General features: G+C 35.3%; 1 protein-coding gene across 1 annotated transcript; it reads left to right on the top strand.

The window, feature by feature from the left end:
* Positions 1-40,252: 40,252 nt before the first annotated feature.
* Positions 40,253-52,589, top strand: LOC126728326 (uncharacterized). The gene is made up of 7 exons (XM_050434172.1): positions 40,253-40,442; positions 40,593-40,685; positions 40,968-41,249; positions 44,224-44,309; positions 45,112-45,207; positions 46,123-46,241; positions 49,259-52,589. The coding sequence occupies exons 1-7, from the start codon at positions 40,253-40,255 to the stop codon at positions 49,599-49,601; spliced, it is 1,209 nt and encodes a 402-aa protein (XP_050290129.1). The 3' UTR covers positions 49,602-52,589.
* The last annotated feature ends 19,500 nt before the right edge of the window (positions 52,590-72,089 follow it).

The raw sequence follows: 72,089 nt of genomic DNA, 5'->3' as shown, positions 1-72,089 counted from the left end.
TTTTAAGTTACGTTTGTTCCTTGCCTTAATCCATAATGTGTGAGACATCAAATAACTGATAAGTTCTCCAAAATAACAATAACCTCAACAAAAAAGAACAGATTATTGGTGTTTGGTTCTGAATAAAAAGTGAAACACCTGAAGTGGTTAAATATGCCATCAGATTCCAAACTGTATGTTTAAAAAAGAACATGTGTAATACTGTCTCAAGTTCACATGGGACTCCACCGTCAAAAGAAGCAAAGGCTAAGGCTTAGGAGGTAGAGAAAGAGCCAAAATATCAACCACATAGCTAAAAGTTCTTATACTTTTGAGCACAGTGTTGCTTTAAAATTAACATTATTTGAAAAAAAAAAAAAAAAAAGAGTTAGAAAATGATGGTATCCTCAAGTCTTTAGTTATTATTCAGGCAGGAAAAAAAATAATCCGTAACTTCTAATTGGGTAACACATAAAAAAACTGATCCAATCAATCCCTGAATTCTTTCGTACTTCTTTGACTTTAAAGTCAGTCTTCAAACAAACATGTGATGATGCAATAACCATCAGTTATTAATGATGCAATAATAAGTAAAATAATTATTTATGTAATAGATTTTAAGATATACAAATATGTGTGGAGTTTATATTTTTTTTGATAAGTAATAAAGATATATATTCAAGAAACTACCTTATGCAGGAAAACATAAGGCAGAGAGAAAAGTACAATGGAAAAGAAAGAGAAAAAAAAAAAAAAGGAAAGGATACTAATTACACAGGAGAGAGCTAAGGAATAAAGGGAGGGAATCACTAGAGGTGAGTCCCCAAGCCCTAGACCAGTCAAACAGACAGCCACTGAAAGAGGCCAATAACTGGACATCCGAACTTTCCATGTCCTCAAAAGTCCTCCTATTTCGCTCCCTCCAAAGACACCACATCAAGCATAATGGAGCTAAGTTCCAAATGCTAGACACATGCTTTCCAGGCCAATTCCACCAACCAAATAAAGAATAAAGGAAACTTTATAAAAGGAACCAAGAGAATACCTTTATAATAAGCCAATGCTTGTAGTGTAGTTGGATACACAGATATAAGTACACACACAATAGAAGTGTTATGAAGCATCTATTAGAAATAACATTTTCGCACAAGAAAAGAACTCCCCCACCCCAATAACAAAAATTACGAACTGTGCCATTTTTTTTTAACCCACTCTTGCAGTACAAGTGGGCTACGATGAGAAGGAAGAAAAATAAGAAAAAGCCAATATAAGTGGTTGGAAGTAGAGAAAGAGACAAAAACGACTAGGAAACTAAAAGTCTCATGATTATATTCTATAATAACTAAAAAATTATAAATTGCGAATTCATCAAATACTCGGTCAAAGATTCATAAAACTCAAAGATACCCTAAATGTACAAATTAAACAGATATACTCAGTCAGAAAGAGAGTGAAAGACGCATGCAAAAGACAAAAAATTGAACACAGAAAAAGGGATTATATACAACAGTTTATAAATGTGACATTTATGCAAGGTACTTGGAATATCAACCCAAACCAAGACCAATTCACATCAAATGTAAGACCATCCACATGCTTAGTGAGGAAGGAAAACAAAGCTTACCTGAATTTCTTGTCGGTGCTAGTTATGCAAGTAATAGAAGAAAAGATGTAATTTTACTTTCATCTCTGAATAATAAACAGAGGATATATAGTAATAGGCCCAAAATGAACCACTCCATAGACAGAGGATATATAGTAATAGGCTCAATTGGCTCACCAGTTTGCTGCTCCAATTCAGACAGGTTGGAAATTTAATCCCATCAATTAATCTACATTAAAATTGATCACCCTACTACAATGTGAAGGAATGCAACATATATTTGATTAAAAATATCTCTTCAAAGACATATGGCAGGCAAGAAGAGCAAGCAGCAAGCTACTCCACTTGAGCTAAATATCATCAATTTCAGCTGGGGTTAGTTCTCTACAAAACGCAAGTACAACAAAACTAATATGAATTAAAAACTACAAAAGAAACTTCGAAATAAGAGAATCATAAAAGTCTAGGAATGACAAGAAAATCAAAGTTTAACGGGGACAGTATCAATAATAAGCAGAGGAAACATAAATGACAGGTTTTTATGGGAAGGAGGCTAATTAAAGACGATATCAAGGAAAACGGCTTTTATGTTGCCATTCTGAAATTAGTAATGACAAAGCAGGAAAGTGAGGGTGACTAGTGATACCATAACAACAACAAAAATTCTGTCTTTTGTAGGCTCTGGTCCAATGTGAGCACCTGTTCAAACAGATTATACAGAACGTTCATCATTGAGATCCTGTCATACTAACAAATCAGAAAGGATAAACAGAAATAAAACTTAACGAACCTGGACAGTTGCATTTAAGCAAATGTTTATAAAATTTGTCATTCCAGTTGAATATTGACCCAAAAGACCATGGGTTCAGCAACAAAATCACCATTCATCTGCAAAAATACAAATAAAAATCAATCCTCTGTTATAGAGGTATTAAAAACTAGAGTTGAAACTTAACAACAAAGCTAGAAAGATCAGAATATCTCCATTTTGCAAACGAAAGATATGCAACATCTAGTGGCTTTGGCTTTTCAATGTACAATCTCTTCAAGCCATCAATAATTGATGTAACTGGGCAACAAATGAAAATTAAGATATCCCCCCCTGAAAAGAAGTATACATTGTATGATGCTTTGTATTTTTATAGGTAAAACATTTTCAATAAAAAGGTGCAATACAGTAATCCTAGAACATGGATGCATGTAAGCGAAGCACCAAAAGGTAAAGCCTATACTGTATATCAAAAGAATAATTGCCAAACAGAAAATAGTTCTCAAAATAGAAAATAATTAAACATGAAGGAAACCTGATTTTTTTAGAGACGAAGAAAGATTAATGAATAAAAAACTCAACGATAAAAAGTACTATCATTGACTTATATATATATATATATATGTATATATATTTCCATCAAGCTCCACCAATGCCCAAGCTTTTGCAATTCTAGCTTCACCCCACCACAGCTTTTCAAAATAAAAATATATTTCCTCAAAAAAAAAAAAAAGCTTAACATTCATTTCCCCCTCCTTCAGCATCAAAATAGCCGTCTGCACAGCATCATCAAGCTCCATATCATCAGTGTAGCTAAATGGAAAGGGGAACTTAGTCAATATGAAGAATTGGAAAAACTTAACAAAAACAAAATTGGGGAAAAGAGAGGGGGTGGGGATGGTTCTGACAGATAACTAAAGTTAAGTGAGAGATCCTACATCAGTTATTCTTAAGAAATGCATCCAATTGAATTAAATATGTAGTAAATATAGATAAAAATTAAAGAAATATTACTACATGCATTTTAAGTTCAAATTTAATGGCGTGGACAAATGTTTATGACCTGTGATATTACCTCTTGTTCTTTGCAGAGTTGCACTTGATCTTTAAGCTGCAAAATTAACCATAGCCACGAGACAAGCTTACCAAGACAAGTGAAAGTATGGAAGGTGCATCTCAGCAATATGATGGGTAACCTGGAGGGCATTTACACGATTCCAAGGCGGTGGCAATTCAGCGAATCATTTCTTCACAGAAATCTCAAGAGACTTTGCATGCTTGAAAAAGGTGTTTCAATAAATTCTGCCTCTTTCCTGGATCTTTCACCAGACACATTGCAACCATTTCTTTAAAAGACTAATCACATATGGAAATCATGCAATTAGAATATTATTCTATAAGAGAGACATTGAAAGATGGCAATCACCAAAGCACATATCTTTTGAACATGAATACCTTAAAAACTTACAAAATTACAAATAAATACACAAAAGACAAACCTGAAAAAAAAATTTCCAACAAAAATATTTTTAAATAATTGTTAAAAAATCTTTTAGAAGCATATTAAAGTCTAGCCATCCCCCCCCCATCTTTCGGGGCGGATTCTCAAAAAAAAAAAAAAAAAGTCTAGCCACTGATACTGCCTACCAAGATAATAAAAAAAGAATTGTAAAAAGTTGACTACCTGGCTTGATAGATGGTAGACTTTTAACTCATAAAAGACAAAAAAATTTGAAAATAAACATCTATTTACACATCTTTTGTTCAAGAGGGTGGCTGGAGATGAAAGAACTCTTAATGTGTGACACTGTGAGGCAGACAAAGCAAAAAAAAAGCACACATGGACAGAAAGGGCAAAGGGGCAAAACTGTAAAAGTGAAATAGGATTATAGATCTAAGAGCTGAAGAAGAAGAAGAGATCGGCGTGATTGGAAGAAGAAGATCGGTGTGGGAGGAAGAAGAAGAAGAAGAGGATCGGCATGAGAGGAAGAAGTGGAAGGAGATCAGTGTTAGAGGTAGTGCATTTCAGCCTTTTATTTTGGAGAAGAAAAACAATTGGGACACGCATGCAGTCATGTCCAACAAGTTTCCCGTGTCCAGTACAAAGAAAACGTTAATAGAAACAACACAAGTAGACAAATCTACAAGAGGAAAGTGCAAACCCTTAGTGGCACAAGCTTTGAAACCACCACATGTAGCAAAACAGAAAATACACATACCCAGCAACATAGTTCAAGCAGCATTTAACGAAGTGGAAGGAGATCGGTGTTAGAGGTAGTGCGTTTCAGCCTTTTATTTTGGAGCAGAAAAACGATTGGGACACGCATGCGGCCATGTCCAACAAGTTTCCCGTGTCCGGTACAAAGAAAACGTTAATAGAAACAAGACAAGTAGACAAATTTACAAGAGGAAAGTGCAAACCCTTAGTGGCGCAAGCTTTGAAACCACCACATGTAGCAAACAGAAAATATACATACCCAGCAACATAGTTCAAGCAGCATTTAACGAAAAATAAATTAATAAAGTAAAAGAGAAAATCAAAAACCCTAACGAACAATTGTTAAAGCTAAAGTAGATTGGAAACAAGTGGATAGGGTAGAAGCACAATCAAAACTTAGGTAACTTAAGGCAAAATGCTAAAAGGACTATAATAAATAACAGAAAAAAGTGTCTCAAAATGATATATATAACATGCACTACTAAGAATGGAAGGAGTTGCAAAACAACAAATAGAAAAACTAGCATATTACCCAACACTTAGCTGACAAATGTACAAGAGGAAAGTGCAAACCCTTAGTGGCGCAAGCTTTGAATCCACCACATGTAGCAAACTAGAAAGACACAACCCAGCTACATAGTTCAAGAAAAACACTTCCAAGAATATAAAAAATAAAAAATAACAAAACAAATTCAGCTTAGAAGAATATACGAAAGAGAACAACAAAATCAAATCAACCTTACATAAAAGGATGCAAACATAAAAGTATGCATACGCATCACCACTGGAATTAAATAGATTATACAAAACAAAAAATAAATTCACAAGCATCATTTAACGAAAAATAAATTAATAAAGTAAAAGAGAAAATCAACAACGCCAACAAACAATTGTTAAAGCTAAAGTATATCAGAAACAAGTAGTTAAGGTAGAAGCACAATCAGAACGTAGGAAATCTAAAGCAAAATGCTAAAAAGATTAAGATAAAAAACAGTAAACAGTGACTCAAAATGAGATTTATAACATGCACTAAGAAAGGCAGGAGCTGCAAAACAACAAACAGAAAAACTAGCATATTACCCAACAACAATAAAGGTAAATCCAATTAACACTGAAAGCCAAGCACTTCTCCAAACTCAAAGCCAAACTATAAAGACTTTCTGCAATGAGCAATATTCAAATAAAGGCAATGACAGAAGCGGGTATGCTAAATATGTTTTCAAAAGCTAAAATGCTAAGGTAACAAATAGTTTTAACAATCCATTCCTGAATAACCCTCTAAAAATTGTCTATATGACATGTACCATTTGGGTTACTTGGAAGACTTCCTATAGGAACCCCCAGAGAATACGATTATACCTTTGTAAGACATGGCAGGAAAAAAATAACCCAAATCAAGCAAATAGAATGTAAAGAAACCAGATAATGTCATCCAATTTGGTCTCATGAGTGTACTCAGTCAAAGATTCACAAAACTTGAAGTTACCCTACATGCACAAAATAAACAGATATACTCGGTCAGAAAGAGAGGGAAAGACGCATGCAAAAGACAAAATATCGAACACAGAAAGAGGGATTACATAAAACAGTTTATGAATCTGACATTTATGCAAGGTACTTGGAATATCAACCCAAACCAAGACCAATTCACATCAAATGTAAGACCATCCACATGCTTAGTGAGGAAGGAAAATAAAGCTTACCTGAATTTCTTGTCGATGCTAGTTATGCAAGTAATAGAAGAAAAGATGTAATTTTACTTTCATCTCTGAATAATAAACAGAGGATGTATAGTAATAGGCCCAAAATAAACTACTCTATAGACAGAGGATATATAGTAATAGGCTCAATTGGCTCACCAGTTTGCTGCTCCAATTCAAACAGGTTGGAAATCAATCCTATCAATTAATCTACATTAAATTGATCACCCTACTACAATGTGAAGGAATGCAACATATATTTGATTAATAATATCTCTTCAAAGACATATGGCAGGCAAGAAGAGCAAGCAGAAAGCCACTCCACTTGAGCTAAATATCATCAATTTCAGCTGGGGTTAGTTCTCTACAAAAAGCAAGTACAACAAAACTAATATGAATTAAAAACTACAAAAGAAACTTCAAACTAAGAGAATCATAAAAGTCTAGGAACAATAATAAAATCAGAGTCTAACAAGGACAGTATCAATAATAAGTAGAGGAAACATAAATTATAAATTTTTATGGGAAGGAGGCTAATTAGAGACGATATCAAGGAAGAGGAATTTTATGTTGCCATTCTGAAATTAGGAATGATAAAGCAGAAACGTTTCATCATCATTCTAAATTAGTTTTTTTATTTACCATGTGAGTTTTAAATCTACGACCTCTATCCCACTATTGAGGGAGAAGAAGTGCTAATCGAGCTAGAGCCCATTGGTGAAATTAGGTGGTATGCTTACCTAAAATTAACTAATGATATGAATATTTCTAGTCATGTCCATAGATTATATATGTTTTTTTTTAAGGTAAGCCAAGATTATATACCAATATGTGCATACTGTTACCAAAAATCATGCATGGTCCAGAGCTTCAGCAAAATTTGTGATGTTCTATCAGCTAGCTGTAGACATGTATTAGCCTAGCATTACAAGTCCCAGGCAAGTGAACTGTTAGACTATTTTACCTGGGGATTTAATTACAAATGTTTCATCAGAACTCATGAAACAAAAGAGAAGCTGCTCTGCATAATTACTTGTAGACTGAGAAAGTAGTTGCTAATGCAATATGACAACAAACATGACCAAAGGCTTATGAAAAACCAAAAGACTGATGAGCGTAACATTTGTAAAAAGGAGCATACGAGTAACAAAATATGAATACTGATACCAACAAAAAGCATGATATTATAGACAAACCCTAGTTTAAGAGGATCTCTATTCTTTATCTGATGTGAAAAAAATTCTTCAACAATTAACTGTTAAGCACATGGCTTCTAATTAATCAACAATTAAGCACAAGACACAATCAATTAATAAGCACGTGATTCTAACCTTCAATTACAAAGATGATACAAAACTTTACTAATAAACTACGTCTTATAATAAGCTGCTGGTGTCTAGTACCAAGTGTTAATGCTGCACTGTTGTTGTTACTGGTGCTTACTGATACAAAACTTTACTTACTCGTGCTTACTGGTGCTGCATACATGATGCACTAGCTGGATCATATGCATTAAGTCAAGTTACTTCTCATAGGTTCCTAACATGGAGAACAGTCAGTACCTAGGCTTGTTTGGATAGCACCAAGCGAGGAAAAAAAACCACTAGGAGTCAACACATAGGGCTGGCTGGAGTCGGCACCAAACCATGGACTAAATTTCAAAAGAAACTTTATTCATCAAAATAATCTCCTTTTCTTGGGGTACATACTTGGCTTATAAAAACTATAATATTCTAATTCATCCGAAAGTGACACAATACATGGAACTCATTACATAACAAGTAACAATAAAATTAAAAATAGGTATCATTAATATAGAGATATTAACAATGGCACCATTAAGCATCCATATTAAAGAAAGTCACATTAAGTTCAGAAATGTACTCCACACCATACTTAGGCGCCCATTGGCCTTGTCAGCAAAGTTCCAACCATCTCTCTCCAGCGATGTAGAATACACAGTAAGGAATTAAATTCTTCCACTCCAACATGTTGCATTGATTTAGCAAAGTATATAGAGGCAAGGAAAAAAACACAACCAAATGTTATAATTGAAACCAAACCATGGTAACTATGTCCAAGAAACCTCTTAACGATAAATCATCATGACCCAAATAAGATATAATCTATATTGTATATAAAAGAATAGCCTTTGGCTTTTGTTGATTTCTTTTATAGATGACACAAAAATTTTGAAAGCCCAAAATTTTCTCTGTGATTTATGTTTTTCAAATGAGTTTAAATTCTATAAATATTCCGTATAAACTTAATATATTTACACCCTATATTAGAATATTGCCACATTATAATTTCTATAAATAATAGAATAAATATTTCTATATGCAAACACAATCATAATAACAGTCATAAACAGAGGATATATAGTAACAGACCCAAAATAAACCACTCCATAGACTAAGGTAGAAGTAGTAATAACGTCTAGATGCTTGTTTGGGAGCTAAACTTTTCTTCTTCTTTTTTTTTTTTTTTTTTGGAATAAGTAGATCTTTATTTAAAATATGAACATCACCCTGCACCCAAGAAGTACATGCAGGAGGTCAAATCAAGGGAAGTTACAATCTTCAAGAAACTTCAACAAATTAGAACTCAAATGGTATGATAATGCAATCATCCATTCACATAAGGATACAATAAAAGCATCTTAAAACCCGTCATGGACCATTCTAACCTTTCAAATGCTCTATTATTCCACTCTCTCCATATAACCTACATTAAACCTAATGGTACAGCTCTGCATAAGTTTCAAATTCACAGGCTGCATAAGTTTGCTTCTTTTAATATTATATTTCTACAAAAGTTTAATTATCATAATAAGAATCGACCATAAATAATTATCAATTGTTACATTATAACCTGAAACCATGAATGAAAACCAAAACCAAGAGATCTAATCTAAATCTAATTATAAAATAAATGCAACTTGAAATCATAATAAGTCTGTTTTTGTCTACATTCTCCGTCATAATAGAATTGACAACAGACCTCATTATTAGTCAAAGATCAGACACAAAATTGTAAAATATCAAACTAGGGTACTCAAACGGTAACCAAACAAAGATAGATGAAGAAACTACACCATTTTTGAAGACACATCTGTAGTCAATATATTAAATTGCATTCCTTTTAACTGCAGTCTAATATGTTATGCATATTAGAAATGAAATATCAGGGACAAAACAGGGCAGAGCACATTCTATTGTTTATAAAACGTGAGCAAGATTAGTAAATCAATGACAAACCCAGTAGCCTAAAAAGAAAAAGACAGAAGTTTACATGGGAAAATGCATGTCCTCTGCAAGAACAACATTGTTCAATTTGCCGTTAACCAAATAATCAATTAAATTTTCCAATGACAAAATAGAACCATACAAAGAAGATTGTACATAGAGAACTTACAACAGCTATATTGACAAAACGAAAGAAGATTCCATAAACAAAACTTACAACTGCAGTTACTGATCTGAACATTGGTAACCCATGCAAAAGACAACTCCGTATTACTTGCCAACTACAGTCAAACTGCAAAATTTTCTCAAAAAAAATAAGTCAGTTAAGTATGAGGATAACAATATTAATTAGAACAATACAGAAGACACATATGATCATTAATAGGATTTATATTTTTGTGATACGTTAAAAGTTTTCTTGCAAAAAAAGAGGAACTCAACCACACAAAAGTGCACGGGAGAATCCCTTCAAGAAATAGACCAACCCCAGTTAATAAAAATTATACAAAATTTAAAAGTCTAGTTAATAAAAATCAATAACATTCAAGAACCAGAAAATTCCAAAAGGCAAGAGACCAAAGAAAATCCAAAAAGAAGTTTTTCATTACAGAAAAGAACCAAATCAACAAGAACTTGCAATTCAATTCAAACAAATCAGAATCTCAAAAAAAAAAAAAACCCATCAGTCTAAACCATACGAAAGCACCAAAAAAAACCCATCAGTCAAAAGCATATGAATGCACAAAAAACCCATCAGTCTAAACCGTATGAAAGCACAAAAAAACCCATCAGTCTAAACCGTATGAAAGCACAAAAATACCCATTAGTGTTCCTCTCTAACATAGGCGTCATCGGCCTCGGCTTCCGTGACAGTGGCGGCATGGAAAACCCCTCCCCGGAAAAATATTGTTGTTGTTCCCGAGAAAATCTGGCAGTCACCTTCCCGAGAAAATCTTCAAACCCTAACCCTTTGGGGAGAGAGAGAGAGAACTCTGGGATTTGGGGAGGGAGAGAGAGAGAAGATAGAGAGCAGTCTGGGATTTCAAATTTGGGGATGTGGAGAGAGAATGAGAGAGCCGTTGGGATGTGTGACGCCTTTATATACAAAATTATGTATTGTATTTTACAAAACTGCCACACGCCCTGATTTCTTTTTTTTCTTTTTCTTTTTTGAGCGTCTCTTTTTTTTTCTTTTTTTGTATCCCAAATCCAACTTTTACCCTTTTTTTTTTCTAAAAGGTAATTTTCTTTTTTTTATTGAGGCATTTTTCAATTACAAAATTACCGTGACACAATTTATATACAAAATGATTTCACCGAAAAAATGCACAAATCATCACATCCTTATATATTTTTGTCATTAAAAATTTAGCAACCTTGAATTATTAAAAATGAAAATTATTACCTTGTAAGAAAAAATGGGAAATTAGACTTAACACACGTGTGATTAAGCAAGTTTTGATAGTCCTTCCTCCTCTTAAATAATTTCAAAAAGTAATTTTCATTGCTCTATTTTTACAAATATATAATTTTATCATTTTTAATGTTTTTTATTGATATTATTCTTTTATGAAATGGTCATATTCTTCTAACTATTTCTATTATGTACTATATTTTTTCTAATTTCTTTTAGTACCATTAAAATTTTTAAGTTTCAAAATTATTATTTAAGTTCTCATTCTCTTAAAAAGATTATTATGATAACCAAAACTTATCATATAATTACAATTGATATATCTCAAATAATTTATAGTACTCTCAACCTAGACTTGTATTTTGACATTCTTCTGTGCACTAAATTGGACCAAAATGATCTAAAATTGACTAAATAGATCGAATAGACTAAAGCGGACCGAATGGGCCAATATAGACCGAATGGACCAATGTGGACCAAATTGGAACGAATAGATCAACTTGGATTGAATTGACCGAATAGGCTAAATTGGACCAAAGTGAACGGATGGACCAAATTGGACTGAAATTGACCAAATAGACTAAATTAGGCCAAATTGATCGAAGTAGACCAAATGGACCCAATTAAACTGAAGTGGATCAAATAGAGTTTTAAAAATCATAGTGATTCATCAACATAAAGTAGAATTGCAAGAAATAATAACACTTTTTAAGAGAGGATGCAAGAGAGAATAATAATAAATTTATAGATAATAATATAAGAATAAATAAATAAAAAAATATTGTAATATTCACCAAATTATCCAAGTCATGTCAATGCATTGTTTAAAACATACTTTGGTTCCCATGGCCAATCCAAAATGGCCTCCAAAATGGAATTCAAAACTTTGGTTGCTAGAACACCATCACATAGCCGCCTAGTGCCAAGTAGCTATGTGAAGGTGTTCCAGCAATATCTTCACTTGTTCCCTCATATTCCTATAAATAGACCCACCTCATTTTAGCAATTTCATGCACAAAAATTCCAAAAATTCTCCTATTTTTCTCTCTCTTTCTCATATGAATTTTTTAGGAATTTTTTTTCTCCCTTTTTCTTTATAAAATCTTTCTCCAAACAAAAATTTCAGTCCTCTTTTCCACCATTTTTACACCTCCAAAACCTTAGGCAAGTGGGTAAGTTTGTAGGAAATGGGCTAGCCCCAATAACTTGATTTCATTTTTTTTTTTAATATCCCAAATCCAACTTTTACAAATTTTTTTCTAAAAGGTATTTTTCAATTTTTTTTTTGGATCAATGCACTTTTTAATCACAAAATTACCTAGGGGTGTAATGCGATTTATATACAAAATTAGTTCACCGAAAAATGCACCAATCGTCACATCCTTAGATATTTTTGTCATTAAAAATCTAGCAACCTCGAATCATAAGACCACACCACCTAGAGCTAAAACCCAGATTCTCCATAATTTTATCCAGAAAAACCCATTCCACCCTGTCATAAGTCTTGCTCATGTCTAACTTCAACGCCATGTCCCTAATTTTACCACTATTTTTTTGGTTGATGTGGTGCATTGTATCAAAAGCTACCAAGACATTATTAGTTATTAATCTACCATGAACAAAAGCACTCTGACTATCTTTAATAATTGTTGGCAAAATCTTTTTCAACCTATTAGCCAGTGTTTTGGAAGCAAGTTTATAGACAGAATTACAAAGGCTTATAGGTCGATAGTTAGTAACACGCTTTGGGTTTTTCATATTCGAGCCCAAAACAATTTGGGTATCATTAAATTTAGGTGGACAAATACCAAAATTCAGAAAATCCAACACTGTTTTAGTAACCACCCACCCAACAGTAGGCCAAAAATGCTAAAAAAAATAAGGGAAGCATCCCGTCTGGGCTTGGTGCTTTTAAAGGAAACATTTGTTTAAGAGCTTTACATACCTCAGATTCCTGGAAATCCCCTGTAAGCATCTGGTTCATGGTTGTTGAAACTATGGGCTGAATAGCAAATAGAATTTTAGTAAAATCTGTGGGATTAGAAGAATGGAACAATTCAGAATAGTATTTGAGCACCACCTTCTCTATTTGGGCCCATAATTCCCTCAATATAATTTTTTTGGAACCGTGTGGATGCTTTAGAAAGGAAAAAGCTGCTGTTTTTATCACCTGACTGAATCCAACTTAATCTAGATCTTTGGTGCCACATTGCTTCTGCCTTATCTCTCCAGCAATTCAATTCCACCCTAGTCTCTCTCATAGAAGCAATAACTTCAAGCGTGACACTTTGAAGTTCAACCACAAATTTATTCCACATCTCTAATTTTATGTGATAGTTATCCAAACACTTCACCATAGGAAAATCTAAACCCGTGGTTGAAGCCTCCTACTGCAAATAATTTTATTTCCATGGTAGTTGGCATAGTCATCTCTTGCTCCTTGTGAACGTTGTTTAGTTTTTTATTTTTATTGAACATACTTGACTAGTATCCTCTAGTATATATAAAAAAGATTACAATATGAAAAACATACATGAACTAAATGGGTGATCTAAAAATTTAGAAAAAGTTGTTTTCCATTAATGAACTTACATAGCCTAAGTACCAAAAACTTCTCAGAAATATTGTGAGAGTCAGAACTAGTAAAATTGGGTACAAGAAGAAAAATAGAGTACATTGGGTAAAATTGGGTACATTGTTTAGCTTTTTAACTAATCTTTCTCTTCGCTTCCATGCAATAATGTAGTACTTACTTTCTGGTTGGTTGTATGCCAGCTCTCTAGGTACCTTAGGATCATATGGTGCTTTGTAGTATGCGTTGGACAAATAGAATCTGCTCTTAAGGTTCATGGGTTTGATTAAATCATAGTTCCTCTCTCGTTGTGATTAGGCGTTACTAGTTTGGACCCTTCTAGTAGTTCTTCTTGGGAAAACTTACGGTACCATTATTACTAAATGTTCACGTTCCTTTGGAGTATAATTTTTGTAGATGCTGAAGTTCTAGGATTGAGTGTAAATTTAAGCCCAATGTTGATTTTGAATCTTTTTATATATTCATCTGGTTAACTCTTACCAAAATTCTTATTTGCAATCAAATATGCAATTCTTATTTAACTATCTGCAATCTATGACCATTCTTTTCCTTTTTCTATTTCCACATGATTTTCTACAAAGAATGGTGGTGTGAGGACTCTTATTTAACATTATAAAAATTAAAGTTGGTACCCAAATATTTAAGTCATTCCTATGGTACTCTTAAAAAAATAATTGGTTAATTTTGTATTTGAGTTATGGGCTATGCTCTTTTATCACTTTCATAGTTTCGAATTGTTATCTGCTCTACCCTGTTTTCCCAAGAAAATAGAGAGGGAAAGAAAATTCGGCCAAAAATGGCACCGCAGCTATTGAAGTTTCACACCAGCAGTATCTCACGTTTGCTTCATAGCACACCAAGCTTGTCTTTTCTTTCTCTTTCCAAAACTCCAAAGCTTTCCAATACACTCTCCATTTCGTTTTATGTGGATTTGTGGTCTGATTAATTGTTGTTTTCTTTTTTACAATGATTTCAGTGAGATGGGTTAAAGCTCAAATTCAATCTCTTTAGAAGCTATGCTGTTGCAAGTTTAGGGAAGATTCAACCACCAAAGAAGTAAGCTTTTCTAGCTCCAATAACAATTTTTTAACTTGTTATTGTTTTTCAGTACTTTAAAATGTGAAGTATACACAAAATGTCCATAATTTCAAGCATGATTTCCACTTTTTTTTTTTTAATTATTGATGTCTGCAATTAAAATGTGTACAAATGATGTGTATAGAAAAACCCCTAATTTTGACTGCTTCTAGCTTCTAATTCACAATCTTGCTTAGATTTTGTATTGATTACTCTCAAGGCATTGAATGGAAAGTCTAGGCTTTTGTCTAGTATAAGATTAGGATCAAGTTACACTTAGGTAACTATTTGCAATGTTTCACCATTTCATAAATTTTTATTACATTGAAGAATTCCCCTATTAAATCACATATTTTCTTTGTTCTTAATATGCATGCCAAATATCTTGTTAATCGGATTTTATTTACTATCTTATTGTTATTTTAAAAGTTAAACATACTTGAAATTTAACATTTTACGATGAGATAGTAATTAATCTCTGATCATCTTGATATTCCGCAAGCAAGAGTATAACAAGGCAATGTAATCCAAAGAGTCACACTAGGTGTGGGTTTGGATCCGGCTATTACGTTTTGCGTTTACGTTTCTTCTCTTTTTTTTCTTCTTTTTTTTCTCTACTACTGCGCACGCGTTTAAGGGACAAACGGCTATTGTTCATGAACGGTAGAAGTATATTGTTGACTTTTCAGCCCCTTTTATCAGTCTCATGGGCCCCGTGAACAGTGCACAGGACCCACAAACTTCACTTTTCAGTAACTTTTTCATTAAAAATAGGTCCCACGGCACTATTCATACATTTAAAAATTAATTTGCTACAGTGTTTTCAGTTTTCAGTTTCAGCAAAATAAGTTCTATCCAAACAGACCCTAGGTCTATATATATACACACACATAATTTTTTTTTTTTTTTTGAATGGTTAGACACACACATACATACATATATATTGGTGAATTACGATGCTATTGAACCTATGACCTTACCCTCCATGCCACACTTGGAGGGTAGTGACTAAGCTTGTTGATGATTTGTGATAAAATTGCCTCAATTTTGCCAATTAGATGTTCAATAATGGAAAGGAAAAGTACTAAAACAATTGTAGGCTTAGTTAGTGGTTGCTCAAAGTGGGAGTTTTGTGCACTAGGACTAAAAGCTTTTTTGCAATAATGAAATGTGTGAAGATTTTTGTTAAAATTGAAACCCAGAATAGAATAACTCAATTTGGTGATGGTGGTGACAGTAGTAGAGTGGCAAAGGTTTGCACAAACGGAGGCAGTGGTGGTAGTAGTCATCCTAGAAGAAATTCATGTGATATCTTTAGAAGGGGTACTAAATAAAGTTTGTTGAGGGTCCATAGCCAACCTCAAAAATTATGGGACTAAGGCTTGGTTGTTAATGTTGTTTATGATATATATGGTAGTGTTGGTTGTCAATGGTTACAATGACTGATAATGGTGGAGGTGATGTAGTTGATGCTTATATGGTCACTTCTTGGCATAAATTTTTATAGTGGTAGTAATCTCATCAGATTCATGGAGTAGGTGGTGGTGATGTCATTGTGGTTGTTGATGAAACTATGGTGTAGAGCATCAGCAAAAAAATATATTTGTTTTGAGTGAAAGAAACTTATCTCTCTTTTCTCTAGTACAAGATTAGGATCAAGTTATACTTGGTAACTATTTACGATGTTACAACATTTCATAAAAATTTATTAGATTGAAGAATTCCACTGTTAAATCACACATTTTCATTGTTTTTGATATGTTCATGAAATTTCCTGTTGATCGGATTTTATTTACCATCTTATATAGTTATATTAAAGTTAAAAATACTTGAAATTTAACATTTTTTATGATGAGATAGTAATTAATCTTCGATCATCTAGATATTTTGCAAGCATAAGTTAAATTACTGTAGGGGTTAAATTAACAAGAACTTGGCCAGTAGGGGTTAAATTACTGGCTTTCCATGGAAAATGTTATTTGATTGGCCATTTAAAGTAGAGGAAATGAGGCTGCCAGTAACTCTAATCTGAACAAGGCCTTCTCCCCAATGTGTACGGATGGCGGGGAGGAATAAAACCTTGAGGGGATGTGTCATCAGGCCTCCCAAAGAGGACAATATCATGCACACGAGGGCACCCAAATGTGATGAAGCCTTCTCTGTACAGACTTATCAGATATGGACTAACCAATATGTTATGAACAACTATATTGTGTTATTGATCATAAGAGAATGATTTTGTTTAAATAAATTATGAAAAGTTAAAAGCTCTCATAAAAAGAAGTTTCTGAGGAAAAGAAAAGTTATTCTTTAAAGATAAAAGTTCCTGAAGTTCTGTTGTGCTTTAAAGATAAAGAATCTGATGAAAAGGTTTTAATGTTCTGTAAAGATAAAGTTTCTGATAAAAGTACAAGTTTATGTTAAAAGGTTATTAGATATCTGTTCTTTATGAAACTTTAAGTTTGATGACCATGAAAGTTATAATATTATGAGAAGAAGTTTATAAAGAAAAATTTTCTTATTCGGCAAGATGTTTCTAGTTTAAGACAACCTGACCAATAATTTGATTTAAGTTAAAATGATTATTTTGTAATGAGAATACATATATATTTATTTTAAACAATCAATATTATATTTGGTGACTTTGTAAGAAATTAAAGAAATTAAATCCAAAAAGTTTTGGTAATATTATTCTGATAAGAAAAAGGAGAACAATTATTTTCCTATGAAGAGCGTATAAGTTATTATTATGAATAGTATAAAATATTATTCATGAAAAGATGTTCTCCTATCTGAATATTTATAGAATGAAATGATTTGATTTACATGCATCCTTATTAAATTCTCATGTATCTTACCTTTACTGAGCTGTGTAGCTCATCCCTTCCACTCTTTCAGTCAACAGGTTTTATTTTGGAGCAGAGAGAGGCTTAGTCAAGTTTTGGAAGGAGCTAGTTTTAGTTTTAATGTATAGATCCCAAATTAGCATTTGATGATTAGCTTTGTAGTATTGTGTATTTTAGGATCTAATGATAGTTATGTACTTTAAAGTATTAAGAGATGTTTTATGCGAAATTCATAATTTGAATTATTGGCGGATTGTGTTATTGGTTGAAGTACAATGTAGATTCTCTGAATATCAAGTGAAAAGTTATCTCAAAAAGTAAAGAAATAGGAATTATAAGAAAGAGGAAAGCTTTTGTAAAAGTTAAGTTCGTTTATTAATATCAGGTTTAAGCTTGATATTAGCAAGTCGGTCATGGTCACAAGTTCAGGTATCGGGCTTAGGGCGTGATAGTTTCACAATAAAAAACTTAGGGGAAACTTGCCCAAAAAGAAATTCACTATAGTAAAGAGAAGTTTCAAATCTAGTACAAAACTTTTGTCCCTAGACTCTATAATCCCCGTAGATGAACTTACAGCAGAAACCTTCTACCGCTTTAAAACCTCTGAACTCTTCAATATATGAACGCCATCCTTTTTGCATGGATCCCAATACGTGACTAAGCAATGATGTACGACTCCCAGTATGTGACTAACTCACCAACTTGAAGAAGATGTTGGTTGCAAAGTTCTTCACTTCTTCAACAATGAAGATCAAGAAGTACTTGGTTACAAAACCCTAAGACGCAAAGACGCAGTAGTTTCTTTCAGAGAGAATAAGGCATCAGTCACCTTTTGCATATGTTCTCATTGTATGTTCTTGTATGACAGTCTTTAAAATAAGCCTTATATATGTCTAGAGTTGTAAGAAAAGAAACCCTTCATAAATATGAAGTACAGGTTTGGGTCAAGAAATAATTCTTTATAAGTACCTTCAATTTAGGTTTGTTCGTATTAATATTGAGGTAAACTTAATGTTAACATGCCGGTCATGCTCTAAACTCTGAAGTACAGGTTTGGGTCGTGACAGTTATGACGATTTGAGATTTGAGAAAATTACTTTAACTCACACACAATCATAACTGTTTGATGGGAACTATCACCTTCGAGGTACATCCTATAACTCCCACATTTCTTAGAATACATGTTTGCAATCATATTTAAAGCATTTTTTATCTTTTTTCTTTTCATTTTCTTAACATATTTTTATTTAAACAAATCATGCAAGGGCATATAAGAGAGAGAAAAGAAATATCCAATGATGATAAGCATTTGACATTCCAATTTTGCTATGCCGAAGCACACAAATGTCATTGACACTGCACTTTTGCTATGCCGAAGCATACAGGTATCATATTATGATTGGCGGGTAATAGTGGTGAGATGGTTATTTATGCCTTTCTCTTAGGATTTTCTAGTCATTCCCGTCAAAAAGAGTGATACGAGTGTTAAGTACAAGAGATAACTTAATCTTATTCATCACAAACAAAAGCCACAAAGCTCACTTACTTAGTTGTGCATAGAAATGCTCATTTAAGTTACAAGAGATACAAAGTTTATAAAATTTTGTTTCAATGACCATCCAAGATACACAAGTACCAATGTACACATAACACACTATTTTTGTATTTTTCTGATTTTTCAATTTTTTTAATATTAAAAACAAAATAATCAAAACTGAAAACAAACAAAAACAAGTTAAACAATGCAAAGTATAAAAACTAGATTGACTCAAAAATTGAAAGTAAAACACACAAGTAATGCACACACAAAAACAAGAAAAGATAGAGAGAAAAGTGATAGAATCACTTGGAGCTCTTTTCCTTCCACACCTTGGAAGAACCTTTCCTTTGATTAAACCTTTGAACCGGCGGTGAGGGGGAAGAATTAAAACCGTTCAAGTTTGAAAGGAACATAAGGGCTTTGAGAAGATCTCCAAAGGGAGCAAGAGAGGATTGAAGATGATTCTGGCTTCCAAATGCTATCATGTCGTTGCTCTGTTGAGTAGCAAGCCACTTATAGCAATTTAGTTGAGTATGACCGGCAACTCCACAATGATGACAGAGATGCTGCTTCTTTTATTTAGGCTTTTGAGAGTTAGCCTTCTTAGCCCTGGGATTCTTATCTTCCTTCTTATCTTGCTTGGGAGGTGCTCCTAAAATAAATTTTCCCTTGTTTAAGTTCTCACTAGCTAAAACAGTTTTAACATTATTGTTCTCAATTTCAACATTATTGCTAGGAGGAACAAAAACAATAGTACTAGTATAAGTAGTATTAAAGGAAGAGAAATCATACCCTAAACCTATTCAACCAAAAGCAGATTTCTAAAGACTAAGCATCTCATCAAGCTTTGCACTTGAAGTCCTCTCCAATTGAGTTCTGACTTGAAACAACTCCGCTTCAAGCTTCTTGGTCTTCTCAGCCAAGAAATTGTTCTCGTATCTCAATGCTCCAATAGTCTGATTAGCCTCATCAAACTTTGTGAACAGCTCTTCACAATCAAGTTCCACATCACTGAGCTTCTTGGTGGTCAGCCTATAAAGTTTTTCATGTTTCTCAGAAAGCTTGTATAATTTCTCATAGGCTGTATAGATATCATCTTGATCATCCATCTTCTCAAATTTGGATTCCATCAATTCCTCTTCTTCAACCACATCTTCAACAATCCCATCAGTAGGATTAACAGTGGCAGTAAAGGCATTCAAGATTCCGTCATCCTCATTGTCGGAATCATCCTCGAGCTCGGTGTCGCTCAAGGTAGCAGCAAGTGCCTTGCTCTTCCCAATGCTCTTGAGATATGTAGGACACTCTTGTTTCATGTGACCGAAGCCTTGACACCCAAAGCACTTTGGTCCTGTGCGAATAGTGTACTGACCGCCATCCCTTGAATCCTTCTTCCCTTTGTCTTGGATCTTGAACTGAGATGAACTGGATTACCTACGGTCCTTGTCAAAGCCTTTTCCATTGGCATTCTTCATAAACTTCTTGAATTGCGTGGTGATGTAGGACTTCATCTTAGAATTTTCATCATCTGAAGACTCATCTGTTTCACTGCTCTTGGCCTTCAGTGCCATGCTCTTGTCTTTACCCGTCTTGCCAATCCTAGTCAACCCTAGCTCGTAGGTCTGCAGATTTCCAACCAACTCCGTTAAAGGAATCTTGTCAATGTCCTTTGATTCCTCGATTGCCGTAATCTTAGCATGGAATCTCTTAGGTAGAGATCTGAGCACCTTTCTCACAATCTTGGGTTTAGGAATGGTTTTCCCAAGATTGAAAGCTGAGTTCACTATGTTCTTGAGTTTGGCATAGAACTCATCGAATGACTCATCCTCCTCCATTTTAATCTCTTCAAAGCTTGTAGTGAGCCTCTGAAATTTTGAATCCTTAACCGCCTTTGTTCCCTCATAGGTTGTCTGGAGGATAGTCCATGCTTCCTTAGTAGTTTCAGTGGAGGATATTTTCTTGAACTCCTCATTGGTGACCACACTGAATAAGGCATTTAACACTCTGATCTTGAAGTTTGTTGTCTTGATCTTGGCATCATCCTAGTCGGTCGACGCTTCCTTCGGCTTGGTCCAGCCTATCTCAACAGCTTGCCACACTTTTTCATCCAAAGATTGCACGAAAGCTCTCATTCGTACTTTCCAGTATGCAGTTAGTGCCATCAAATAAAGGAGGTATGATTAATGACTGTCCTCTATCCATGATAAACAGGGGTTAATAAATCAACACAGCAAAGATTAAACCCTAATTAGAGTGTGCCTGCTTGATACCACTAGTTGGGAAATTTAGACCCCGGTTGATAGAATTAACAAGTTTTAAATCCAAGTTATTAATTAGATTTAACGTCAATATCATGTCAAAATCATGCAGCGGAAAAATAAATAAAACAAGATATGATGACCTAGGAAAACCAATGAAACAAACTAGTTTCACAGTAAAAAACCTGGGGGGAAACCTTCCTGAAAAGCAATCCACTATAGTAAAGAGAAGTTTCAGATCTAGTACAAAACTTTTGTCCCTAGACTCTACAATCCCCGTAGATGAACTTACAGTAGAAACCTTCTACTGTTTCAGAACCTCTGAACTCTTCAATATATGAACGCCACCCTTTGATGCACGAATTCTAGTACGTGACTAATCAATTGCGTAGATCCCAGTAAGCGACTTAATCACCAACTAGAAGAAGATGTTGGCTGCAAAGTTCTTCTCTTCATCAACAATGAAGATCAAGAAGCACTTGGTTACAAAACCCTAAGGCGCAAAAGACGCAGTAGCTTCTTTCAGAGAGAATAAGGTATCGGTCACCTTTTGCATATGTTCTCCTTGTATTCTCTTATGTGACGGCCTCTAAAATAAGCCTTATATATGTCTAGGGTTGTGAGAAAAGAAACCCTACACAAATACATAAGCTTGGACCGAAATTCAGATCTGGAAATCTGAATTCCCGTAACCTCGATAAATACCTCAATTAATCGAGAATCTGTCGAGCTTTATTCATTAAATCTCGATAGATAGCTATCTGTCGAGCATTTATCAAGCTATCTATCCACAGGTGTCGAGCTATCTGTCCAGCTTTAATGAACAGCTTTTCTTCACTTGTTTCTTGGTCCAATCTTCATGGCTTTAATACTAAACTTGAAACATAGTTTCTTGAAGTACTAAACACATCCTAGATCTACCCAAATACAAGTAAAATGCTTTTTGTCAAAGGATTAGCCAACTACATAAATATTGACATATGTTCTTAACATGAATCACATATGTCCTAACAAAAAGTTCTGGAAATATTTCTTATCTTGGTTGTAGTCAATGTTAATTGTGCACTAAAGTATGTTGATGTTGAAGGATTATTATGTTTTGCTAATGTTTTGTTCTAGATTGACTAGCTAATGCAATTGTTTGGTAGTATCCTATAATAGAAATGTGACACTTGGTTCCCTATTCTATGTACTATAAGCTCAACAAACAGACAACATGGGAGAGATTACTAAAAGTCCTCAATGACAAGCTCACTGAAAAGCAGTTCTCTTTAAAGGTAGAAGTTCATTAGAAACATCATAATCGCGAATTCAATTGCTCTTTTAGCTGTTAAGACTTCTACTTCTTCCCTATCTCGAACTGCACCGCCTTATTGAACATAAAGCAATGAGTTGCTCATCTTGATTGTCTCAGATGACAACAATGACGCTTGAGGATTGATCATCAGTGAACACTATTCCATTGCATGTTGTACTAGAGGGAGAGGCTCAGCACATTGGCCACCCCGCTTATCACCATGTTTAGTTGATGCCAAATGATCCATACTTGTATTGCAAAATACTCCAATTCACGCTTTAACTCATACAATTGACTAAAATATAAATTCAGTTTAATTTTAATATTGACCATATTATTTTCGAAATAATAATTCGAAATTAAATTCATGCCAATGAGGTCTAACTTGACTGGGTTTAGGATTTTTTAGAGTTTTTAGGTTACTTCACTATGAAGTTCTTAAAATCTTATTCATCAATTTTGCAATTAGTTGATAAGATATGCCCAATATCATCAAAATTTTAAATAGATACCAAAATGATAGTAGTCAAAGGTTTTTTTTTTTTTTTTTTTTCAAAAATAAATGGATTAGTGTGCAGGTAACTTATCAATAAATAAAAGCTTTTAAAAAAATAAAAGCAAAGTTCAATTTTGTAATCTTCTCATTTATCTATTGGGGAATAATGGGAAATTACACTTTCCCCTAAACTAACGTTTGTGTAACACTTTACACCTTACCATCTATTTGGCAATTAAGTTGGATAGAGAAAGTCATGTGAGTCACACGCATGACTTGTTTTTCCGATGAACTTAACTACCAAATAGATGACAGGGTACAAAATGTCACACAAGCATTAGTTTAGAGGGGTGATCATGCATTCTTATAATTGAAGGGGGGTAATTGTAAACGGGAGTATAGACTATGAGGGTAAAGTGTTAATTATTTATGAAAAATGAGTTTATGGATCGAATGACAAATAATATTCTATTTGTAGGAAGACATGAGTGTTAATGAAATAGAGAACATTAAATACCACAACAAAATTTTCAAATTATTAATTCAAAAAAAAAGTTAATTGGTAGTGTAATATTACTTAAAGTTATACAAAATTTAACTTAAACCTTTTTATATGTTTTCCTTAGGTGGAACATTTTTGCAAAATAATAAAATAATTAATGCTAAAGGGTTTAGCAAAAGAATTGCCAAATGCCTTATAGCTGAATTGACACATTTCCATATACAAAGTGCTTAGGGGTTTAGGGGAGAAAGGGTTCGAGCTGTGGGGTTAGCAGCATGTTGTAATTATTTCTCAAAAAAAAAAAAAATTTAAAGGTTTCTCATGATATTTATTTGTTTTTGAATTGTGGAATTCTCACATTATTAAGTATATATATATATATATATATATAGGAGTAAAAAGGAGTGAGGCTAATTTTTACAAAATTTATTTTATAGAACAATAAACTGGTTATAAAAAATAAAATAATATATTAAAAAAAGGAGTAAGAAAATAATAAAATGATATATCAAATTTTAAAACATAAAATAAAAAGATACTTAAAATAGTAATTTACAAACTATTTTATCATTTTTGTATTGTAAAAAGGCAAACAAACCATTTAACCCATAATCTTGCTAAATGGGCAAGCTTTTATAATGTCGATAACTTTGTTTTATCTCTCTTTCTAATTAGGTCTTTTATTTAGAAGTGGGAGAGGTCCTTCCTTCCTTCTTATCTCTTCTATCTTCTTATTGTTATCAATTATTTCTTTAAAGAAGAAAAAGAATTATGTTTCGAAAAAGTTAATATGCATTAGCTAGTAGAAACCTTACCTAGTCTCTCCATAGAATAATTAAATGATTTTCTAAAGAAAAAATGCAACTGTAATTATGAAGTTTCCAATGTCTCCTTAAATTTACACTTTAGTATTCTAATATATATTTGTTAATTGAGTTATAATTCTTTTGTATATTGAAACCCTCATTTATTTTGTTGTCAAGGACAATTTTTTAAAGGGAAAAAAATGAAGAAAAAGAGCTTAAAATGCATTTGGGTTCTTAGAAAAGCAATAATGAGAAAGTCAAACCCAAAATTCAAATATTTTTTAATATAGGCTATTGGTCCTCTATCATTACAAGCTTAAGGTACTAAACAATAGAAAAATAGCACAACACATAAAATGCATAAGCTTAGAACTTTTATTTACATATAAGAAGAAGGGAAATTTGAGAAAGGTGGTGAGGGAGAGAAGAAAGACTTGTGTGTACCATTATTTTCTCCCCATGACTTCATAATCTTTAAACATAGAAACTCTTTGTTTGACAACTCACATTTGTGACTTGCACTTATTTGTAATTTTTTAATAATGAGAAAGTTGTCAAATTACTTAAAAAATGATACATTATTATTCCGTTAGACATATAGGCAAGGAAACATATATATATATATATATATACACACATTATTATTATTATTTTTTTTTTTTTGAGAATAACATAGGCAAGGAAACTAATGGACGTTAAACCATAGAATGAATACTTATTAAACTCAATTGGTCTTGAAAAACCATAGAGCGAAATAGGATGACTAACTTGATAAGCTCTATACTTTTTTTTTTTTTTTTTTTAAGTAATAATAAACAAGTTATGTATTCTATGTTAAATTTAACGACCAATAATATCAATTTTAGCTCTAGATTTCTTACAAAGAGCACATATCATAATATAATAGAATATTCAATTCAACGTAGGCATGTGAAAATGAAATTGATAATAATTAAAATATGATAATTTAGCTTAATGATATCAAAATGAATGGGTAGAGAATCTAAACTCTAAACTCCATACATAATGTAAAAGCTACTCAAATAGGAAATATATCAAATTAAATAAAAAAACATGTATTTACAACCACAATTAGCTAAGCTAACTCTCTCTTTAGCTAAATACATAAAAAAAAAGAAGTAATTACATCCACATTATCCTACTCTCCCTACACTATCACTCTTTTTTGTCATGATGGACAAAGGGTGATCACTAAATTTCATCAATTTATTTATTTTTTTTATGGGAAAAAAAAATCAACTTGATTTCACTCCAAACACTACTGATTTTTTAATATATAGTATCCATTTGGATAGCGAGTCCAGTGTTTTTTATGAGTTCTTTGCACTATTCATGGGATCTACAAACTTTTTTTTTTTTTTCAGCAAAACTTTAATTAAAAATGAGTCATACGGCACTATTCATACATTTAAAAATTATTTTGTTACAGGGTTTTCAACAATAAGCGATATCTAAACAGACTCATATATTAATAAATTTAGCCTTTTTTTTAATTTTAGTGGGCTAGAAAATACTATCATTTATTCAGTTTCAAAATTTTAATAACAATGGGCCCAATTAAAACGAGCATAGGCCCATACCGTTGAGCAGGGATCCAAGTCCAATTCTCTCTTTTTGAATTTCAATAAATATTACCGTTGAGTTTAGCAACATTCAAAAACAGAGAGAGAGAGAGGAATCGGCAAAAGGTGAGGAGTGCTGTCTCCGTTTGCTACATATCTCATCAAAAACAGACAAAACCTCAACCGGTGGAGAAGCGATATCTAAACAGACTCATATATTAATAAATTTAGCCTTTTTTTTAATTTTTTTTTAAATTTTAGTGGGCTAGAAAATACTATCATTTATTCAGTTTCAAAATTTTAATAACAATGGGCCCAATTAAAACGAGCATAGGCCCATACCGTTGAGCAGGGATCCAAGTCCAATTCTCTCTTTTTGAATTTCAATAAATATTACCGTTGAGTTTAGCAACATTCAAAAACAGAGAGAGAGAGAGGAATCGGCAAAAGGTGAGGAGTGCTGTCTCCGTTTGCTACATATCTCATCAAAAACAGACAAAACCTCAACCGGTGGAGACTCCGCTCCTCTCCCACTCTCTACCCATTCGCAGCACAGGTTTCTCTCTCTCTAAAATTTGTTTCTATGCTTTGATCAAACTCAATTACTTTCTCTATTAATTTTGACCCAGTTGGGTGTCAAGAACAACGCTAAGATACTTGCCAGTCGGGTCTGTGTTGAGGAGGGAAAGTCCCTGGGAGTGGAGTTGATGGCTGAGGAGGAACGCTCTAACGGACTCAGCCGAGTCAAGTGAATATTTTTCAAGCTATTGTGATTGCTTTTTTTGATCATGGGTTTTCTTAATTTTGACGAGAATGTGTGTTGTTTAAGTTTTTGTGGGTGCTTGTCAGGCGTTTGGATTGTTTTTTGTGATCGTGCGTTTTTTTTTTTTTTGGCTGATGAAATGGAGATGTTTTCTTGGAATGGTGGATTTCTGGTATTTCGATGAGCAAAGTGTTCTAATTCTGGTTTTATCTATTTGTTGGGTCTATAGTGGTTGCAGAGTTTCTCTCTATTATTTGTTTTGTTGTCTTTTGGATTGTTAGTTTTGATGGATTAATGAGTTTTAAATGACACTGTGACTTGGGAATTGAATTGCATAAAGAAAATTGAGTTATAGGACATAACTGTATTATGGTTGTTCTCAATTCAAGGACTAGAATTTCTCAAGAAACACTGTAAAATTTGTTTCTTTACTTTGTTTCTTTGATCCATAGGGTGATGGAGCAAAAGGGTTTTGCTTTCTGCCATGGTCATAGGTTCTTGCACAGGTAATTTTCATGCCAAGTCAATATCAGATGGCGCAGCTGGTGTTGTGTCTTCTGCTACAAAAGTTTCTCGTATATAAGATGCTGCTCGGCTGCAACAGAAGTTGATTGGTCAGGTATAAAGGATCATTAACCTATTCTTCAAAATTTATTGAATCTGTACCAACTGTATGCAACAAGGTTTAATTCATATCCATGGCATGGTAAAATTGAGGACATTACAGTTGGGCATAATATGTGAGCAGGATAGCTACATGTCAATTGCTTTTTTCTTTATCACTGAGTGAGGAATCAGATTGTATGCAAAATTTGAATTTTAAATTTTCAAGATAACCTCTTCTAGATGTGGTTGAATGGGCACTTTGTCATGCCATTAGTGGACAAAGATACAAGAGGTCCTTGGCAAGTCTCCTAAACATCAAGCAATGAGAAGATGAGAGCTTGAGATCGTATGTGGCTTGATTCAATAGGGAAGCCCTCTTAATCGACAAAGCAGAAAACAAGGTGTTGGTGACCCTTGTCTAGATGGAGGAAGGAAGTCAGCCCAAACGAGCGACAAAAGGGAAGACAAGAGGTCAAGACCTCCTTCCGAAAGCACAACCAACTTCACCCTGAACACCTTGCTTGAGCAAGTCCTCATGCAAGTAAGGGACGACCCAGCACTTAGGTGGCTGAACAAGCTAAAAATTATTGTTGCTTCCATCGGGACAACGGGCATGACACCTTCAAATGCCATGACTTAAAGCAACAGATTGAAACTTTTATCAAGCAAGGGAAACTATGATGGTTTGTCAAACGAGAGAGAGTTTAAGGGTCCGAAGCCCAATAGAAGGGCGGAAAAGTGTCCAAGAGCACCGCTCGGAGAAATAAGGGTGATCGTAGAAGGGACCACTATGGTTGGATCTTCGAGAAATGCAAAGAAGACCTACCTTCGCATGGTGCAGAATGTGCTAATGGTTTCCTTCCAAAGCTGTCAATGATGGATGACCTACCCATTACCTTTACTGAAGAAGACACCTGACAACTCCATTATTTGCATAATGATGCCTTAGTCATTACTCTATCTATAGTTGACTACACTACCTGAAGGGTGTTGGTGGATAATGGGATCTCAACTGACATATTCTACTATCCAGCCTTTCAATAGATGAGAATCAATAAAGAACGGCTCCTACCATTGGACACACCCTTCATAGGATTTAGTGGAACCAAGGTGTTCCTTGTAGGGTTCGTTACCTTACTAGTCACCATTGGCACCTACCTACAGTAGCTCACAAGGGAGGTCACCTTCTTAGTTTTCAATTGTTCTTCAGCTTATAACGCCATCATTAGGCGACCAACTCTTAATAAGTGGAGAGCAACAACCTCCACTTGCCACCTACTTGTCAAATTCCCTACAGAATATGGAATAGGGGAAGCACATGAGGATCAAATGGCAGCCTGCAAATGTTATATAGCCATGTTGGAGATTGATGATCATCTATAGACCTTGAAAATTAAAGAGTGATGAGTGACGGTGGAGTTAACGGAGGCGCTGGAAGACATTTCTCTAGACGACAATCACCCGGATAGAATAACCTGCATCAGCACCCAAGCGGGCCTTTCGGTTCGTCGGGAGCTCGAAGAGCAACTTGGATGTCTTCACTTGGAGCCATGAAGATATGTCGGGAATCAATCCAAGTAACATGGTCCACCCTCTTAATGTCTCTCTGTCCTTTCCCCCCATTCGACTGAATAAAAGAGTTTTTGTCCGTGAGAGGGACAAACTCATAGCGAAAAAGGTTCACAGTCTGCAAGAAGCGGGATTCATCAGGGAGGTCTACTACCATGATTGGTTGGACAATGTAGTAATGGTTAAAAAGGCAAACTTCAAGTGTGTGTGGATTTCACCAACTTGAACAAAGCATGCTCGAAGGACAACCATCCTCCCCCATGGATTGATCATTTGGTAGATTTGACGGCTAGACACCAGTTGTTAAGCTTTTGCTTTCTCCAGGTATAATTAGATCAAATTAGATGAATCCGATCGATCAAGAAAATACTTCATTTGTCATGAGATGTTCATCTAGCAGATTGGATGGAACATTGAGGTAGATTGGTCTCCTAGCGGGGTGTTGAGGCCAACCCCGAAAAGATCCAAGCCATACTAGAGATGATGCCTTCCAAGAATGTCAAAGAGGTACAAAGCCTGAATGAAAGAGTGGCAGCGCTTAACAAACTTGTCTCGCGAACAACAGACAAGTGCCTACCATTTTGAGACATTAAAGAAGGCCTTCGAATGGACCGATGAATGCCAAAAAGCTTTTGAGGAGCTGAAGGCATACCTTGCATCTCGACCACTACTTAGCCCATCCAAACCCCACGAAGAGCTCTCTTTCTACTTGGCCATGTCTCCTACGGCTGTCAGCTCAGCTCTGATCTGAGAGGAGGAACGCGTATAGATGCCGATACTACACCAATTGAGCATAAAGGGGGCGGAAGAAAGGTACCCTTCCCAAAGCATTTGCTTTGGTCACGATTGCCCGCAAGTCAAGGCCATGCTTTCAAGCTCACACAACTTTTATGGAAGATAATGAACCACTCGAGAACAACCATCAAAGCCCAAGCCTTGACTGACTTTGTCATTGAGTTCACAGCAAAAGAAGATGAAAGCTGGGGGCAACCCCATGGATGGTAAGAATGAACAGTTCATCCAATCGACACACTAAAGGAATTGGAGTTGTATTACAAAACCTGGAAGTGGATGTCATAGAGTGTGTAGTCCACCTCCAGTTCTCGACAACAAAAAATGAGGCTAAATATGAGGCCCTATTGATGAGCATTGACTTAGCTAAGCCTGGTTAGGCATCATGTAGGTCAAAATTTGGAGGCCAAGTTTGTACAAGTCCCGAGGGATGAGAATGCAAACATCGACGCTTAGCCAAAGCGGTGTCCTTAGAGAACATGATACTCGATTACCAGTTATTATCATTTATATAATGTTCTCTTTCTATTAATGAGGTAGACGTACATGTGATTCCAACAGGAATCGACTGGACGACTCTAATTGTCTCCTACCTCAAAGACAAGACGCTTTTAGAAGTCCACAATGCCTCTTGAAGGCTGAAGGTGCAAGCATCGCGCTTCGTGTTAATAGGAAATGTTCTTTACAAGAGAGGTTTCTCCCTTTCGTATTTAAGGTAACATAATCTAATCTAACATCTAATCCAATATATGAAAAATGAATAGATAAATAAATAATTTTAAACACAAAATTGAATTTGTTTTCTTAATAATTTCAAAGAACACATATATAAGTGAGATAAGGAATATGAGCAATACAAAATATTCGTAAATGCTTAAAACAATTACTCAAGCATCTAAAAATATCATATAATAAAGACATAACAATTTGTTACTAATTTGTTAAACAAAATATTTACAAATAGTGAAAGAAAATTGCACAAAGACCTTCTTCTTCAGCTGCACTAACTGTTCTTTATCATATTGTCCAGACTAACCAGCTGCATGTGGCTCTAATAAAACTAAAAAGCAGTTGCGAACACATTACATTCCAAGTTATTTGGTTGTTTGATATATGGGAAGATCATTCTAATAGCTAAATTTCTAGCTGGTCAGAGAAGCTCAGTAGAATGAACTTAAATTGATGTTGGATTAACATTGGCAAACAAGTTGTGTAGTTTTAGGAATTGTGCAATATGGAAGATAGCTTAGAATGTTGATATAGACTACATGTTTCATGCATTGAGTCATGCTACTACTTATCAATTAGCCAAAATCCATCATTTTGTAGCTAATTTAACTGTCATTTTTAATGACAAATAATTAATTACGATCTCAAAAGGCAATATTTTCAATATTTCTATTTTTGAAATATTGAAATGATTTTATGTTGAGTTATAATTGTTGAACAAAAGACGAAGCTTTTATTTAAAACTTGACTCTTTGAATTACAACACTTTAATTGGTGGGTTGGGTTGGGTTAATTTTTTTTTTTTTTTACTGTGGGTTAGGTTGGGTTTGGGTCATAAATTTCTAAACCCACCAAACCCAACCCGACCCACCCATATATTTAATATATATATTTAAAATATATTATATAATTAATAAATTTTTTTAAAATAACTAGCTCTTCCTATCCTATATAAAATCCAATTAATTCACATAAACCCTACTAAATTAGTATTGTTGTTTAGTCATTAGTGTTATTTGCTTTTAAGGAGTTACATTGATACTAATCTTTGGATTTTTTTTAATATATTTATATTTTTTCTATTCAATTTATTAATAATAATAATAATAATAATAATAATAATAATAAAAAATTTGTCCGACCCATGAGTTCAACCCGACCCATGTGGGTTGGGTTGGACTTATGTGATGGGTTGGGTTGGGTTAAATTTTTTTTGACCCACCATGATGGGTTGGATAAAAAAATCCCCTTAACCCAACCCATCCACACCCCTAACTGATGCTTTGACTCACTAACACTAGTGCACACACAACACCTTTCTTTCACTGCACACACGGTACTTACTCACCAAATACAATTGCACACACTAACACCTTACTCCTATACACCTAGCTACTAACACTATGACACAACCACTCTTGACTTTCTTTTCTTCACTTCACACACTTCACTCACTTCACATCATTCCACTTCACACGTCTTCACCTCACTTCACACAAGTATTTCTCTTCACTGACACTTCACCTAATTCCACACGTCTCACACACCTCACTCATGGCCATCATTACATCTATTTATACTAGATGTATGTCGGTTAAGAAACCGACTTGAAGCTTCTAACTTCCTCCTTTTTATTGGCATTAAATTAATGCCTTTTTCCAACCTTCTAGACATTATAGAAATTTGTGGCTGCAATTCACTGGTGTAGGGAAGCTTCTAGAGAAAATATGAGAACTATCTTTGGTTGTTTCGTTGAAAAATCTTCCATAAAGATAGTTTTTTTTTATAAATCTTTTTCAGTGTTTGATAGCATAAAAAGAATTGGTCAATAGAAAACACTCTTTAGTCAATGGAGAACCCTAACAAAAATAAGACTTATTTTTTATAGGTTGTTAAAAAAAAAAAAAGGTCGGAAACAAACTCTCTCTCACGCAACACATAACTACTCCCATAAATATTATCTTCTTTTGGCCACAGAAACAATATTTTCTTTCGTGCCTTCTAAGTCTTTCTCATGATAATCTTTCTCACTTCTTCTCTTCCTTTTGGTTTTTATCTCTTCTTAGGCCCTCATTGTCACTCTTTTTGGTCATCTATTTCGCTTTTAGTTTGTCTCCTGCTCTCTCTTTCTTCCTTGTTTCTCTTCCCTTCTGTAACACTGTCATTTGATAAGGTTTTTTGTTTTCTTCCTCAATTGGCCGGGTTCGTAAAGTCAATTCCCTTAGTGCAACAAAGGTCAAAGATTGCATTAATATAGTTGTGTTTGTCTTGTCCATGCATTTGTGTCTGTTTGTATTCAGCATATTGGTTTATTTTTTGTCTTCAGACTTTTAAGTTGCGCTTTCAATCATAGCAGCAAGCTCCATCAATTTGAAGCTTGGGTTTTAAACATCGTTAGGAGGAATTGTGGGAAAGGTTTGTGGATATGATTTTACCGAGGCACAAAACCCCTAGTTATAAAAAAAAAATTAAAAAAAAAACAAAAAAACAAAAAGTAACATTCCTTAACCTGATTCTTGGAACAATATTTATATACATGTGAAAATTATTAAAACTCATAGAGAAAGCTTTTAAAATTATTAAAACTTTCAGGTGATGATGCATGATTTATACTACCAATAATAGGGGCTTTCTTCTAGCTATCGGATTATATTGTTGTGAACTGGGATAATTGAAAGATAGTGTAGTCAATTCGAGATGACCAATCTCCTGAACTTGAGAGAGGAAATAGATATTTTTGGTTAATTTTTTGCTTGCTTTATTCATAATTCCTACATACATAAATACTAGAGAGATAAGCTTCATCACAAGCAAGTCTTAAAACATAGGATCCAACTCCTACTTAAATTTAAATACAAATTGAAATTAAATCCTAATCCTCATTCTAATATATTGCATAATTTTATTAGAATTCTATTCAAATTCAAACTTCTTCAACTACTGCAGAATTATTTTCCATTTGGCCTTGGGACACAACATTCCCTTCCCCTTCAGATGAATTTTGTCCTCAAGATTCTGCAACATAGAAATTAACCCTTGCTCACATTGATTGGAGAATACTCGGCCTTAGATTTTGAAGTGTTAAAGGAAAATTATGACCATGGAGACTTGCAACAATTCTTTAACCATTTCTGTGAGCACTATAAACAAATATATCTTGCTTTTCATACCCTTGAAGAATGTGTGAGATTGAGATCAACTCATCTGAATTCATGAAAAGATCCATTTGATCAATCTTTTCCACTTCATTGAACCTTTGATCTTCGAACTCAATTTTTGTAGAAAGTGCACCCTCCAACATATTACTTTCTTGAATTGTTGGTGATGCTTGAAGTACATCACTTTGATTCTCTGAAATTTCATGGGATTCTTGATTTTTTTATTGTTCTTTCATTTCCAAAAGCACATTGGATTGTTTATCTAAGAACTCTATCATTTGATCCCACGAATCTTGCATCCTTGCTATGCTTTTGGACATGTCCTTGACAATCTCTAACATTTGGTTAACATGCTCTGACATTGTTTGTTGTTCTTCGAGATTGAAGCTTTGATATAGGCTAGACATGATTTACCTTGAGCTTGATGCAAAACTGAATTTTCAATTTTTTTTTTGGGTGTGAGTCGTGGGGACTAGTGTGTGGGGGTTTTCTTTTTGGTTGGGTTAGGAACTATTTGGGGTTTTAAGGCATAGGATCCAACTCCTACTTAAATTTAAATACAAATACAAATTAAATCATACTCCTTATTCTAATCTATTGCATAATTTTATTAGAATTTTATTCAAATTAAAACTTCTTTAACTACTTCAGAATTATTTGTCATTTGGCCTTGGGCACAACACATATGAATTATAGATTGTAGGGAGTTGGCAAACTATATGAGAATTAATTACTTGTATAATTGCACAGGTTAGAATCCAATATTGGAAGAAAATCTGCTTGAACAACATTATGAAGTGTGATTGACAATGTAACATCATATTTTGCACATTATCTTTTAGATTTATTTGCAACTTCATTTTGAATTGAATTAATACTTCATCTAGTATACTTTGATATTAGTCTGCCCAAGTATTTGGAATTTAATAGCATGTACCAGTGTTGCCACGGGCGGCTCCACATGCAAGCTAGGGTGGTCACAAAACCACCCTGACTTGCACCGGACTTGCAAAAACAAATGTATATATACACTTGCTAAAAAAATATTATATGTTAAATTAACCTATTGTGACTACCCTAATAAAAATGTTGAACACTCTGATTTAAGAATTACAAAAATTTGGGTTCAACAAAAATAAGAGTAATGTTACATTCACAACATTTTTATAATAATTTCACAACAAATTCAATGTAGTAAGCTGTTACTAATTCTAATTTGACCCAAATACCGATATTTTTTTTTTATTCACCAATAACAGTTTTTTTGCATAAAATTTATTGTAAAAATATTATGGATGTAGCATTACTCCAAAATTAATTCTGCCCCCCAAACATAATCATTAATCCCTTTTATAATTTTTTTTAATAAAAAATTTTAAATAACAACAATAAATATTAGCCCAAATAACAATGAACATAAACTAAACAAAAACAAGACAAGACCAAACAACAACAAGTGAACAAATTGTTCAACAAAAAGCCTATTATATAACAAAAAGATAAAAATCGCTAATTATTTAAATTTGTAGATTGTTTAACCTATTCAATAAAATAATTTCTAATTTCATTTTTCCTTAAAAAATAGTACTAAGAAAAATATTGTGGTTGTGAGTTCTCTTTGATGATGATGATAGTTATACTCTTTTTGGCTTTACAGTCGCATCAATTTTGCTCTTCTTAGTGACTTGACTCGCAATTGTAGCAAATATTCAAGTTATCGCTTTATTAGATTTTGTATAATTTAATTTTCTTAGTGACCACCCTTAAAAAAATTCCTAAAATCGCCATTGAGTGTTGCAAATAGAGATCATGAAAATTAAAAAAAAGAAAAGAAAAAGAAATTGAGCGTTGTATCCACTACCGTTGTTGTATTCACTACCATTGAGTGTTGTATTCATATATATGAGCAAAATAAGTGGTAGAGATCATGAAAATTGGACAACTAATTTTGATTGTATTCATTGTCAAATTTTTAGTTTAAAAACCAAATTCATACTTTTTTTTTTATTATTTATTTATATTGACTACATTAGTTGATTTACAAAATACACATGTTATACATGTTTTAAATTATACAAGAAATTTTATAAAAAATAATTATGCATGCCAAATACTAGAAAATGTTATCAAGCTCATTACCAAACATAGAAAAATGAGATAGTTTCCAGAAAATGCTCTTTGAAAAATGACCAATTTTTCAGAAAACGTTAATGCAGAAACAAACAGAGCATTGGAGAGAATTCCGAAAAGAGAGCAAGAGAGAAATGTCTGGAATTAGAGAGAAATTTCTAGAAAGAGAGGCGATGCTTGATTTTTAACAATAATAATTTTTTTTTTGTTCAGCCATATAGATCTTTCTCACAATAATTTTTCAGAGAGCTCTTGGTCAGATTACCAACCAACTCAGTAAGTTTCTGCCTACTTGAGCTTTACACACTTTGCTTTCTTAATAACCTCTCCAATTTTCTGAAATTAACTTTTTTTTTTTTTTTTTTCGGTTGCATCAGAAATTTGTTCAAAAGCTTTTCTGGAATAGACAACTTGTAAGCTTAAAATTTATGAAAAGAAGAACCATTTTTTATTTCTCTTTGATTTTAGAGATATGACACTCTTTATCTGCTTCATTGATTAAAATGAATTCACGAGTGCCTAGATGAATCTAAATGTTCAAAAGGTAATTATATAACTACTCAAATCAAATTATGAGGTATATGTTGCAGTTATCTTCTTAGGCCCTCCTCTTTTGGTAGTTTATTTCTAAAATGAAAATAAGAGTGTTATTTGAGTAAAAGTGTCCAGGGATTAATTGGTTAGCCCTAATACATAAAATATTATTCATATATAAAGGAGAATAATGATATTACTGTTAGGTTCTAAGTACTTAGGAACTAATATATTAGAACTCTAATTTGTATTGTTGGCAAACCATGATCAAAACATGTTTTTAGTCTTGTTTTAGACTTGCTCAAAGTATGTGTTTTATGTAAAGTTGGAATCGAGCTGCAGCAGAATTCATTGTGCAATTCGGTCTGGCTCGATCGATGAAGAATTAGACTCGACTGATCGAATGTTTTTTAAGCCCATATGACGTGTAGGGTTTTATGTTTTACCCTAGGTATAAAAGGGAAACCCTAGCTATGTTTTTGTGTGGCTCTATTTTGCTGTGTGTGTGAATCTCTTGTGAGATCTAAGAGGTGGTTGCCTTCACACATGCTTAGGATTATCAAGAAGGAGATTTCATTGAGAGCTTGATGATTATTCAGTTGCTGCAATAAAAGCTTAAAGATACACAAGCAGAAGTGCTTGTACTTGCTGGAGAATCCAAGAAAGAAGGAGTCCGTGGTCTCGGAGCTGTCACGTAATCATGTCAGTAAGTTTTCTACAGGTGGGTAGCAATAGGATGTTAGTGGTCTAAGTCGCTATTGTGTAAACTTCAATTCTTTCATAGTGAATTCAAGTTTACCTTGAGGATAGCTAAGTTAAATCCTCCCTGGGTTTTTACCGGTTTGGTTTCCTGGGTCATCATATTTTTGTGTTCTTTATTTTCTGCACTTTACATTGATATGATATATTTGTGTTAACCTAGATCTGATAATTTGACTAAGTAATCGCTTGGCTAAATAACTAGGTTAATCTAGTTGTGTTTCAAGGAAGAGTTAAAATTGGCTAATCGTGAAAAAGAGGAATTGATTGTTAGATTAGTTGAATCTAATAAAAAAAATGAATTTTTGAGAAATCAAATTTCCTCTCAAGATGAGAAGATGAAAAGCTTGGAAGAAGAGTTAGCTAAATCTAAAGCTAAAATTGAAAATTTGACTAGTACTAAGCCTGTTGTTGATAACAGAAGTGTTTTTGTTTCTCTTAAGCCTAAAACTGAGAAAGTTTATATCCCTCCTTTCAAGAGGAATAATAAAGAAAATGTTTATTTTGCTAGGTTAGACAAAGATAAAAGTTCTGATGTAGATGTTGAAGTTTCTAAATCTATGTCTAAACCTACTGTTAGAGAGCATAATAAATCTGTTTTTATGCCTACTTGTCACCTTTGTGGTGTTGTTGGTCATATTAGACCAAATTGTTCTTTGTTGAGTCAAAAACCAAAATCTGAGAACAGATTTGCTGTTAGGAATACTGATGTTCCTAAATTTGTTCCTGTTTGTCACTTTTGTGGTGTCTCCGGTCACATTCGTCTTAATTGTCATAAATTGAAATTTAAACATTCTGTATTTCAATCTAGGATATGTGATGATATTTCTCCTGCTAGAAGTCCATATAAATTGTTTAATATTTTTTTGAAAAATTTGAGCTTGTTGGCTTGTGAAAGGAATTTTCAGGATTTTAGTCTTTCTTAGAAGATTGGTGTAATCTCTTAAATACACTTTACTTCATATGGATTTTCACCTACAAAGCTGAAGACTCGTGCTATATGGGTGAGAAAAGATTCTTTAAGGTGAGTGTTGCTGACTTGTCCCTAATTTAATTCTTTCAATTATTTGTGGATTTATTTTCTTAAATTGTTTTGATTTTTCAAAAATCCAGAAACATTGAAAAATTTTCAAAAAGACAAAAATATTTTATTTTGTGTTTAGTTTTATTTGTTTTGAGGATTACATGAGTTATAATATTTCTCTCTTGATTTAGAACGTGCTTGACATTGTGGAGAAACTTAAATAGTATGTGTTATATAAGTGCTAAGCTATTTCTAATTTTGTGTGAGTATGTACTAATTTGTATATGTACTCATTGGTTAATTAAGAAATTGATATTTCTTGTTTGTGTACCTTTTATAACTTAGATAAGCACTGGCATGCATTGCATTTTATTTATTAAGCATAATGTGTGCTTTTAGTTTTGGTCATAAATTTTTTTTTTTTAAACCAAAAAGATTTTTTTGTTTTGTATTATATGTCTTGGATTTATAATCAAGGTTGGCCATACTATCTTTATATAACATGTTTATATACTTTGTTTAGTTTGGATGAGCTTATTTATTGTATTTTACTAGTTGAAGTTTTGTAGTGCATGTTGTGTGGGAAAGATATTTATAGTTTTTGATCACTTTGTCTTGATCTCGAAGTCACATGTCTTTGACTGTCGGACTTGAACCTTTGGAGAAAGGCATAAATAAACATCTCATCACTGTTTAGTAGCCAATCCTGAACACCTTAGTGCATATCGTAAGATTTTGTGCTCGAGAAAGTATAGCACATGCACAAAAAGAAAATAAGGTGTAGCCTCGGTTAAATTGTTTAAAATTGGTGTGTACATTATTTGACCTAAAGTTAAATCAATAAAATAAAATTGTTGTGTACATTATCCCGCTAATTTAATAAGTTTCTGCAAAATTAAAATTTGTGTGCACAATATAAGGCAAATCAAGAAACTTACATGATTGCAAGCTTATGATTTAGATGATGTGAGAGTTATATGATGTAACTCTTTAGGTGATAGTTTCTTTCAAACACTATGTGATGAATTTTGTAGACTTTATGTTTGATTTTTATTCACATATCACCTCACATGTATCTCAAGTTACTCCTTGCTAAACTTTGTACATGTTATTGTGTGTGTTTCTGGTTTGACCAACCAAGTTTGAAAAATTCCTTGAGTTTTATGCAAAACACATTTGATGGTTGAGATTTTAAGAGACTGAATTGAAAATCTTAATTTTGGGAAAACTGGGTTCAAAACATATGTTTTTGAAAAGCATTTCATCTTATACTCATGCATGTGATTCTGAAAATTCAATGCTTTGAGGAGTTTCTGCATTATTTTGCTTTGTTTTTCAAAAAACTATTTTTTCTAGAATTTCGACCGATCAAAATTATGATTAAAAATGTTTGTGAGTCTCTGTCTGTTTCGATCGGTGCTCGATTGGTGTTGGATCAATTGAAGCATTTTCGACCAATCGAATTTGTTTTTTGATCGATAGAAAATCGTGTAGAGAATTTTTTTTTAAATTGATTTTCACGTGTTCAAACTCACTTTTTCAAAAGTTTTTCAACTTTTTCTCTCTCTATACGACTCGGTCAAGGCTCCGATCCATTTTTTTGTTGTTTTCCACCATTCTTTTTGCAAGGTTTTTCTCTCCCAAGGCCGGTAAGACCTTTATACCCTTCCTTTTGAATTTATTTTCACTTTTCATGCATCAAATCATGCATTATTTGGGAAATTTCGAACCTATGGAATTTTTGGGGTTTTTGATGAATTAAGCCTTTTCTTTCACAATTGATCAATGGATTTTTGTTGGGGGATGTTATAAACATGATCTTTGGTGTTTAATTTGATCAATTTGTTGTATTGTGAGAAATTGAAAATTCTAGGCTTGAAACTACCCTATTTGGGGATTTTGTTCAAATTGAGTTTAATTGATGAAATTGACTTGTTGGATTGATTAATTTGATCATTATAAACTGTTTCCTAACCTGTGTGATGATCAATTGGTCAATTTAGTACAAATTGAACAAGTGGTTTTTCAAAATTTTTGGGTTTTTGTTATAAACTCTATGCTCAAGCCAATTTTGTGATTCTAAACTTCAATTGAATTTGTTATCACTGCATTAGAGCATGCATCATGACATTTTTTTGTTCATGCATCATATAAATTGTTATTTCTATATTTTTTTTTGTGCTAAGTTGCGGTCTGCCCTTGGTATTTTTTTTGTTGTTTTTGTTCTTTCTCTTGTGTCTTTGTCCTTACCCTAGCACCATGCCTAGGAAGACTAGAGCCCGTAGGACATCTTTCTCTTATTCTACTCCTTCTGTGGGCACTTTGTTTCGGAGTGAGAAAAGGCAAGAGTTGTATGACACACTAAACCTTAAGAGAAAAATTTGGGCTGAGCGTAAGGTTTTGTTAGATGAGCCAGATCCTGCCATTAGGGCAAACTTTGAGCGTCGGGGCTAGTTGCCACTTTTGGATTTTGATTATCCTCCTTTTGCTACCCTGGTTAGAGAGTTCTACTCGAACCTCTTTATCCACGTCTATGATTCCAACACTTTAGTCAAAAGTTGGATATGAGGTGTAAAGTTCACCATTACTCCATGTGTAGTGGTTGATGCTTTTGGGGTACCCGTGGTCCCGAACCCTGTTTATCCTTATGATGAGTCTCCTCCCCTAGACGACATCATGTCTTACATCACTGGTACTTCTATCTGGTGGGGTTCTGATCCTCGGATCACTTTTGCTGAGCTCACTGAGACTACCTATCTTTTCTTTAGGATAGTGTGTCATTCCTTGTGGCCTATCTCTCATTTGCACACCATTCCTTTGGAGCGATGTGCATTTTTGTATGCTCTTGTTACGGATGCTCCTATTAGTTTTCCTCATCTGTTTCTTCGTTCTTTGAACGAAGTTCATAGGAGTTCCTCTACCGCTTATGCTCTTTTTCATCTTGTTTTCATTCATAGGATTTTGTTGTTTTTAGGTTTAAATGACTTCCTTACTTTTGAGCCGGTACACATGATTGCTTCCATAGGTGCCACTTTTCTTAGGCAGAGGGCTGCTCAGATAAGAGAGAGCTCTAAATGCCCTCGAGATGACCCTTCTGGTATCGCACCCCCTCCTTCTTCTACAGGTACTACTTCTGGTGAGGCGTCTGCTGATCCTGTTGTTGCTGCTGCTGCTGCCGTTCCTCCACCACCTACTTTGGATGACTTTGACATTCGTCATACATTGGAGATTGTTATGACCGTTCAAGCGGCTCATGGTTAGATTTTGGTGGACATGCTTGATGAGCTCCGTGCTTTGCGAGCAGATTTGGTGCATCTTCGACATTCGCCTTCGCCACCTCCTTTTGATGATGGATTCTGATTGCCCTTTGGCATTCCATCACAAAAAGGGGGAGTACTTTTGGACACTTGTAGAGGATTTTTTGTAGTTAGGGGGAGAGTTTTTGTTTGTTGAAGTTTGTGGAGTTTAGATTGTATCTAGGTGTTCATTGTGTATGTATTTTTTTTTTGGGCTCTTGATGTATTGTTTTTGGGCTATTCATGTTAGGGGGAGATACATTGTTATTTATGTTTCTTGTTTCAGTGCTCATTGATTTATATTTATGAGTTATTCATGATATATGTCTTTGTTTTGTGTTTTGTGAAGTCAAGAATTTATTTTTGTTTTACTTGTATTTTCCACACATGCGTTTATGTGTTTGTTGAAGTATTTTAGGAAATATACAGGTTGATTCAGTCGTCCTGCTATCTTACACTTGCAACTGATGGATAGTAGTTAGGTTGGATTATTTTGGAATGGACATTGTTTTTGTAAAGGGCTTTTACTTGTAACTTTGAGCATTGTGTTTGTGTTTTGTCATGGATTGCTTCTAAGTACTTAGGAACTAATGTATTAGAACTCTAATTTGTATTGTTGGCAAACCACGATCAAAACAGGTTTTTAGTCTTGTTTTAGACTTACTCAAAGTATGTGTTTTATATAAAGTTGGAATCGAGCTGCTACAGAATTCATTGTGCATTTTGGTCTGGCTCGATTGATCGAAAATTAGACTCGACCGATCGAAAGTCGGACAGAATGTTTTTTCTGCAGAATTTCCAACTTAGCCCTAAGCCCATATGACGTGTAGGGTTTTATGTTTTGCCCTAGGTATAAAAGGGAAACCCTAGCCACGTTTTTATGTGGCTCTATTTTGCTGTGTGTGTGAATCTCTTGTGAGATTTGAGAGGTGGTTGCCTTCACACATGCTTAGGATTATCAAGAAGGAGATTTCATTGAGAGCTTGTTGATCATTTAGTTGCTATAATAAAAGCTTAAAGATACACAAGCAGGAGTGCTTGTACTTGCTGGAGAATCCAAGAAAGAAGGAGTCCGTGGTCTCGGAGTTGTCATGTGGTCGTGTCAGTAAGTTTTCTATAGGTGGGTAGCAATAGGATGTTAGTGGTCTAAGTCGCTATTGTGTAAACTTCAATTCTTTCATAGTGGATTCAGGTTTACCTTGAGGATAGCTAGGTTAAATCCTCTCCAGGTTTTTACTGGTTTGGTTTCTTGGGTCATCATATCTCTGTGTTCTTTATTTTCCGCACTTTATATTGATATGATATATTTGTGTTTACCTAGATCTGATAATTTGACTAAGTAATCATTTGGTTAAATAACTAGGTTAATCTGGTTGTGTTTTAAGGGGTCTAAAAACTCACAATTACTATTTTCCCTTAGCTTATACCTATAACACTCCCCTTCAAGCTAGAGAATATATATCATACAATCCTAACTTGTTACATAATAAACCCAAACGAATCTTATGTAAAGCTTTAGTAAAACATATCAGCAAGTTGGACTCTTGTAGAAACATATGGAGTAGCAATTACACCATCTTCTACTTTCTCTCGAGTAATATGAAAATCTACTTCTATATGCTTGGTTTGCTCATGAAACACAAGATTGGAAGCAATGTGAATTGCTGCTTGATTATCACAATACATTATTATGCATGTCATGCATAATAATGTATTTGCTTCTAAACTCCTATTTATCACTACAAAACGCGGGGCATTAGGCTGCGTTTTTTTGAGCCGCGTTTCTAAAAACGTGGCCCCAGACGGACTAAAGCCGCGTTTTTTAAAAACACGGCTTAATGTAAATACAAGAGCCGCGTTTTAAACGCGGGGCCATAGATCAGTCCTGAAGCCACGTTTTTTTGATCTGTAGCCGCATTTTTAGGGGTGGACCTATGGCCGCGTTTTTTAAAAGTAAAAAAACGCGGCCATAGGACCTTCCTATTTAATTTTTTTGGCAAACCAATTTTATTTATTTATTTTTTTCCTTAACTGTAGCCGCATTTAAAAAATGTGGCTCTAGCCCTCCTAAAGCCGAGTTTTATAGACGCGGCTTTAAATTTGGTCTGAAGCCGCGTTTATAAAAGGTGGCTTTAAATTTGTTCTGAAGCCGCGTTTCAGAAACGCGGCTTTAGTTTGGGATGGGACTGCGTTTCTTAAACGCAGCTTCATATTTTGCCTATGGCCGCTGGTTAAAAACGCAGCTTTAGGCCTTGTATAAATAGTATAGTAAAAATTTCCAACACTCTCCCATCGCACATCATCAACCTCCATCTCTCAAGCCCTTACCCTCCATCCGATCTCAACCCTCACCCTCCAAGCCTCCATCTCTGATCTCAATCCGCAGCTTCCGCTCATCGTCGGGCTGGAGGCCCAGAGGCGACAGCCCGCCACGAGGCTCTAGAGTGTCTAAAAGCCCTTCGTCAGGACGGATCTTGCCGATCAGAATCCAGTGCTGGCGTAGGGTTCCAAATCAAGCTGGAGAAACGGATTTACGACACCGTCGAAGAGGACGAGTACGATGCACTCATGGCCAAGCAGCGAGAGGAGGCTACGGCTTTTATTGTCGACGACGATGGCCTCAACTATGACTCTTTCCACATTCACACAAAAAATTTATATATATTTAGCTTGATTTTAATCACTATATTATTGAAAAAAAAAATATATATATATATATATATATATATATATATATATATATATATTTATATATATAAAATTGCTTTGTAGGAAGTGGAGCACTTCGAGATATGAGAAGTTCTACGCTGTAAGATACTATCTTTTTTTTCTCAAATTTTTGTTTTTGTTTTGGGTTTTTAACTATAATAAGGTTTTTTTTTTTTTTTTGGTTATTGATTTGAATAGAGTTTTGAGGGAAAATTTTGTGTGCAGGCATACTACACACAATTGTGTTTCATTGGGCATTAGGTTTAGTGCGACCTAAAGACATTGATTTGGAACTTTTTGATGTTACCTGTGTAAGTCATTCTGAAATTTGTTCTCTTTCTTTGATTAGATCAAGTCTTTGTAGTTGCGTATTATGATTATTTGAAGTATTTAAGGTTCAGTGAATAAATGTCCAAAGTATAACATTTCATTGGTCATTAGGTGTTTGATAATGGTTTACAAGGATTAGTTGTTGTGTTGGATGCCTTCGGTTTTGCTTTTTCTTTTTGGAGCTTATTTGCTTATGTATAGTGTTTTAAAGCCTTATAGATTTATCCACTTTCAGCGAATCAGCAAATAAGCCAAACCAGAAGTGCGTTTGAATGCGCTCTGTTGATTGTATATTAGTTGAAAGGATTGTAGAAAAAGAGGGGGATTTTTTTTTTAATAAAATTTTTGGGTGTGGAGCCTGCCAAAATAAGCTGAAAAGGCTGGCTTTTTTCTGGGCTTGCTAAAAAAACTCTCAGAATAATGTTGTGCAGCAAGTTCCCACTGAAATATGCGTTCACATTTACTTGCTTGCTTGAAGACTCGGGTTAGTGCCAATTGCAAATCATGTTGTAATCTAACACTAGTAGAAATATGCCCACCTGTTTGACACCTAAACAAGTAACAATAAAATTTGTTCATTGTTATTTAATGTTGGCCTAAGATAGCAAAGGGGGCTACCTTTTACGTTGAAGGACCTTCACAAGGTTATCTTATTGCATATATATTTTTTAGATGTATCTTCCAACTTGCTAGTGTTATTTTATATGGTTCTTTTCATTGGATTGGTTGAAGCTTAAGCCTTCAATTTCATTTCTTGTTAATGCAACCTTTCCTGTTGTATAGGTGCAATGTGGAGATGTGGAACTTGAAAAAAAAATAGATGAGAAGATTGAGCACTTCATTAACTGGGTAGAAAAACACCCAAACAAGAAAATTCAGGTCTGTAGTTTGCCTGTGGCTTTTAGTAACCATATGATATGATTTGTGGGTGGTTTGTAAATATCCTAAAGACCTTTTTTTTCCTTCCCTTAAAGGTGAGTCTGTCAATCTTTAAAGTTGCGTTCAGTATATAGCAAATATGTTCTTATTTTATACTATTATCAGTTTTGAATATTGTGTATCACAGACAGTCATGGATGTGTAATGCATATCTGTTGTTCATTTTAGAGGGAATCCAAAATGTATTCACTTTCCATGATTAAAGGATTTGAGTTTTTGTTTCAGAAAATGCCATTATCACTTTATGTTCCTTCTTCGTTATATTTTAATTCTTGCCTTGTGGAGTTTGTGGTAGCATATTACAGTTAGCATCTTTGTGGCATGCACATAGATTCTAGAGAGAAAAAAAGGATATAGTGGTTTATACAGGATTTTGCATCACACACTTATTTTGTTGCAGTGCTTCAGTTGCGTCATTCTTTCTGATGTAATTGTAGTTTGCACTCTTTTTTTTTTTTTTTTTTGTCCAATCTCACTAATATACTGCTGTATTATCAAAGTAGAATCAAAATCAACTTGTATTAATTAATGTAACATATACATGTACGAGACCGTTATAATATTGTGGATAGATATGATACTTTCTGGATTTCAAGTATGGATTTATCCTTTTTTAAAGATACATTCTTGAATAATTATCATAATGCTTGTTTATAAGAATTTGCGTGTGTAAACAGTTGAATAAAACAAGGGGACTTTATTCTGGTTCATTAATAGTTACACTGTAACCAAGCTCACTGTTTCTAGTGGCATTGGACTTTGATATAGTATGGAGTGGAAGTGTATTGTACTTTGCTTCCTTTTATCATCTAAAATAGTAGGTGCATATTATTTATCTCATTTGCGTTTTTGTAGTTGTTGAAATATCTGGTAGGAAGGAGGAAAAGGGTGAAGCAATTGATGAGGACTGAATCTGGTCTCAAAGTCCAGCAACTAGACATTTTGCAACAAGCATTAAAGCTCACTGCAAACAGGTTTGTATTTTTTTTTTTTTTTTGAGATGTTTTTTATTAAGCTTTATTTTGCTGTTTCATTTCACCTCCATCACCAGTCCATCACAATAATATTAATGCATTTATTCTCTTTGTCAAGAACTAGGTTTTAGACTCCTGTGAAACTCATGGCTCAATCTCCTTATTACCAAAACCCAATCTCCTTATTTAGGATTAATATCCATATCCATTAGCAGCCAAAGGTGGTAATGTTCGCAGATGGAGTATTGCTATTGCCATTGAATGATATTCCCATAGAATTAAGAAACAAAATTATGAGAGAGGGGGAAAAAAAAAGATTTAAATAGGCAAGATAAATAGTGAAGGGGGCTGATATTTATTCTAATAGTTATATACTAGTCTTTTATCAGTGTCATGATATTTTATTTTCTAATTTGTAGTAATATAGTTTATTGATTAATTTAGAATAAAAGAAGAATTTTCTCATATCTTTAAAAAAATAATTAAAATTTTATAGACCAATACAGAGAAGATATGACTTATTGCTCAAATTAGAATTATGCATAAGCTTGCCATCCTGTTATTAGCATCACCCCATGTTGATCTATTTACAGATGCAGATTTTGTATCAGCAACACCCCATGTAGATAAGGGACCAAGTTCTCAAACTCAAGTCAGACACCGTTTTGGCTTAATTTATAAAAATATATTTTTTATGTAGAAAATGCTCAAAAATTTTTATTTTACAGTTTTTATATGTAAAGTAGCCTTGTACACCTTGATAATTGAGTTTATTGTTTCCAATAGTACTATTTTGGTTTGGAATTTGGGCAGAATAATTATGTGGTATGGATCTTCATGTCAGTTTCTTTTCCTTATACTTGAGTTTAGTGTAGTTTCTATTAATCAGCTTAAAAGCCAATTATTTGAAATGGTCTTTAGTTCCTTTGACACTGTAAATTTCCAATAATTGGTGAATCTACTGTCATTTTCATTTGGTGTACTTGAGATGGTTAACTTGCACCTGAGGGCAAATTGAAGGTGTTTTTTTGCTGCAAACAATTAACTGTAGCCTTAAATTACTGATAATAACTATAAATTTACTTTTACTCATAAAAAAAAAATACTGATTATAACTTTATTTTGGGATTCCTTGTGAGTGAAGCTCTAGTGGAACGAGCACTTACTAATATGGGTATTTTCATTCTATGTGTCTCTTGATGACTAATGCAGTCATTCTGTCCAATTCGTACTGTTTATTACACCAAAACAATGTCCTTTTGGAAATATATATATATAAAAGACTAAAGCTAAAACTAAAGATATAATTGGACAAACTAAATGGAAATATTAAATTGAAAACACATTAAAATTAAATAACTGAAATGAAAGAGAAAAATGATACTTAAATGATTGAATTGAAAATAAATTAAACTTAAAGAGTCTTAGACTAAGTAAATTGTAATTTAATTAAAACAGCAATCTCATAAGCGAAAAGGGTTCACTATATTGTTTGTTAAGGATGGGAAGTAAATTGTTTGGTAAGGATGTAAGGTACCTTCCCAGATGGCAAACTGATTCTTACCTAGCTTCTTCTTTTATTTATTTATTTATTTATTAATTCTTGGAGCTAGGTATCAACAACCAACATTAATTCGTTCTTATCTTCATTCCTGAAGCAAAATAATAACCCCCAGTTGTATTGTATCACTCTAGGCATATAAAGGGGAGGCCCACAGCCACACCACACTTTCAATGTCTGCTTCTATCAACTTGTCCTCCCACTTTGGTCATGGAGCCAAAATAAAAGTTTTAAATTAACTATGATTTGTTTTAGAAGAAAATTAATGGTCAGTGAGCTATGTATCAAAGTGCATTTTTGTTCCTAAGTTATCAATTGTTTTAATTTAGTCTTTAAAATTTTAAAATTGAATGACAATTGCTAATTTGAGGTCAAAAATATGATTTTGGACCCTTAATAATTATTAGCCATATATGAGAACAGTAATTGCTAATGTGATACACATTTACTATATATGTGTCCTTAAATCACAAAATTCTGGTAAAATAAAAAAAAATACAAGATAAATAGAAATATTTAAATATTGATTTTGGAAGACTAGCATAGAGCCTAAGGATGAAACTGAAATCTAATGGCATAATTCATAGACTAATTATATTTTAATTAAATAAATGAAACTAGGGATACTTAATCTAGGATGGAGGAGATCATGATTAAACATAGACACATTGAAGTTTGCGTATTTTTTTCAAAGACCATCCATGGTGATTTATTGAATGAAAATATTTTATCTCGCTTTGTAGGATGGATTAGATACTAATCAAGAAACTTGGCATGTCAAATTTTATAGTCCTCACCACAAATTTTATCTTTGCAAGAGATATTACTATGTATGTACTTTCAAAGTTTTTATAGTAAATGTGAGACTAATGCAAGATTAAAACTGTTTAATGAGGGCTTGGTTTGTGGTGATTGTACTAGAAAACAGGTGTGGAGGTCCTTAAGGCATTTGGGCTAGGAAAAAGAAAAAAAGAAAAAAAAAAGGGCTATAGCCGCGTTTTTAAACGCAGCTATAGCTTTCACCTATAGTTGTCAACAAGGGTCCTATGGCCACACTTTTCAAACGCGGCCCAAGACCACAACCTCAGGCCGCCTAAGACCAGACCCTTAGGCCACGTTTTCAACGGGGCTATAGGACCCGGTCTTGGGCCGCGGTTAAAAAGTGCGGCCATAGGACCGTCAGTCCTATAGTCACAGGTTTTAGGCCACATTAGAAAGCGTAGCCTAAAAAAACACGGCTATAGGCTATAGCCACGTTTTTTTGACAGATAGCCGCGTTTTAAAAACGCGGCCATAGAACCTTTTTTTTGTAGTGTATGTTGAATGATTTTGGTTACATATCTTGGTATCAACTAGTTGCTATGAGGCTGTTTAACTCATATATTGCATTTCTGCTGAACATTTATAGATATTACATGCATGTATTTGCATGTAAGAATTTCTTATATTTACATAGATTTGGAAGGATTGAAGAAGGGATTGAAATGTTTCAGCTCAAGCTGAAGCATATTGAAGAAGGTATAGCTTTCGGTGGAATGATCTCAAGGGAAGAAGGTTCAAATAATTGTCGAACAGGAAATTTCAAGGTGGATGTTGCATCTTTTCTTTTTCTGCTTTCATACTTGTTATATATTCCAAGGTGCTTACATGATTTTGATATTCTTATCAATGCTAAATACATGGGAACTTGGCCTGGGCTTACTTGCATCAAAACAATTATAGTTCTGCCGAAGAACATTACAGGCAAGTTTTTCCATTCTCTGAACTTGGCTCATTGGGCTTATTTGATAAAAATCTAGGCATAAGCCCAACTTATGCAGTTAAGCATAGAAACAAAGTAGTCTTTAAGAACTCTACCTTTAATCTCAGCTTGGCTAAAGAAGTGAAAGTGTGAAACTGACTTCATAATTATATAATTGCTCATATAATTTACTTGATAATTATATGACTATTGTAGCTTTAAGTCATAAAAAAAAAATGCATTTAGTAAATATAATTTTAGTGCTTTTAAGACCAAAATTTGAACTTTTCTTTTGTTTGAAATGAAAACTAAAAACAGGGTAATTTCTGGCCGAATGTCTTGTTTTAACTTGTAAATATCATGGCCTTTGAGTACTTCTCTATGTATCTGACCATTTTTTGTAAATAACGGTCATTGACTGTGGAGATTGATTTGTATAAAGAATAAAAAAGGGCTATGATGCCCAGTTCATGAAGTAATCTACTGGACCCGTCCAAGGTAGGGAAAAATATATCCTATAGAGACGAAACATATACACAATACATGGGCAAAGTCAACCCAAGGGAAATGTACTTCTCTTTATTTATTTTATTATTGTCTCATGTTCTTTTTATTTGTTGTTCTTTTTATATAACCTGTGATATTTTGTTCTTGAGTGATAACATGTTGGTTATTTGTGTTTTTTATTATTTTTTGTAAATAACGGTCATTGACTGTGGAGATTGATTTGTATAAAGAATAAAAATGGGCTATGATGCCCAGTTCATGAAGTAAAGTAATCTACTGGACCCCCGTCCAAGGTAGGGAAAAATATATCCTATAGAGACGAAACATATACACAATACATGGGCAAAGTCAACCCAAGGGAAATGTACTTCTCTTTATTTATTTTATTATTGTCTCATGTTCTTTTTATTTGTTCTTTTTATATAACCTGTGATATTTTGTTCTTGAGTGATAACATGTTGGTTATTTGTGTTTTTTATTTTTTTAATGCATGACACAAATCTGAGAATCGAGTTGAAACCCTAGATACGTACATGGACATAATGCTGCGTGCACATCCATTTTGTTGTGTACGAATTTTTGGGTAGAACCTAGATTCCAATTTTATTTTTATTTTTTGTCATTTACTTGTTTTATTTTACAGATGTTGTATAGTTTTTATTTCTTTTTTCATGTAAAGTTTTTGTTTTTTTTTCATGTAGCTTAATTTGTGTTGAGGGTGAAATTTATGCCTCTGAATAAAATATTGGGAAGCTAAGCCGAAACTCAACTATGGGCTCTTGAGGTGGTGCCCAAAGGCTTTCGGTGTGATGACAAGCCTATCCAAGCAAGAAACAAAGGCTGCACTTGGCAAAAAAAGCAATAGAAGCATAGTGAAAAATATTTTACAACACTTTAATTAACACATTAATGGTCTTGTTTTGATAGTTCGAGGGAAATAAATTCTCCAACGGTAAGGGTGAAGTTACACTTAAGTCCAACAATCAACGAGTATATAAATTTAGGAAAAAAATGTTAACTCCTAGGGGTTCTTATATGTCTCGGTTAAGAGGAATTTATGGTACTTTCGGCCATCATTACATCAATGTGAGGGAAGAGTTCGATTGTTATAAATATATCATATCCTTCAACAGTAAAATAAAAGGTAAAAATTAAGGGTTCCATAGGAAGGAAAAAAGGAGGATTAATTGGCATGGTGTGAAGGAAGAGAGAGAGAGATCCCAGCTCAGTGTAGCAGGTATTAAACTAAGGTTTTAGTGAATGTGTGTTTGTTAAGCATGAACGAGGTGTATGCAGGCTGTTTTGAGGGAATGAGATAGGCTTAATACTGAGATTAAGGTTTTTTGTGAGTAGTGGGCTGTTTGTGGCTAGTTGGGAGACATTTTGAGCTGTGGTTGTGTGAAAGGGAGAAAAAAAGTATCTGGGATTAGGTGAATGTGGGCTGACGATAATGAGTGGTGAGCTTAAGGAAAGTTAAAACACCAGCAAAGTGGCAAACGAATCTAGAGTTTCAGAGGGGCTAGCTGTCTTGCTATGGGCCAAGGTGTTCATGTTCTTATAATGGAGCTTTTGAGAAGCATTAATTAACAAGATTCCAAAAACGTAGGACTAATTAGAGGTCGTGAATCAAGGTTAATCTTCTTGGGATTTTTGGTCAAAAGTAGGAGATTTACTTTAGGGGCTGCCTTGCTTCTTTGGGTAATGATGAGATTTTAGAGTGTTTTGCATTAAATGCCAGGATTTTTGGGGCTGAGCTTAATTAATGGAATTAAGGCGTATATCAAGAACGAACCCTAATGCTGCAAACTAATATTCGGTTTCCCAAGAAGTAAGATTCAACACCCCAAGTCAGGTGTCAAACTCTTAAGTCCATTTTAGGGGGTTCCGCTGGAGATCCCTTTATGCCCTTCAAACCAAATGTTCCCAATATTTCCCTTTTAGAATTCATGGGCTTGGCACATGAATCATGTCTTTGAATGTTTTTTTAACGTTTATAGCATTAATTCATTGAGGTTTGGGATAATTTGGTTTCAGCTCCTCTTCCGTTAGAGGTGCAGTCTTGGAGAAGGTGATGGAACTGCATTATCCTTGAGACTTCAGCTGATATGATAGCCCTTGAGCACTATTCACGTCAGGTAGAGGGTGGCAGAAAACTGATGGGACAGCCCCCTAGTTCATCCTCAAAGGCTTGGTTCTCTTGTAGGGGTCTCCGATTGTTCTTTGGTTTGGGATGAATAAGGGCTGGTTGTCCATTCCTAATCCTCTGCCTCCTGCTGGGGTCCTTTGGACTTGGGCTTGCTTACATGGGCTGGTTCCTTTGGGTCGGTTTGTGTGCATCCTACAAAATGGACAACAGATGTTGGCCTTGGGTTTTCATTCCTCATGGACTTTTGATAGTACATATTTTGGGGTTTTTTTTTATACACTTGCAATGGGCCTTTGATCAATTAGTTTTAATTTTTGAAATAAAAGGACAAGTTTCCAAAATGCCTTTGTAAATAACCTTTGCTACGATGAATTCTATATTGTGAACAATGTCCATGGTTTCTAATAATCGTATCATAATTTAAATGATGAGCTTGTGGGTTTGAACATTTACCATGAGTGTTGATGTTGTGATACAAATGGTGATCATGCACTTCATGGGTTTATAACATGAGATCATAATATTCAAGATAATTCCCAATGAGTTTTTTATAAGATGATTGCCGTAGCAATATTTAAGCAGCATTTATACCATGATATATCTTTTTTCTTTGCCAAGCATTAATAATCTTGGGCTCTTTGATAAGATAGTGTTGAAAAAAAAATGGGCTTTGGATATTGCCAATGAGAACTGGGTTTTTGACATTGCCAATGAAGATTGGGCTTTCGATATTGCCAGTAGGAACTAGGTTTTTGATATTGCCAATGAAGATTGGGCTTTTGATATTGCCAGTGGGAATTGGGCCTTTGATATTACCAATGAAAATTGGATTTTTGATATTGCCAGTGGGGACTGGGCTATTGATATTGCCACGGGTTTGAATCATGGGCTTTGATCATGGGGTTGAATCCCATTGGACAAGATAGTATTGCCATGAATTTGTATGCGGGTTTTTTTTCGAATATTTGCTAAGTATAACATTCTTGGGCCTCAGAAAGGTTTAGATTTTATCTCACTTACTAAATAATTCAAATTTTATGAGAAAATATTAGGTCCTATGGTGTTCTGCATTTGTGGCCTAATTTTGTGATAGAGAGGAGAAAGGTTGTGGGCTAGTAGTGATAGTCAGAAAATATTTAGATATGCCCAATAATTTGTTTGTGATATTTTGAAAAGAAATAAATAAGTGTTATTTAAATAATATTAGGTGTAAAGAAAAGTACCCAACAATTTGCTTTTTGTATATATATATCCTTATTTGGTTTCTTTTCTTTTTAGTTAATAAATACAAAAAAAATATGAAAAAGTTAATTTCATTTCAAATAATTGGCTTAGAATTTCATTTTAATTTGATTAGGATCTGTCACAACTTTTGATTAACTTTTCTCTAGCATGTTACTTGAATTCATTGATGTACAATAGATTAGAATTTATTGCGTGTGTGAGATATTGCATATTTTGGTGCTTAGGGCTATTTCCTCCTAAAGTGTCTTTTAGAATCAAATGGGTAAGGATTTGAATAGAAAGGAAATTAGTGAGGTTGTGAGCTATTCTATGCCGTTTGGAAAAAGGGTTGGGATGTGGAGTGATTGTGATACTTGGTGTGGTAAAAGGCCCATGTCCCTTAAGAATGCTAACCATTGGGCTTGGAGTTCTCCTCTCCATTATTTGATAGGCCCACTTGAATTGGTTCTCTTGCCACACGTACGTGTTAGTGAACTAGTCCACTAGAGCATCATGCATCTTCATTTTATTTTCACGTCTAAGCCAAACACCACTGGAATGCATTGTTGTACTTGATGAATTTGCTCATGCAACAATTCATCCACATTTGGCATTGCAATTATACACTAAAGTCTTTTTGTATAATCAATGAGACCACATTTTTTACATAGATTAAAGCAGATTATTTCATACGTACCTTGCATGACGCTTATATACACCTTCCAACTTGAATTCTCTTTTTTATTCTTATCCAATTTGGATTTGTAGGATAAGCCCGAGTAGAGCTTACATTCTTTTTGCATGGTCTTTCACCGCTCTAATTTTCAAACATATTGTTGGCAATTTGACCGTCCCAAATAATATTATCAACAATATTAGCAATCAAAAATAACAATCACATACAAGAAAACAAAATTTACGTGAAAAACCCTTTCTTTTTGAAGGGAAAAATCACGGGACAAATTTCGAATAATTTCATTATTATCAAATTAATTACAATAATTCTTATGTATGTCTCATGTCTAAAAAAAAACTCTCTTGTTTTCTTTGCTCTCGTACACACTAATTATTTTTCTCAAAGGTGGCAACACTTTACTCTATCATTTTTATTTTCTTCTCCACACATGGCTCTAAGTGGCTCCCTCTTGGCTACTCTCTTTTTTTTCTCTTGTGCGGCACCTTTTTCTTTTTTTCTCCACTATATAGCACACAAAACCTAATAATCCTTATTTATATATAACCCTGCCGCCACACCATCCTTGTAGCACACAAACTTCTACTCAAATACAAATTAGAACTCATGAGGTCTCCTATTTCTAATAGGAGTTTTTCACTACATGGCTCTCTTGTCACAAAATGGGGCTGGACCCACAACATTTTGAGCTTTCCAGAAGAGTATGTCATGTGCAAGTGATTAGAGCATTCACAACAGTGAATCTAAAATTTTAGCTATTTAGTTACACAAAAAGTCACTTTATCTATTTTACCTACACACATGTTACAGTAGTGGATTTATTCTAGCTTTCAACACAATAAAATAATATAATCACTATAATAAAATAATATATCCCACTACCAAAAAAACATCAGCACCAATCACAACCACTCTACCATCAGCCACACCCACAACCACCACCACCACCACCACCACCACTAGTCCACAGCAAGGAAAAAAAAAAAAAAAAAAACCCACAGCACCACAAAACACGACATGGCGTGGGTCAGAGGCGATCTGAGAGAGATGGGCAGCTGGGACGACATTGGTCTGAGGCGATCGGCGGATGATGGATGGTGGTGACGTTGACGATCGGTGGATGGCGGATGGCGGATCAGTCTGAGCTGATCAGCGGCGTTGACGTTGACGATGAGCTTCAGTGAATGAGAGAGAGGGAATGAATGACCGGAGTTGAGAGAATGAATAAAAAAAGAAGGGGGCTGGAATAAAATATTGTTTTTTTTTTTTTTTTTTTTTTTTGCTCCAAGCTATAGTGCACATCTATTGATAGATGTGCATTGTAGCAATTCAGCTAAAAATTTTAGCTATTGCTCCATTGCTGGAGCATCATTTTAGTGATAGTGGAGCTAAAATATAGCATTATAGCATTATATCTGCACTACTACAAATGCTCTTAGGGAAAAAAAAAGCAAAAAATTGATTTAATAAAAATTTGAGACAAAGAATTAGGAACCATGTAGCAGTAGATGTGATGTAGACCCCATGAAATTATTATTTCCGTGCTCAGAATCACTATTTAAATAGAGAAAGGTTTTGATTTGGAAGAGAGCTTGCAAAAGAGGGATAGCTTAATTATATTAAATTTTCTGTGAGTTTGGTGTGAAGGATTTGGGGGTCGTGGTGCAGGTTTTATTGCTGGGAAATTGCCCACTCGAGGAAGGAATTGTTGAATGCTAGGATTACAAAAATTTACACAAATTTTACCATAATTCGCTACATGGCTCTACCACTCACAAATCACAACTTACCACTTAGTAAAAGTTGTGTAAATTTTTGTGGCCTAGCATTGATATTGAATTCCGTCTCCTTTGGATCTTGAATCACAACTTATTCTTAATTTAAATGTAAAAACTAAAAAGTGGAAGACAACCATGTTAAGGACTAAGATGGGGTTTGGAATACAGCTGGCACATGCTGCTCAAATTAGCAATAAGCAATATTGCAAGACTCCTAGTCTCATACCCACTATGTAAATTTAAAACATAATAATGATGGAAATTTATATTGTAGTTGGCGTTTAATGGATTTGGGATTGTTGTTATTATTATTATTTTATAGAAAATCCAGCAATCGAATTGGTTTTATGATCTAAAACCAACCCGCGAACTTCTTTTTTGAGAATCAGCTGGTCGAAATTTTATTACTTGGAAACTATGAAATATCATTCAATCGTGTTGGTTTTAGATTTCGTTGGGTTCAATTGATTAATGATAATTCAATATGTGGAAGAAGAATATGCAAGTGACATGAAGAGCATGGGTATAATAGCTCGAATTGCATGTTCGATAATCTAAGAGAAATACTTTATCAATAATATTTTTATAATAATTTCACAACAAATTCTAAATACTAAGTTGTTACTAGTGGGAAAAAAAAAGTAATATCAATAGTAGGTTAAGATTAAAATCAATAATATTTTATAATTTAGGCTTTGTTGTGGAAATATTATAATATAACATTTTTCTAATTCTAAACCTTTATTTAAGGTATTAGAAAGTGACATGAGTAATGAGACAGGGAGAGAAAAATAAAGAAAGAGGGAGAAGATAGACTCAAAAAAGAGAGTCAATGAAAGAAAAAAGGGGGGAAAAAAAGAAGAAGAAGAGAGAAAATGATGTGATGCGACAAAGAAGAGAGTGAGGAAAAGAGAAGAGGAAAGCAAGCGTACAAATTTCCAACCATTCTCACGCGCTTTTTCCCAGAATGTAATGAAGACAATTTGATAATATTAAAGGATTGCATAATTGGACGCAAGTGGTGGGGGTCGGACTCGTTTCCTTGCTAGACATGGGAAAAAGGTTGAGTCAAGTCGGATTAATTGAATTTGAGTAAAAAATAAGTTATTTTAAACGGGTTAAAAATGAGTTGGGTCGAGTTGGATTAGGATTAACCTATATTTTTTACATTTAAAATTTGGTAAGTTTTGCAACAAATTACTTGGTATAAAAAAAAAAAGTATTAAGTGCATGAATAACTTACCAATTAAAAAAAAATTATGGTTATTATTTTGTGACTGATAAATTGAATGATTTGAAGTGTGGGCAGAAACTAAAAATTCTTATGCTTGAGTGAACATTATTTTAAAAGTGGGTGTGAAGCATTATGATAATTGTACATAAGTGCAACGTAGGTGAAAATCCTGATTAATGAAGTTATACAATTACAGTTGTGTTGATACTATTGAAATAAGAAAAGTGGTCCAGTTTTATTGTTTGTATGATTGCTCATATCTTGATTAGATGTAACGCCTTGATTATGAGGTGCTTTATGTTTAGTTTATCACTAAATCTTATAATCTGGATCCTGGTAGAGCTTTTAGGATTGTATAATGTAAACAAGACGACATATTTTTGTAATAGGAAATATGATACTTTCTTAACACATTGTCTCTTTCTTTCTTCTTATTTTTTTCCATGGAATGAAAACTATAAGTATGGTCAATGAGGCTGTCCTTTTATGCATTGGTTTCTAGTTAACTAGACCTAGCAAAATTATCTTATAAAAAAAAAAAAAAACAAAAAAATGACCTAGCAAAATTATATTCTCTCTATTTGTGCATTGTGCTACTGAAAAGCCAATACAAACAAATCTGACTCCAGGTAAAAAATTTCGGGTTTGAGTTGGGTCCAATTTTGCCACGTCTAAACTTTTAGTGCTTTTGAGTTTTGAGGGTTTGTTGGTGTGTGTGTCCTCTATTAAATTATTTTACATCTTGTTGTTGGATATCTCATTTGTACACAAGAATTAGACCATTGTCTCAGCAATAATGATACAAGCTAGTATTTGGAATAACTCAATTTCTAGACATTACAATTTACAACCTAGTTGTATACTTGTATATCAGAAAAATTAATGGATTTATATAATTTATCTATTTATTTTTATATATTATGTCCCGGCCTTTTTATATGGAAGATATTGGTTCACAGACTCTTTTCTTTTTCTTTTTATTTTTATTTTTTTAAAAATATATTTTCAATAAACGAGAATTAGATTTTGATAACGAAAAAGTTTTCAATACTACCCAATACCCCCTCTCTTTTTCAACTATTTTTATGAATTCATTTTTTTCCTCTTTTTATTTTATTATTTTTTATGTTCAATCCCAATAGGTGGTTTATCGAATCGTTTTATTTTGTTTGGTTACTAATTAAAAAAATCCAACTATTGAGTGATTGGTTCTTGCTTCAATTTGTATTGAAAATTTATGACTATTTCGAATTATTTCAAAATGTGTGGAGAGAATAGTGCTTTTGAGTTTTGTTTGTGTGACATTGCACTTTCTGTGTCCCAAGCTCACCGGATTTGATAGTCTTCAAACTGTAAAAAAGAAGAATGGCTGAACTACACTTTAAAGAATGAATTTAAATTAAATCATATAATTCTTTTACACAATAAATATAATAGGATTGGAACCTACAACGCAGGCTTAAATCCTATAATTTTAAAACATAATAGTCATAGGAATTTTTTTCTTTCTTAATATAGATATTGAGGTTCGTCGTCGTTATTATTATTGTAGGGATAAAGGCCCAGGATGACACGATGGACCTTGGGCCTTTGTCCAAAACAGCTGAATCGTCCAAAGAGAAGCAAGACGTTATCAGGACTTCCCATTGAGAGGCATTGAAGTGAGGGACGAATGGAATGTAATTCGAGGAGGGGCTCCTGCTCGGATACGAAAAAGACCACTCAAGCACATACTCCAGCTACCAAGGCAACCCTCCAAGAAGCTCCCACAATAAGAATGTGTCTCGTAAACGTGCAAGAAGGAAGTAAACTCAAAAATATCTAAGGGAAAAGCTGCTACCACCGCATTAAATGTATTACAGCTACTTTTCTGGCCGCATTTATGTGGAGAAGACCTCTGAATAGTGTTACCTCAGCGAACGCAACTCACAGAGAGCCAAAGAGGGTGTTTGATGGGACGGGACTCAAGTAAGGACTCAGGTGAACGACAAGTGTATGATTAAGATGGCTCAGAAGGGCTATATAACATGAAAGATCCTCCATGGAATGGGGAGGAAAATAATTGTAAGGAAATCTGTAATAGAGCTTTAAACTGAAAGTATAGAAGAATCAACATCCTCGGCCCAATCCGAGAGCATTGTTCCTTAATAAGTTTTTGTTATCTTTCTCATTTTAGCACCTAAATCTTTTCTTCTGTCACCTAGTTTATGCTAGCCCGATTTCCCAACCCATTCTTTACAAATTTATTGTTTTGGGCTTAAGTCCATACATCTGTTGGGCCAAAATCCTAAAACCGGTCCTTACAATTGGTGCCGTCTGTGGGGAAGGAATACTTGGGTGTCAGCAAGCTCAACGTTCAAACATGGCAGGTTCAGACCTACGATAAGCAAAATCCATAGGATCCCAATGTCAAAATCCTTTCGTTAACCTCGAGCGGAGAAGGGATAAGGAGGGGAGTGTGCATAGTGCTCGGATCGGGAGAAGCCAGTCACGGGGAAAGGGTCATCTTTCTCAAGAGGAGAATACCAGAGCGTTGCAACTAGAAGTCGACCAACTGAAGAGAAAGTTGCGCCATGCACAGCGGAAGCAAACCTTCTCTAGCCCGGACACCTTCCCTGACGGCGAAGAGGATGGTAGCTACAGGCGAAGGTCAAAGACCCCACCCAGCGAGTCTTTCTCCTACGAAAAGGAGCACCACTACAAGCGTAGGCATAAGAGCCCCCTTCGAAAAGGTGTGGGAAACAACGCTATGGGCAAGGCGTTGGATCAAATCTCCAGTTCGCCTTTCGCATGGAGAATTGAGCGAGCAGAACTCCCTCGACAATTCACTTAGCCCACGTTCACCATGTATAATGGTAAAATAGAACTCGTAGAGCATGTGAGCCACTTCAATTAGAGAATGACCGTCCACTCTAGAGACGAAGCCTTGATGTGCAAGGTCTTCCCATCCAGCCTAGGGCTCGTAGCAATGAGATGATTTGATAGCTTGAAGGCCGACTCTATAAACTCCTTTAAGGAACTCACCCAGGCATTCGGGCCTCGCTTTATTACCTGCAGCAGAGTCCCTCGACCCCTATCTTCCTTACTATCCTTGAGCATGAGAGAAGGAGAGACCCTGAAAACATACTCGGATAGATATTGAGAGATGTACAATGAGATGGATGGTAACTTTGAAGACGTCGCCATCAGTACCTTCAAAAGTGGCCTCTCGACCGAGCATGGCTTAAGGAAGTCCCTAATGGGAAAGCCTGTCACCAACTTGTGTCAACTCATGGACCGTATTGATAAGTATAAGAGGGTCGAAGAAGACCAACAAATGGGTGAAGGAAAGGATAAAATTATCTCTCAGGAAAGGAGGAATTTCAGGTCGGACCGATACAATAATAGCTGGCCACGGAGAGATTTTAGTGGGCAGCCAGGACCTACCAACACTTAGGCGGTCAATGCAGTGTTCCGAGAACCGGTGCACCAGGTTTTGGAGAAGGTAAAAAATCAACCATTCTTCAAATGGCCAAACAAGATGGCTGGGAACCCCCTGAGACGAAACCAGAACCTTTATTGCCAGTACCATCAGGACTAGGGGCACACTACAGAGGATTGCAGGAATTTGTGGGACCATTTGGACCAGCTGGTCCGAGAAGGGAAGCTGAAACATTTGTTGCACCACACCAGTAGCCGCAGGGGCCAAATAAATTCGGAACCCAAGAGGGATGATTTTTCAAGACCGCCCTTGGGAACAATTAATGTCATCTTTGCCGCTCCCGACAGGACCCGTTCTTGCCCCTCTAGAGTAATGTCCGTCGCTCAGTTCCCCGCCAAGAGCAATGACTCAAATCCTAAGAGAGCCAGAGTGGAAACCTGACTAGTTCTGGGATTTTCGGACGGGGACAAAATCGGTATCATTCAACCTCATGACGATGCTCTGGTGGTCACACTCAAAATAGAAGGGTATGACGTAAAGAGAGTGTTGGTAGACCAGGGTAGCGCTGTTAAGGTCATGTACCCTAACCTGTACAAGGGGCTGGGATTGAGGTCTGAGGACCTGATAACCTACAACTCCCTCTGATTAGTTTTGAGGGGAAGACCGTTACTCTAAAAGGTCAGATCAGACTACCCATACAGACTGGGTCGGAAGTGGTGGAGGTAAACTTCATCGTGGTGGATGCCAATTCTCCTTACACGGCTATTGTGGCCAGACCCTGGTTCCATACTCTAGAAGCTGTTTCATCCACTCTGCACCAGAAAGTAAAATAGCCCTCGAGGGGCCGTGTCAGAAATTGTGGGGAATTAACTTGTAGCTCGGCAATGCCTTGTGGACGCCACCTCACGACAACACGAAGCCAGCTCCTCTGCCACTGCCAAAAGAGACTTATAGCAATCAAAAACCCCGGAGTCGCCATCCCATGAATCAGCCGAAGAGCCCAAATGTGAGGATTTGGAAAAATTTACCATAGGTGGCAACTTGGAGAAGTTCTTTCAGATAGAGGCCCAACTACCCCCTCAAGAAAAGGAGGAGTTATTAGCATTCCTCAAGAGAAATGTTGATGTGTTCGCGTGGGACGCTTATGAAGCCCCGGGGGTGGATCTAGAATTTATCTGCCATCATTTGAACGTTAACCCATTCATCATTCCCAAGAAGCAATCGCCTTGGCGCCCATCCAAAGAACATGCAGACGTTGTCAGGGAAGAGCTGATGAAGCTTAAAAGGGCAGGGGCTATCAAGGAAGTCTTTTACCCCAAATGGTTAGCCAATACCGTCGTAGTAAAAAAGAAGAGCGAGAAGTGGCAAGTATGCATGGACTTCACGAAATTCACGAACTTGAATAAGGCCTGCCCAAAGGACCCCTTCCCTTTGCCTCGAATAGACCAATTGATGGACGCAACGGTTGGCCATTCTCGGATGAGCTTTTTAGACACCTATCAAGGGTATCATCAGATACCACTCGCCTTGGACGATCAAGAAAAAACAGCATTTGTCACTTCCACTAGAAACTACAACTATAAGGTGATGCCATTCGGCTTAAAGAATGCAGGTTCAACCTATCAAAGAATGATGAGTAGAATGTTTGAATCCCAGTTGGGCAAAAGCATTGAAGTCTATATACATAGATGACATGGTGGTGAAGAGTAAGGTGGTATCTGAGCACGTTACGGACCTCGGAAGCATCTTTGAAATCTTGAGGAAACACCTCCAAATGTTCATTTGGTGTCGAATTAGGCAAGTTCCTGGGTTACATGGTGACTCACCGGGGTATCGAGGTTAAACCCCGATCAAATCAAGGCCATTAGCAGCCTACAACCACCCTGAAATCCCAAAGAGGTCCAGAAGCTTATCAGAATGGCTGCCGCCCTGAATCGGTTTATTTCTCGATCGACGGAAAGGTGCAGACCTTTCTTCCTCTTGATGAAAAGATGGAAAGGATTCGAATGGGCTGAAGAGTGTGTGTTGGCTTTCCAACAACTTAAAGAATATCTATCGCGGCCACCTATCATGTCTAGTCCAGTGGTGGATGAGGTCCTGTTTGCATATATTGCAGTGGCCCCTCATGTTGTGAGTTTGGTTTTGCTATGAGTTGACAATGGGGTACAACAGCCAGTTTACTATGTAAGCAAATCATTACATGAGGCCGAGGATCGTTATCTACCATTAGAAAAGGCTGTCTTGGCAGTGGTGCTTGGTACACGAAAGCTCCCCCATTATTTCTAGGCGCATACAGTTGTCGTCCTGACTCAACTCCCCCTTAAAACTATACTTCGAAGTGCTGATTACACAGGGAGGATTGCTAAATGGGGCACGATCCTGGGGGCTTTTGATATCAAGTACATGCCTTGTACCTCTATCAAGGGCCAGGTCCTCGCAGATCTGGTGGTCGAGTTCGCCGAACCCCCATTGGAAGAAGTGACAGAAGCGCAACACCTGGATGGAAAATTGGTTGGCATGATCTCCCAACAAGGCCTGCCATCCTAGAAAGTGTATGTTGACGGCACAGCAAACCAAAAAGGGTCTGGGGTTGGAATAGTACTAATATCCCCCCGAGAAGATCACTATTGAAAAATCGCTAAGACTGGGATTCTCAGCCACAAATAACGAGGCTGAATATGAGGCCCTACTAACGGGAATGACCATGGTTCAGAAAATGGGCGGGAAGGCGATTGAGATGTTCTCGGACTCAAGGTTAGTCATTGGCCAAGTAAAAGGAGAGTTTGAGGCGAGGGATGAAAGAATGCAGAGGTACTTAAGTCAGGTGGGGCACCTATGGTCAGGATTCAAATCTTTCGACTTGTTGCACGTCCCCAGAAGTGGAAACGCCCATGCTGATTCCTTAGCCACATTTGCTACCTCCTCGACACAAGGCCTTCCTCGGGTCATCCTCGTGGAAGATTTATGCAAGCTCGCAGGGGTGGAGAAAGGGATGATCTATGTTCACCAGGTCAGATTGGGGTCTAGCTGGATGGACCCCATAATATCATTCTTGAAAGACGACATCCTACCTAAGGAAAAATCAGAAGCAGTAAAGGTGCGTAGGAATGCTCCTCGGTTCTGGTTGGCCGAAGACCAAAAGTTGTACAAATGCTCATTTTCTAGGCCCTACTTGCTGTGCATACACCCTGAAGCAATAGAATTACTGTTGGAGGAGTTACACAAGGGGATCTATGGAAGCCACACCGGAGGTAGATCTCTGGCACACAGGGCCATTACTCAAGGCTATTGTGACAAAAAATGCATAGAGAAGCATAAGAGTACGTAAAGAAATGCGATCAATGTCAAAGGTTCGCGCCGAACATGCATCAACCGGGAGGAGTCCTTAACCTTCTGTCCAGCCCTTGGCCATTTGCGCAGTGGGGCTTAGATATCGTAGGCCCTTTCCCCAAAGCAACGGGTAACAAGAGATACTTGCTAGTCGGCACGGACTACTTCACCAAATGGGTTGAAGTTGAGCCCTTGGCAAACATCAGGGATGTAGACGCTAAGAAGTTTGGGTGGAAAAATATCGTCACCCGATTTAGAGCCCCTCACACCCTCATCTCGGACAACGGACTCCAATTTGATAGCAAATCTTTCAGGAGATATTGCTGTGACTTGGGAATCAAGAACAGATACTCTACCCTAGCCTATCCCAAAGGGAACGGTCAAGCCGAGGCCACTAACAAGGTCATAGTCTGTGGACTCAAGAAGAGATTGGACAATGCTAAGGGGAAATGGGTAGAAGAACTGCCCCATGTCCTCTAGACATACCGGACCACACCTCGAAGATTTACTGGGGAGACTCCTTTTTCAATGACGTATGGCGCCGAGATAGTTATTCCTCTGGAAAACAGCTTCCCTACACTAAGGAGTAGCTCGTTCAATATGAGCAATAATAGTGAATTGCTAGAGAAGAGTTTAGACTTTATTGAAGAAAGAAGGGAGAATGCAATGGTCCAATTGGCATACTACGAACACAAGCTCAAGTAGGGTTACGATGCCAATGTGAAGCTAAGGTCATTAGCACCAGGAGACTTAGTATTAAGAAAGGTCCTAGGTACTGCGAAGAACCCAACATGGGGAAAGCTAGGGCCCAATTGGGAAGGACCGTACCGCATCATCTCTGTGGCTGGTATAGGAGTGTATTTCTTAGAAGACTTAGATGAGCATGTAGTACCATGCCCTTGGAATGTAAACAACCTGAAAAGGTACTATTATTAATGAAAACTTTCTTTACCACTACGTCCATTCATTGCATAAGTGAGCTGTTCTTCTTTTATAAGTGTTTAAACAGAACCTTAGTTATGCCTAGAGTCCTCGGACTAGATGCTTTGGGGAAATTAATACACTGTTACATATATTATAAGTGTTTAAACAGAACTTTAGTCATGCTTGGAGTTCTCGGACCAGATGCTTTAGGGAAATTAATAAATTGTTACATATTTTATAAGTGTTTAAACGGAACCTTAGTCATGCCCAGAGTCCTTGGACCAGATGCTTTGGGGAAATTAATACACTGTTACATATATTATAAGTGTTTAAACAAAACCTTAGTCATGGTTGGAGTCCTCGGACCAGATGCTTTGGAGAAATTAATACACTGTTACATATTTTATAAGTGTTTAAACAGAACTTTAGTCATGCCTGGAGTCCTCGGACTAGATGCTTTGGGGAAATTAATGCACTGTTACAATTAGATTGGTCCAATAGTTACCAACGCATTGTTGCTTGTTTCAAAGTATAAGGAAGCAACGACACAACACTATTCATGATGACGATAATCCTAAAAAACATATGAAATAAAAAGTGTAAGAGATTTCTGAAATTAAAAATAAAAAAATAAAAAAAAAGGAAAAAAAGAAGAAAAGGAAGGCTTTTCTATTAAATAAGATGAGAACATTACATTCGGACAAAAGTATCACCAAAAATCTCCAAGAACTACAGAGAACTCCTAAGTTCTAAGCCTATGCCTTAGGAATAGGAGGATCTTGTTGGCCTAGCTGAGAGGGGGGAACGTCCTTGGCCTTGATGCTAGCTTCCTTAGCCCCGGCCTCTGCTTCTTTTGCCTTAGATGCAGCATCCTTGCCCTTGGCGGCATCTTTGACTTTAGAGGGGGACTTTTTCTCCTTACCCTTGCCCTGATCCTTGGGCCCCTCGGCCCCTTGTAGTTGGTCTCCAGCCAGATTGGATCCTTGTGGAACCTCAAGAAGAAGGATTGCAGCTTGAGTAGTCAAAGGCTGCTCAGAGGGCTTAGAAGTAAGGGTAGAGGGAAGTGGAAGGCCGCTCGGGATCACGCGGATATTAGGGTGGTAAAATTTTTTTCTCTATTGCCTCCACTCTGAGTCTGCAGGAACTCTTGCAATGTTAAGGGCTTTAGCCCAGGTGGCATCATAGTAGTCCCTGCATGCCTCAGCCAGCTCCTTAGTCAGCCTGGCTTGTGTCTCCTTTATGCCAAGGGCATAGGCCGCTTGCCTCTTGGCCTCCAATGCCTCCTTTACCAGATGAGCTACCTTTCTGGCCTTCTACAGCTCCGACTTCAAATCCAGTGCAAGTTGCTTAGAAGTGGCTAGCTCTATCTCTGTTTGATCAAGCAGCTTGCACTGATCCTCGGCTTAAGTCTCAGCATTCTTCAGGCCGGCCAGGGCGCTATTTCGTTCCCTCTCCAAGGCGGTCAGCTTGGTGGCTAGGTCTTTATTCTCCTCCTTCGCGGCCCCTAAAGCCTTCTCGGCATCAAAACGGAGCTTGGTCTCATGCCTGGCATCGTTCTTAGCTTTGTTGACCCACTCCTCGGCCATATAAAACTCCTGGGTAATCTACATAAGAACAATAATGTCATCCATTGCAAACAAACAAGACCAACTCCTGCATACTAATGCTAAAGCAAATACAAAGGACTAGAATTTATACTTACCAAAGCAAGGTCTCTTTTTAGGGACAGGAAAAGGTCTTGCTGCTTTAACTTCCTCAAGACCTCCATATCCTTGGGCAGGAGGAGTGGCTGCTCCAAGGACTCAGCCACATGCGTGGAATGGCCTCTTTGATACTCCCTGATAGAGGCATTCCACGGAATCGCAGCCCCGTCAGCCTTTAGCCGAGGCGACCACACATGTGGTGATAGGCTCACCTCGGCTTGGTTCTGCTCCTTTCAGTTGTCCACGGACGAGGACCTCTTATCCTTCAGATCTTTAACAGTCTTTTGCTACTTTTTGCCCTTCTGAGGGGGCAACTCTCCCTCCTCAATATCTTGCAGCGGCCTCTTCTTCTTTAAGTTCCTCAACGCGTGTAGGCTTGGGTCAGCGGGAAGAGGAGCGGGAGGAGGGGGAAGTGTTGTAGGAACTTGGGATTTGGGTATTTCTTGAGAAGTTGCCCCCTTGTTCCTGGAGGACAAGAGGCCTTGCAGGCTTCTCCTTTGGTTTAAAGCCATTTCTTCCTCCTCGAATTCAGAGTCAATCTGAGCTACCACCAGGCTCGGAGTGTTGGCTGTGGAAAGCCTGTCGATATCAGTCTCGGACTTCGAGAGTAATTGGACGGGCGAAAGATCTCTCCAAGCGAGGAATCCTGCCTTAGATACGTCTATCCAGTTTAACCGAGGATCACCAGCCTTTATTGCTTAACCTACGTCCTGGAATATACGAGATAGAGGCTCGTAATCCAAAATTAAAGGAGTGGCCCGTAACTGTCCGTCCTCGCTTACGAATACCTCGGACCTTAGCAATTTGTTAAGGGCTGGTACATTCACCAAACTTAGCCTCGGAGCGACGTGGTTTTTGTCTGCAAAATTCATCCAAGAAGAAACGATGGTTAGGACAACAAAACTATCATCCAAGAAGACGAAACATCAAGGAAACTAAACTTCGGAACCTAACCCTAATGCACCCCACCTGGATCCCTTGCTCGAGTTGGGCAATGAAGATCGTCATGCCATTCCCCGGAGACCGGGAGATAATCGTCCTTCATGCCCTTGTTTGACTTGGGAAGGCACGATATCAGTTTGACGATGTCGGACCGAGACTTTAGGTAATACCTCGTATCGGCGAGCTTATGGCACTCGTACAGGTGGACCACATCAAGCCACGTGAGCCCCAAGGCCATCTGCTCATTGAGAGCGTTCATGCAACCCAAGACCCTAAAGAGGTTAGGGGAACACTAGTGGGGGGTTAGCCTGTGGTTAATAAGGTAATCCCTAGTCACCCTACCCATGGGCAGCGTCATTCCTCCTTCCAAGAAGGCAATCATCGGAATGACGACCTCACTTACTTCTCTATCGGTCAGAATGAGGTCTGGGGCACAATATTGCAGGGCTACTCCCTGCGGGATACGGTACTTGGCCCTAAAACTCTCCATAGTGGCTGGGGAATCTACTAAATACTTAAACCTACCCATCTAAGCAAACACAAGAGATACTAAAAAAATTCTTTCGAAAGAGAAGAGAGCCGAGGAGGCTGGTCGAGGAGAAAATAGTCTAAGGAAGAGGTTAAAACTTACGAAAAACTAATTAGCGGTATTGCAGAGAGTTCTGAAGAAGTTGAGAGCTCTTGAAAATTTGAAAGCTTTTGCAAAATAAGGAGAGAGATGTCCATCAGGTGTCTTTTATAAGGAGAGGTTAAATGGGAGTTATTCTGCCCGAACTTCGAAGAAAAGGGCCCACCGTTGGATATACGCCTCACCATTAGATCTTGGAACAAGGTGTTGCCTGGAGCATTCAATGGCGCCCCACGAACTTCGAAACGACAGCAGCAATAATAAGATGCATTAAATCACACTCCCACAGGTGTAAATCGAATAGGGAGTTAACTTCATCTCTTGGGAATTAAAATCCCACTTTTCTCCTCGGATGAGAGGGAAAAATCGGAATTTTGAAGGGCTATTGTAGGGATAAAGGCCCAGGATGACACGATGGGCCTTGGGCTTTTGTCCGGAACAGCTGAATCGTCCGAAGAGAAGTAAGACGTTATCAGGACTTCCCACTGAGAGGCATTCAAGTGAGGGATGAGTGGAATGTAATCCGAGGAGGGGCTCCTACTTGGATATGAAAAAGATTGCTCAAAGCACATACTCCAGCTACCAAGGCAACCCTCCAAGAAGCTCCCACAATAAGAACGTGTCTCGTAAACGTGCAAGAAGGAAGTAAACTCAAAATTATCTAAGGGAAAAGCTGCTACTACCGTATTAAATGTATTACAGCTACTTTTCTGGCCGCATTTATGTGGAGAAGACCTCTGAACAGTGTTACCTCGGCGAATGCAACTCACAGAGAGCCAAAGCGGGTGTCTGATGGGACGGACACTTAAGTAAGGACTCAAGTGAACGACAAGTGTAGGATTAAAATGGCCCAGAGGGGCTATATAACATGAAAGACCCTCCGTGGAATGGGGAGGAAAATAATTGTAAGGAAATCTGTAATAAAGCTTTAAACTGAAAGTATAGAAGAATCAACGTCCTTGGCCTAATCCGAGAGCATTGTTCCTTAATAAGTTTTTGTTATCTTTCTCATTTTAGCACTTAAATCTTTTCTTCTGTCACCTGGTTTACGCTAGCCCAATTTCCCAACTCATTCTCTACAAATTTATTGTTTTAGGCTGTTTTGGGCTTAATTCCATACATCTGTTGGGCCAGAATCCTAAAACCGGTCCTTACAATTATTATTATTATTGTTATTATTGTTATTATTTTCGACATCATATTATTGGTGTACTAGTACTTTTTTGTCTACCCATTTGGTTACAAACTTGTTAAAAACTTTTACGAGAGATTGATGTGATAAGGTAAGAGACTTACAATTCAGTGTTGTTGTCCAATTCTCCCATGTAAGAGCATCTAAATTGATGGAGACATAACTTTAGCAATATGGCTCCTCAAAGAGCTATTTTATCTATTTTACATTTTTACTTTACAATACACCCAATATCAATGATCTATATTTTTAGCTATTTGATTAAAATGATATAAAAAAATTCATTAAAAAGCAGTGTGAACACATACCAAAAGAGAATTTTTATCAAAAAGCAGTGTGAACACAACAATTTAATAATATTTATTTTTTACATATGAGCTACAGTGCATAGCCTGTTGGGCTTTGTGGAGCCTAATTATGTTTGATTCGGATGTCGACCCGACCCGAAATGATGTTGCGTGGTTTTTAATGAGAGATTTTCTGAGGCTTAGTCCATGGAGCAGAGGCTTGGGTCTATTGACCTAAGCCGTAGCCCATTTTGTAGCCCATTGTGAATCCTGTGCGTAGCATATAGAAACCGTTGTTTTGGTGATTAGGGTTTTTTGATATAGTTTTTGAGAGAGAGAAAACTGTACTATCGCACTTTGTATTTTTCTCTGATAATAGTGAAATTCCTGCAATTCCGTGGACGTAAGCAAATTGCCGAACCACGTAAATGCTGTCTTGTGTGTGTGATTATTTTTTTTCTTTGGCATGTGTTTTCTCTATTTTGTTTCTCATAGGTTTGGAAATTTCGTGTTAATTCCCTACATAACCAAAAGTAGTGGTGCACTGTAGCTGTGGAGCCAAAAATATGGCTTGGGCTCCACCAATGTTGCCACAATTTGGTATTTGGTGGTGCTAAAAATAGTAATATAACTTTTTAGCCATCGATACTAGTGCTCTAAGAGAATTTGGATTTGAATTCCACTGCCCAACTTGTTGTATAAGCGGAAAAATTGAAAAAAATGTTGAATCGACAAATTGTAATTTGTACAATATTTCTTACATATAGCTCCACCATTAATTAATACCCACTAGTGTGTAGTCTCGTGCACATGCACAGGTATAATTTATAAAAAATCACAAATATACTGTTCAAATTATACTTTTTCTTAGAAGAGGTTCAAATTATATATGGTATTAGCGTACTCTTTTTTTTAAATCATACATTTCTAAATGGGACATGTGGGGAAAAAATGGACTTCAATTAAAATCCAATTTAGAATCTAATTGGATTCGGATTTTTTTCGATTTTTACATTCAATAATTCACTTGGCATAAAAATTAAAAATGAAATGAGACATGTGACACAAAATTGAGAATCCAATTAAAATCTAATTGGATTTTCTCTAAGTTTGGACTATTAATATATATATATATATATATATATATATATATATATATATATATATTATACATCAATTACAACATGTTACCCAAAAAATGGTGATTTTTTTTAATAAATTTTTTCACTAAAGTTATTCTTTTATTATATTGTAAAAATTATTTGATTAATAATGATGATCTACACATGGAAACAAGGAGGTAATTTTACTGTGTATATATAAATATAAATATATTATTATTTCTCAAAAAAATAAAAATAAATATCGTAGCATTAAATTAAGCACGTGCTACAGTAAATGGAATTCCAAACAATGCATAATTGTATAAAACACATTGAATGAAGTAAGGCAATTACTGAATTTAAAATTTACAAAAAGATAATCATGAGAGGTAATCACACTTTAATTATTTGTAGTTTAAAATGTTACACTTTAACTGCGGGAGGTTTAATTCAATTCCTAAATAAAAATGATCCCAAGGTTAAGAAAAATTGCATGTTTAAATCGTCGTTTTTAAAGAAGTGAACTCAAAAAACAATATAAAAAACGTCATTACGTACGCTATGAATAAATTGAATTCATAAATCTATATATATATATATATATATATATATATATATATTAAAAGCCAAAACTTAGAAAAAATTAAATTAGAATCTAAATTAAATTTCAATTGGAGTCCAATTATGCGCTATGTATTATGTTTAACTTTTAATTTTTGTGCAAAGTGAATTTTTGAATGTAAAATCGAAAAAGTCCAAATCTAATTAGATTTTAAATTGGATTTCAATTAAATTTTAATTTTGTATTATGTGTCCATCTAATTTTTTAATTTTTGTGACAAGTGAATTATTGGGTACAAAAACCGAAAAGTTTAAATCCAATTAAATTCTAAATCATATATATATATATATATATATATATATATATATATATATATATGTAATGAGAAACCATTACGTATTTAAAAAATTTATGATTTAAAAAAAGTGTAAGTTCATACCATGTATAATTTCAATATCTTCTAAAAATATATATATACAATTTGAACCTATAATTGTGATTGTTTTTTATTATACCCGTACATATGAACGGGGTTACACACTAGTAATAATATAAAAATACAATTAAACCTTATAGAGGCACTTTAACCACACCCAAAAAAAAACCTTAATTATATGAGCAAATACATTATGAAACAATGAATTTATGAATTAATTAACAAATACACTTAAGCCATATATGATTAAAGTTCAGCTTCTTAAACTATATCATTAGAATTAGAGAGTATATATATGTATATCGTGTCTTCTGATGTAGAAAATGCCTACCTTTATCATAATGAAAAGTAATAGTTGTATATATTCAATTATTATACGTCTATCAAAAGAGAGAGAGAGTAAAGTATAATAGTATTAATGTATTATACAATTCA

This window comes from Quercus robur, chromosome 5 (genome assembly GCF_932294415.1).
Source record: "Quercus robur chromosome 5, dhQueRobu3.1, whole genome shotgun sequence".
NCBI lineage: Eukaryota > Viridiplantae > Streptophyta > Magnoliopsida > Fagales > Fagaceae > Quercus > Quercus robur.
This window is presented reverse-complemented; position numbering and strand designations above follow the sequence as displayed.

Excerpts from the sequence above, each read along its gene's own strand:
- LOC126728326 (XM_050434172.1), top strand. The coding sequence starts at position 40,253 with ATGCCTAGGAAGACTAGAGCCCGTAGGACATCTTTCTCTTATTCTACT. Across the intron at positions 40,443-40,592 it reads GGCAAACTTTGAGCGTCGGG|TGGTTGATGCTTTTGGGGTA; the intron begins GCTAGTTGCCAC and ends CTCCATGTGTAG. Across the intron at positions 46,242-49,258 it reads TTAAAGCTCACTGCAAACAG|ATTTGGAAGGATTGAAGAAG; the intron begins GTTTGTATTTTT and ends ATATTTACATAG.